Below are 71,795 nucleotides of genomic sequence, written 5' to 3'. Positions count from 1 at the left end.
CATCCAGACCACAGGAAAAAACAGCACTGATTATTTCAAGCCACGGGTTCTTAACCCCAGTGGCAGCCAAGCCGCAGCCTTTAGGGGATGTCTGCACTGCACAGCCACCAGTTCCTCTGGCTAACGGAGAACCCAAGCCAACGATGAGCTGGTCAACCACATCAGCACAGGGCATCGCTTGGGTTATTTAGGCCCTGCTTAATTAGCCAGGATGAGCACCACTGGGAGATGATGCTCTGCTCTACACATGCACCAGCTTGGTCAGTCCACTCTCCAGTAAGTACCGGTTTTATAGCTGCATCTTTTAGTCAAGATGACAGAAAAGGGGACCCTCCACCCCTACATCTCTCCTGACTGTACATACAGCACACTGCCTTCACCAGGCAGGCTAAGGGCTTGCTGGTGAGAAAAAAAGGCTGCTCAGAAGAGCTCACAACTACTCTCTCAAACCCCACAGCCGAGTCCAACACTAATGCACTGCTCCAGACTGCCTTCCCATCCCAAACAGCACAGGTACTCAACCCTTGCCCTGACCCTCGAGAGCGCGAAAAGCTAACTTCAATAAATGCAAAGCAATTCCATTTGAGTCCACCTTCTAAATGCAACACTTAATTAATTCTACTGGGGCTTCTTTCGCTCTAACTGCTTATGTTTCCATGCCACCGAGGTTAGGAAAACACTTTCTCCCTTTGCACAGAGGGGCCCTGGCTTTCCCTCCCTGCTTTGTGCTGGCATTACATTAACCAGAGACCAGGCCCTCGGGCGTGCAGAGCCCAGCCCCAGACAGAAAGAGCTTCTCCTTCAGAAACCTGCAGCCAGCCAGCAGTTTTTTTACTGCTCTGGCTGACCCTTGCTTAGACTCCAACCCAGTACCCTGGCAGGCCTCTGGTACTCAAGTAGAAGAGGGGAAACCAAGCTGCCACCCCCGCCTAGATCCAACATATAGACTCAGTAATGCTGAACTCTCCAAAAACAGAGAAAGAAAGAAAGAAAGAAAAGCAAAGGTGGGGGTGGAGGGAAAACAACCAAAACCAGATGTTTCTAAGCAGCTGGCATCTCTGTTTCTCCCAAGATGCTGATGAACGCAAATGCTGCGGCTTGACAGACCCCCATCGGCCGCCCTCTTCCTGCTAACAGAGTTCAAATCAGCTCTGCTGGATTTAATCATCTTCTCCCCTTAAATAATGAAGTAGGGGAGAAGAGGAAAAGGATTTATTCATGTCACTAACTGTCTAAAAAATGTTTACTATGCTCACATAACCTGGGCTCTTGAACTATAGGAAGAAGAATAAAAAAATTAAAAAAAAAAAAAAAAGAGGAAAGAGAAAACACCCAGGGGAGAGGGAACTGTCATCATCAGCTCTGCACACAAGGGGCACAGACATACCCAGGTAGACACTGAGAGGGGACATACGTGAGGTCTTCCAGCAGATATTCACAGGGAAACATAGTGAAATCAGAGCAGCGGGGAAGATGGGGGAGTGCCTTGATTGGCTTAGCTCAGCTGTTTGAGCTGAGCTCTGCTTTTTGAACAGAGCTGAGAACATACATTTTTTAAGCAGGGCCTTGTGGGACTCACACCAAATCCCAGCACTACCTCAACAGTTTGCACAGCAGCTCCCCCAGCCCTGGCCTGCTGCCCTCCACAGTAGCAGACCACCCTCTCCAAAACTCTTCAGAGAGGAAAAAAGAGACATCAGAAGCAGGACTGCAAGGTGCTCCTCCTGCCAGAAAAAGGTCAGGGGATGCTGGAGGCCCTAGAAATAACCACAAAAACTCACTGTACCAGGGAAAAAAAAAATACTTTGGAGCATTACTGGAACATATTTCCAGCTCTTTCACACAAGGCATGAACTGCAGAGCTCCTTGCAACAAGGCACACAACAGGGCCACAACACAAATGTTCATGCAAACTGGCAGAAGTCCATTATGGACTATTAAACACAAAGTTACAGATTAACTTCCAGCTCAGGAAGCCCTGAAGCTGAAAAATGCCCCAGACAGAGAGCAAGTCAGGGGCACGAGCTCCTTCTCAGGCATGTCATCGGATCCTGCTTCCCGCTGGAGACTCACCAGTCAGTTCAGCACAGCCAGTGTTTTGTACCTGCTGTAGATAAAATGGCTGATGGCCACATTTCCACAGTTCAGGGGCTGTGAGGCTGCTGGCGGAGTCCCAAGAAGCATGGACCCTTAAGGGGCACCCATGGAGAGCTATACCCACCCCTAGGACCCCTTCATCACCTGCAGCAGGTAACTGGGGGCAGGCACAGTGGAGACCCCACACCAAGCATCCCATCCCCTTCAACACACCCCAAGTGATGGCATTACAATTGTGCACAGAAGAAAGGATCGTTTTGCTGAAGCACGGCCTTCAAAACAGCCTTTCTGGAGTGGACGCACCATATTCTTCCAGGATGATGAACAACTTGCAATGAAAATATCCCAGTCCCCCCCTACAATTTATTTCAGTCTTCTCATGCAACTTACCCTGCCTCCTTTCTCTCCCACAAGCTTCCATCCTTTAATACTGGTTCCCACAGCTGGAATCCTGTACAGATGTATTTTTTGGTGTTTTGAGCCCATTCCCAACCTTTTGGAGCTCTCTTGTGCTTTAGCAGTTATTTCTCAGCCTGGGAGACGCTCTGCTGGTGGGATCTAACAGCACAGTAAAGGTGCAGTGGGAGCCAAACCAGTGGCTCACATCTCCAGTTTGAGGTTTAGAGGCAACAACCACCTGCAGAAAACAGTCAACAGGAGAATTAGCCACCAACCATGGAGCCAGCCCCTGATTTTCTTGTTGTCCTCACATACCCTCAGGCTGCCCAGTATCTGGGAAAGCTAAGAGGCCTCTCTAGATAAATCAGTGCAAAGCCACAGTGAGGACAACCTTACCATGGATAATATGGACATAGCTGACTCCAGTAACAAATTGTTTTCCGCTATAGACCATGCCTTTCATCACAGTCCTTAGGGGACAAGCAATGGAATAAGATTCCCTCCTGTCAGAAACTAAATCAGGATGGCTATTATAAGAAAATGAACTCAACTGCTGCACAACATCCTTTGATATCCCAGTTTCGCCATCCAGAGGTGGTCAAACCGCCACGATTTAGCAAGAGCTGAAGGGCAGGCTGGCCACCCGCCACCCCGACTGCCTGCGGGCCGCAAGGACGTCGGGCACGGGCAGATCGAGAGCAAGCGTGAGAACCGGGAACCACGGGGAAGCAATTACTCTGTGACAACCAGTGCCTCATAACTTATTCCAGCAGCAGGATGTCATTCCAGCTCCACCTGCAGGAATTTCTGCCGGTGAGAAAGCCTTGAAGGTTAGGAAAGGTATTGAACGCTGGGGGAGGAGAGGGAAGCGAGTAGGCTGAGGTTGGTGGGGAGAAGCAGGATACAGGTTAGAAAAATGGGGAAGGTGGTGACTCTTAGGGCTGCATAAAAATACTATTAAATAGCTTAGAAAGTCAAGGGTTTGGGTTCCTTTGTATAATCCCACAGCCAAATGCTGAATGCAGCTTCCCAAGAGTGCCCTAATTCTCTGTTCCAGCCCATACTCTCTCTGTGTTCAGTCTCTCTGCATGGTTCAGCAGCTGAAGTTTCCAGAAGGAACATTTGCTGAAACTGAATTTTACAGGAATATTAGAGAACATTTGCAAAATGAATTGACAGAAGGGGACATTCATGATAAAATTCCATTCCAACAAAAAAGTTACTCCTCTATATCAGGGAACACACAATTGGTATGTCCTTACTTATTCACTTCTTTAACGACAGATTTTGAATATCAGAAGCTTATAGTGCTTTGGAATCTACAGGCAAAACAAAAATGTCTTGCAAATAATCTTAAATGGGAGCACGTGGAAACCGTGGTCATCTCCAAAACATTTCACCTAGAGAAAGCAAAAAAATTCATTACATAAATTGAAACAAGGTATATGACCGGAACACACACCAACAACTGTCTATAGGAACAAACATCCTGCAGAAAGGGTTCACCAGGCTCTCCCTGCCCACCTGGAGCCACCTTCCCTTATTTTCCAACAGAGAAGAAACCAAACTGGAATTCACTGCCCAGTAGCAACAGCTTCTGTGGGAGGCTTCTCCCCAAGTCACAAGAAGAGCACAGCTCCTGGAGAAGCATGTTTCCATGGCAGAGCTGCAAATCCCTATCTTCAGATCACCTCAGAGGCAGCAGATAAGCCTTTGGCTTTGAATTAGAGACAAAACTCAAATACAAAAGTGAGAAACCCATGGTGAGGGTGGGGGTCAAATAAGTCTTTATAGTGCTTCAAGCAACCTGACATGATTTGGGCATCAAGCTCAGGCTAAAAGAAGCAGCAGCCCACCTGGTTTTATAAGTAACCCATCCTATTAAACAAGAAACACTGTTAAGAGGTACAAAAAAGACCTTCAGTGCTTTCCCACCAAGAGTAAAACCCTAAAACTTATTAGATTCTGGGGAAAGAACAATAACAACAACAAAAAAATTTCAAATTGCACAATTTAAAAAGAATATATATATTTAAATGTTATCTATACAGCACTAACAGCAACAAGGAAACGTATGAGCACATTATGGCCCGCAGAAGAAATCCCTGCAGATAAAAGACAGCAAAACAGGACCTAAAGTATGAGAGACAGTAGAGTTCACAGCATGGATCACCAGTCCCGGAGCAAGCGTAAGGCATGGACAGAAGCAGCAAATAAGCTACACACAAGAAATGAAGAAAACTGACCTTGAGCTGAGAACACATTTGTAATAGATCTATAAAGATGCCAATCTCCTATTTATATAGTGGATAAATACCTGTGCAGCTACCCAGGAAGCCATGCATAAAAATTCTGCACCAAGCTCCTGAAAAAACCCCACACCAGAGACTCCTCTGTTCCCATCTCCGTATCAATCCACTGCAAAGCTGTACTAAATGCTTCTTTTTCTCCCCACAGCTAACAACACAAGGCTTAAATGCCGTGCATTTTATCTGAATTATCAACATTTGCTGGACCTGGCTTTACCTATGTGGACAGCAATCATGAAAGAAAAAAAAAAAAAAAAAAGAGGAAAAATCCCATACAGTTTATTCAAAGGCTGGAAATATCTCACAGCCCTGGTTGCTACAGGGTGATTTTCTTGCATCTCTTTTCAAACAGAAAAGCAGCATGGGAAGAACTAGAGATCTAAAGTGGCAGCCAGATTGACCAAGAAAAATGTTTGGTGGAAAAACAAAAAAGACTGAGGGCCAGGGTAATACTGAGCAAAACCAATAGCATCCCTCTGTGTGAACTGCCCTAAATTGAACTGTTTTTACCAGCTTTGTAAAACAAATTCAGGTTTGTAGAAGACTCCAGAGAATACTGATGATTCAGAGATAGAAACAAGCCTTTTACCCTATACTGGCTTTGCAGGGGTCTCAGAGACAAAACGATGGTAGCAAGAACATATCTAACATTAACACACGTGCCTGTGCGACCTCGTTGCAGGGACAGGCTGAAGAGGATTCCTGAAGATGCTGCCACCACAGGTTGCCCACAGCGCTGGTCTTTCAAGGAGGAGGGAGATGCACTTTCCTTTTCCACTTTGGAAATGACCGTTTGGGTGTCCCCATGAAGAGCAGCCAGAGAAGAACAAAAAGCTAACATTAAACTTTTCCTCTGATGTCGATATACCAACAGATTGATATTATCCTCCTTAAGTGATGAAGTGCCCTCTAAGAAGACAGGATTAGTGCAGTCTCAGCCCGAAAAGCCAAGCAGGCTCTAGGCCAAACAGTACTCATGGAAATTAAGGCCCAGGCTGAGATGGCTTAAAGTCCCTTTGGGAACCTGTGCCAAACCATTCCTGTCAGACACCTCCAAATGCCCTTGAAGAGCCAACAGGGAGCACCCAGCACAGACACGAGCCCAGATTCAAGAAGTTTGCATTTCATACCCCTACTTTCCCAGCTTGCTGCTTGCTCCCCAGTGCTTCCCCTTCTCCAACCCTCAGAGGGAAATGTCTCCCACTGCAGCACTGTCCACAACCACTGGCCCTCTGCTCTGAAAAACAGCAACATTAACAACATCAACTTTGAGAAAAGCATCAGCTCAGATCTCTCAATACCTTTTATAGTGTATCCACCTTTCAGTTACTGCACTGCGCCACATCTACGCCTTTAGTGTTTCAGGAGCATTGACAGGTGACAGATACAAAAGAAAAAAAAAAAAAAAAAAAGCTGCCAAAAAGCACTTTGCAAGGACAGAAACAGCTCTGGGAGAACCGCCTGGGGAAAGCAACCCAACCAAACACCCGAGAAACAACCTGTTCCCTGCTCTACTCCAGCACAGATTCACCAAGATCTTGGTTCCCTCGTCGATGAGTTCGCTAGAAGTGTAGATGTCTGCCAGAACAGCAGCTCACAAAATCCCGTCACCCTCCCGGGGCCACCCCATCCAAATAAGCACACACCATTACAAAGAATCAATTAAAAACAGCAGGAGCGAAAGAGAAGGTGCAATTCCATCCAGTGTTAAACTTCTCCATCCCAAGGCACTTTTTCTTTTTTGTTTTGGATCGGTACCTTTTGCCTGTGAGCAATGCTAAAACTACTGATTAAACTTTAAAGGGGGACTATCTTTGAACCAGAGGAGAGGCACAGCAGGGAAGGGATGCATTATTTAAAGTGGGGTTTGTGTTTCCCACCCCAGCAGCCACCAGGAGATTGCCAGGCAAAGCACGGTACCACAGAGTCAAAATCCAAGTGCCCCGAGATGAACATTACATGGTAATGTATGCTTAAATAATCCGTTTACTACATCTTCTGATTGTAACTTTAACAAGGCACAAGTTTTACAGCTAATATTTTGGAGAACTGCAACAGGTTTTTTTATGGCATGCCAAGAACTCGCGGGAGAATGAGTCTCACCTAAGTTTGCTTCTTCCATCAGGGGACTAAATAGATTTTTCACATAAAATTACCTATCGCATGCTGCCTATAAAAAGATGCAGCTGTAAACATCCCAGTTTCAACCTCACAGCTGAAAGTTAGTATCACGTGGCACAAAAAATTCCTACAGGAAAATGGCTAACTGCTATAGATTTTACACCTGTCTGGAAAGCTCTTCCTTCAACGCCGTGTTACCACGTACACCGCAGATGCTCGAGCAGGGCTGTGCTGCTGCTGGGGAGGCACTGTGCCTGTTTGCCTATCATTTAAAGTCAACATTTCTCACTTTTTTAAAATCAAAGAAGAATTAACCTTTAGGAAAAAAAAAAAATAAAAATGCACGGACCATCTCCCGCAGTGTTGACACAATAGTTTTCATTTGCAAGCAAATGGAAGTTGAACTTAAACGTCAAATATTCATTTGTCAGCATTAACCTAGCTCCCCCTCCCCTCATTGCCCTCACAGACGTTTTTCTTGTCTGCATCTAAGTGGGCTCATGAGTGCATGTGTAGAGCCATTTTCGTTCCCCACATTACCCTCTGAACTCCGCTGACCCACTAGTTGTCCCCTGTGACAGGGTTGCCTGTTCTAGGCAACATTATAAAAAAAAAAAAAAAAATAGAATCAGACTTTCAAAAAGGTTCCCATTCAGGGAAATCCATTATCATTAATGGCAAGCCTCCCGGAATCTGTTCTTCATTTCTTTTTCATTTTAAAATGTCAATGCATGTTGTCAGAATGCAATTGTTTTCCTTAATCATCTGCAGCAGTGAAGTAGAAAGTACTCATCTTTGTGGTGTGGAAAAGTCACTTGCTTTATTCATACCACACTCAATTTTGAGAGGATGCTTTCCAGGCTGCTTTTGCCCTGAAGAATCAAGGCTTATACACTCATCTTCTGTACGAGCCTGCGTGAGCGACAAAGATCCTTCCACCGGGAAATTCAGGTTTCTATGCTAGTGTTGCCACTGAAGGAAAGGTGCGGGTATGAGGACACATGTCAGAGAACCCTTAAGGAAAAGTCATCTAGAAAACTAGGGATCTTTAAGCTTGGGAACTAGAAAAAGAATTGGGGCATTGTTGTCCTCTCGATCTTCAAAGCCAGAGAGGCGAACTGCAGAACGCAGTTCCGCTCCATTATCACTTCTCGAGAGCTGTTCCGCACTGCAACAACTACATACAATCTTTTCAGTTCAGTAATTGTTGTTTTTTTCCCCGAGCAATCACAAAGAAAAGCTGCTGAAAGGTGCGGGCAATAGACTTCTTAAAGAGCTGTTGACAACTCCCAGGAAACTTTTACATTTCGAATGCATTCTGCCCACATTTCCTATATTTTCTGTGGTTCTTAAGTTCCTCAATTTAGCACACAAAGCTATTTGCATGAAAATAGCATCTTGAGAGTTTCTTATGGAAGACTTACAATGCCTTTCTTTTAAAAAAAACCTACATAATTGTAGAATTATGTGTTGAACATCTCAGGTAGCTGGGGTAAGAAGAGAATGAAGCACAAAACTGATTGCAAACATTTTTCTTTCATTTTAGATCCCATCAAGTTCTCATTCTCCAGCTGCCACTCACAATGGTACTCCTGGATACATTAATCTAGTGCCATTATCATTCTCTAAAGGCAAGGAGCACTTTTATTCAAGCAAAGACAAATTAATTTAATGGTTTGACTGTCTGTGTTTCTAAAAATACATGTAGGCTTCCTCTTGACCTGTAGCTAGAAAATTCTATATTGATATATTCTTGGACTAAACCCACTCCAAAGAAAGATAAAACATCCCATCTGGTAAGCACCCCTTTCCCAAAGTCCCAAAGAAATGGCTGGAACCTATGACGCATCTGACGGGTCAGCAGAGCGCTAGCCGAGAGATGAAGTGTTTCCAAATGAGATGATCCTACACAAATCCACCAGACGATGAACCCTAGTTCACTTTGCAGTGAAGTGTTACGCAAGCAAAGATATAATCTTTTGGGTAGCCAGCAACTATCTCACTGAAGGACAATGCACTTCCAATCAGCTTCTTAAATTGTATCAGACAGCAAACAGGACAGTTAGCATTTCAACATGCTCCAGAGGAAAAAAAAAAGGCCGAAGCGATGCATTTACTGAATTTTTCATTTGCTGGCATTTTGGAATATGTCGCAAGTGCAGTCTCACAGAGATCACTCCTAATGCTGGACGGCAAGATAAGCGAGGGCGGGTCACAGCTTGCAGCCAGCCTAGGCTCCAGTGCCTGTGCAATGCCTTTGGACAACAGAAGCTCCCTGGACCCTTATGGACTCAACATTTTCTCAGGTTGCCCACAAATACAGGAGGCTGGAGCCAACAACTTGGTCCTGCTAGCCCCAACAGCCCACAACTAAAAGCAATGACTTTCTGGCCAAACCTGTATCACACAGATGATTGTACTGATGAATAATCCAGCTGCATCAGGTAGTTCAAACAGCAGAACCAATGGAAAAATACCACCTATGTGCCTTAGACAGCTACAAACTCCCACAAAGACAACTCCAGTCATTTCCCTATACTTAGCTCTGTCACCATCAGCAGGTTGGTGAATAAATTGCAGCTACTTGGGTGATGTCAGAGCAGTTAGAGGAGGTGAGAGGAGACTGAGCATGATGTAGTTTACAGTCTACAGTCTATCTACCTTCTATCACCTGTGAAGCAGATGGTGATGTTATTTCAATTGCCCGTGACTCACAGAATCACAACATTGGATTTCCACAGAGAACACCAAGGAAGACAAAGGCAGCCACCACAGATGTGGGGCTACATTACAAAAAACTCTGGAGACACCCTGCAGTCTGTTTGATATTGCAGAGAGCTCACAAGCACCTTCACACAGTGGCCTGCTCAGAGCAAGAGCTTCATGCACTCCTGCTTACCTGAACCTGAGTCTTAAGCCATTCCAGAGAGGGACACCAGAAACCACTCCACCAAGGGCCATACCAATCTGGGGTATTTTGTAAGCATTTTGCTTGCTGAAGTCCTGAATCAAGCTCCACATTTCTGTTTCAAAATTCCCAGTAAAGGAGACGTTTCTCACCTAGAAATCTTGAACTCCAATGGAAAGATCACTGCAGGAAAGCAAATCTTAATAAACTATTTACTCACCTGACCAGATGCTTCCAGAAATTAACAGCATGCTTTGGATGTCCCATGGAAATGTGACCTGCCATAGGCTTGATTTCACAGAATCATCTAGGTTAGAAAAGCCCTTGAAGCTCCTCCAGTCCAACCATGAACCTCACCCTGACCGTTCCCAACTCCCCCAGATCCCTCAGCGCTGGGTCAGCCCGACTCTTCAACCCCTCCAGGGATGGGGACTCCCCCCTGCCCTGGCAGCCCATTCCAACACCCACAACCTGTTCTGTAAAGAAACCCTTCCTAATATCCAGTCTAAACCTTCCCTGGCGCAACTTGAGGCCATTCCTTCTCATCCTATCGCTTGTTATTTCATTAAGGAGACTCATCTCCCCCTCTCTGCTACTTCCTTTCAGGTAGTTGTAGAGGGCGATGAAATCTCCCCTCAGATTTAGAGAGGTCCTAGCAAAGGAGGACTGTCAATTAAGATGCTAGTCAATATTCTCTCTTTCAAAACACAACCATCGCCCTCAAGATCATTAGAAAGTCATAAGAAGGAATCACTGCCATAACCTTCTAGGGTGGACCACAGGAAGTGCGTATCATGTTAGCTATCAGTAAAGGAAAAGGAAGCAAAGAAGAGAAAGAAATTTCAAAAGGGAAGCATGAATGTCATTTAACTCAAAACTGGAATTGCAACAGGGCTAGAGTGTTCAAAATCTTTAAAGGAGTTTAAGATCCGGCCTCACTGTCCTTTGAGCTACAGGATTTCTGTAGCACCCATACAAATATCCCTGAACAAGACCCTGGAATTTAGAATAAATGGATGCCAGAGGCTTTACAGATCACTACAAGTGCTCAGATCCTCTGTTTCATGCCTCGCCCAAAATAATACACACCTTCAACAGCATAGACCAAAATTATGAGAGGACATCGCATCAACAGGAACATGAAAAAAAAAAAAAGAATAGCAAATCACTCAAAATAAACCCAGGCAGCACCTGAACATCCCAGCTTGAGCACTGCTTTTCTGACGAACACTGTCAAGATTATCTCCTGAAGTGGCACATAGGAAGAATTTCTTTTTGCATGAACAAATACCAAATTATCTTGATGGCTGGCAGTATTCAGCACATCATCACACAAATTCATTTTTAAAAAATTACAAGGTCACCTCCAAGCAACTCTTAAGTAGCTATTCTCATGCAAATGTTTGTGTGTGTAAACGCAAGAAAAACACAAACAACAAGAAATATACTGAATTTTTTTAAAAAAAAAAAGTATCACTGCAAGTACAGGGGCTCTGCCATGAGACAGCAGGAGATTTTTTTTTAACACTTCTGACTGTTATTGCAAAGGCAGGAAGAAAAGACAAATTAGAAAGATAAGAAGGTAGCAAAACAGAAGGTCAGCAATAATGTGACTCCAAGGTATTATTGAATTCAGTCAAGGTTAATCAAAGCAGCCAAGTTTTTACCTTGGTGCCTTCACCAGGTGCCTCAAAATGATGTAAGGATTCAGCCCAAGAAACATTAGATTCTCTCATTTCTGCCTCACAAAGAAGTATCTGCAAGACCCTGGTTAATTAAACCAATAAACCACAAGTGAAAGCCTGGCCTCGTGCCACATTTTTACTAGCACGTTGTGCAGGGGTGTTGCATTAACAGCTGTTATCCTGTTGCAGGGGGATGGGGGAGACAAGAACGGGGAGCAGAGGAGAAGGAGCAGTAGCAGAAAGAACAAGACGAACCAGCTGATTTTCAATTAACAGTTGAAATAAAAATGAAGTGCTTTTAGCACTCGGCCTTCAAAGTGCCAATACTCTTAAATAACACAGATACCTGGCCATTCTATAGCCTTATTAAATCAACTTCATTTGTTTTAAGCAAAGCTGAGCAGTACTTATTTAACAAGCACTTCTTCAAGCATGACTCAACACGCAGGGAGGAATCCTTTCAGGGCAAAGAAAAATGTCTCAGAGGGATGCTGGGAGAAGAAATTTCTCTTTGGACCAGAAATCACTCACCACAGCAGCTTCTGGCCAGGCTAGGAGCGTTTGGAGATGGTTTGGATCACCTGCTTCTTACTTTGCCTCATGAAAGTGTGTTGATGTCCCCAGATATTAAGAAGCTGGTAAAGGGGTGAGGTTAGGATCACAGGCTCCTGGAGGGAGAAGACGACACCTCAAAAGGAAGCCTCAGCCAGACACCCTAAACACCCTCCTCAGTCACCCCTTTCTCCCTAACAGCACCCAAAACCTTCCTACCACCTTGGTTTTAAGTGAAATCGTTAATATCAGTCAGAAGCAATATCCACAGAATACATGGTGCTGTGCATCTGTCCCCAGGAGTGAAGGAAGCTGAGCAAGGGGTAGCAGCAATAGCCTTGGCGCACAGTGAGCCTCCAAGCTATCACTCAGCTTGCCTAGAGTCCTAGCCTTTCCTTTTCTTGGAAAAAAAAACCCGCAAGGGTTTTGCTTACCAAATGGGTCTGAGGGACATGCATGCTACATCCATGCTATCAGCAACCAAATCCTTCCCAATATCCTTGCAGTCCTTGGCCACCCAGACTGTCATCCTGTCCCACCTAGGAGCACATCACAGGTCACTTCTCAGCTATCCTGGCTGTTTAGGGCTGAGAAAAGCTCCTAGAGCTTCTTCACCACATTTAAAGTGCTTAGGGCTTCAAGTTTCATTAGTGATTACTCTCACCTGTCATTATCTTTCACTTTAGTTTGTGTCCTGACCTCTTTGATATATTTACTGTAAGATCCACTTACTCCAATCCCCAACCCCTCGACTTTGATGCAACACACAACTAATTCTTAGTTGGAGCCTCCTTCCTTCTGCCAAAGAGCTGTGACAGCTTTGTGTTAGCACCAAATCCATTCAAATGCCCCTTCATACACTGCCTGAAACTCTTCTTCAATCAGTCATCAGTTCTCCATGTGCAAGTAACTCTTGTCTGCACGTGACCAAGGCTCTTGTGTGCTCAGTACAAAGCCTCTCAGCGCATTCAGAGTAGAGTTCATGAGCCAACGTGCATTAACCTTTCCTCTCAGAAACCTGAACATGGAGAACAATGGTTATCCAAAAGGCCTAAAAACCAGTCGAGAGCATAAGGCGCAGCTAAGCCTTGCAGAGCGTTGACTTGCTTCCTGGGATGGTTTGATGAGGGACATAGTCACAGAAGTATTTTGAAACACCTTTCTCTCTCAAAAGTACCAATAATCAGTAGCTAAGTTGCTCTGTCCTGTTAGAGCTTCTTTAACTTCTTAAGAAATTGATATTCATCCTTAAGGTTAGGCTGACACAAGCACCACTGATTTTTCAATGGATCAACTTCATGGCTGCTAGAACAGTAAAATTATCATCATTTAAAGGTATCATTAGTTAAAACAGAGGTAAAAAAAAATAAAATAAATCCACAAATATTGTTTGTGAAAGATGCAGAAGCACACCTTACTTCACACTTTTGGATACCAACATTACGGAAAACAGTCCCAACTCTCTGCTACTATCAAAGCAATCAAAAATATGGATTAAACTGAAGACACAGGGAAGGAGCAGCACCACATTGGGAACGCAAATAGTTTACTTCTCACCTGCCCCCATGCATCTACTTTTAAATCCTTCCTCTATGCCTTGCCTGCAGGGCACTCTGAAATGCAGCGTTCAGATCCTGGGTTTAAAGCATTCGTTGTCCAATGCTACATGCTCCTCTCCCTAGCGATGCACTCATGCTTCAGGAAAAAAAGAACAACACTGGTGAAGGCACCAAAAATGCACAAGAGCACTCTATTTCTCAACCCACAGCAGCCCAAAGGGTAGGACAATGCTGGAACAGCCACCCCACTTGCCACCACCCACTTTCCATTTCGCTGATGAGCTCCAAACAGCAAGGACTGAGGTTGTGCAAAGGCACCCCCTCTGTTCCCCCCGCCATCAGCCCTTGCAGCACCACGGCAGACTGGGCACACACGCAGTTCTGAGAGGCAAATGCCTCCCACGCTCTCCCAGCTTGGGGCTGACTGCGTCCATGCGGACAGGAACAGGGGTGTCTTGGCCCTTCCACCCTCTCTCCATTTCAGAAGCAATCGGTAGAAGAAGGGACAAGGCCGCAATTATTATTATTCAAAAGGTTTTGAAACCAGGAGGGATGGGGGAGGCTGGAAAATGTCACGGGCTTCTTGTGGACGTGACACAGGCTGGCTTGTGGGCAAATTAACACAACCGGGAGAATTCACTCAGGCTCATCAGGGTAATGAAATGTGATATCCACTGGAGAAAGCAGGGGCAGGGACACGCTCCACTTTGCTGTAGCAGCGATGCCCTTTAGACAAAAGACTCCCTGGTGAAATGCAAAACAACTCTGGGATAGAGTGTGTTCAAACAGGATCCAAGGACAGCAAACCCATAACCACGTAAATAGATCCCTTCTGCTTATTTCTGTGCTGCACAGGAATGTGCCAACGTGTATTTGGGAAGGGGATGCTCAGAAAACACTACCACTTTCCTTTTTTCCTGCTGCCTGTTCTTTAATATTCCTGCCGTTCAGGGTCCAGATAAAAAGGTCTCATCCCAAAAAGCCTCGCAGACTACATCTACAGGCCACATTTATCAGCCACAGGTTAAGACTGACTTATAGCAACCGCTGCACCACGCAGGGAGGCAAATTAACCTGGCAAACAACTCTTCCCATCCGGACTTCTCTTTTCTCCTGCAGATCAACTCAAACCTGCCAGCACTACTTCCATGTGAAGACACATAAATTCCAGCTCTTTTTAAACTCTCCTGTTCAAGACTGCTGGCTCTTAGGATGGTCTGTGTTGTCTCAAGATCACGCAAGGAAACCTTCCTTGCTAGTGCAGGGGGTGACCCATCTAGCACTTGGCATGCCTCGACTTCTGGTGCCACCTCCTCAGAAACGCTTTTTGGTGGTGTCCCTAGCTTTCACCCCATTGCACATCCTCCTAACAGCTCCCAGATCTCGTGACTCTCTCCAGGCTTGCAGGTGAAGACTTGCCTGTTGACCTGTTATGGTCTTTCTGCAAATCAACTTTATTTCAGGGCCCTCTGCCTTGTATGTACTTCCCCATCTTCTATCGTTACAAACATCAGATTAATTTTTGCATAAATGGGGCTCCTGGAGAGCTCTTTTCAGAGAAACTTCAAGGACTTGCTAAGAAAGGTTCTCCAAAAGAGTAACTATTCTTGTCCTAACACCGTTTGAGCATTGTACATGCATTATTAAGCATACATACAGAGTAGGAAAATACCCACTGTCCCATGGATAACACTACCTGAGAGCTCCTCTATGTGAGTCTAGTGTAGCTCTGAGCAAAAGGGAGACAACAGTCCTAGGGAGAGGAAAAAACAGATCACAGCTTTAACTTTTACTTTTCACACCCTCCCTCGCAGAGGAAATGCTGCATTAAGATGTTGGGTGAAGCATAACACATCCCACACTCCCCATCTCAGTTTGCAACGTGTAGCCCTCCATTACCGAATCCCAAATTGCTGCACTCAGGCAGGTCAAAATAAGCCAATTCATTTGTTAAATCATTTCTTTGGTGTTGTGTGGACTTGAATTAATTTTAATGAGTTCATATACAAAGATGCCAACACTTGTCCATCCAAGACTGGGCTGTTGTGACATTGTGACACTGCCTCCCTCTGACATGGTTGGCCTCAAAACCATCTCCTGGACCTTGATACCAGCAACATACAGATATTTGTTTATTCATGCAGTTTGTTTTCAGTTTTTAAGGACTTTAAAAAGGCTGTTGGAAAAATGTTGACTTTGCAAACAAAGTTTCTACATGGAGCAATTTATCTGGTAAGTGGCATCTTAATTTGGATATGTGTTGTAAGAACACTTCTTCAGGCAGCAGGCAGCTAAGCTTTGGGAAGTTACATAAATCAGTACATTTACATTTGTATGCGCTAACAAGAAATGAATGCCTCTTTCCCTTCCAGTTAGCATTTGTGTGTGTCACGGGTGCTGCTCCCTCTCCCCACCTTTTCCACTGTCTTCAGGATATGACCACAGAAATTGTCGTATTGAATTACACTGATATCCTATCTAATTTAATGCCCTCTCTACAATAATACCCCACACCAGCTGCTACGGAGGAACATTTAACACTCCTTGTAATTGACAATGATGGAACAGCACCACCACGAGGGACATATTTCCTTTGCATTCGGGGACCCCCTCCTTTCCTTGAGCATTTTGTCATGTATATTTTTATCCTAGCTCACATACCCATGAATGTTATACTTTGAGAAAATCTGCTACTGTGGTTTGGGGAGGACTCAGCAGTATCTTCTGGCAAAGAGTTTTGCAGGTTAGCACATTAATTGGGCGTGCAGTGTATCGACTCCTGTATTGCCGCTCAGTTGCAAGCGGCCATCTCTTCAATCTCCCAGAAAGGGCTACACGAGGGCACGGGCTGACTTGCCTGTGTCATTCAGCAATTTGCGCACCTCGGTCACATTCTTACTCTTCTCCTGCCAACGAAAACAGTCCTAGCAACTAATGCAACCTCAGAAAGGACAGCTTTCAAAAATGTGACGCTTGCTGCAGCAGGGAAGCCTTCCCTTGCCTCTAATCACTGTCAGAGCCTATCTTCCCAAACCTTCTGTTTGTGCTGGATCGCCCTTCCTGCCCACCGGAGGGCTCCAGGCAACGCGCCAGCTCCCACAGATACATCCACGAATGGCTTCGAGACCTCCTTTCACCCCGTGGCAAGAAAAGGACAAGCCAGGCCAGACTCAGCCCAGCTGGAAGTCTTCCTCCTGCGGGAGAGAAGCGCATGGGGCACACGTACAGCCCCGTGACTCAGATGAACAAAAGACGTGGCTAATTGGATGTTGCAGCGCTCCCACGGCAAGGAGGAGACGGGGATGGGGTTTGGCTGCCTCGCAGAGTTCAGCTTTCTTCCTCGACAAGGAAAATTTGCAGCGTAATTAAAATGAAATGTTGATGTCTGTGTTGCCCGTTGAAATATTGATGGAGGGAGGTATAAAGCATTTTACGAATGCATGCTTCCATTTTGTGATTTACTGCCCCCAAACACTGTTTTCACAGAACCTACTTGGGAAGAAAGCAGGAGAGATGAAAGAGCAATAGTAGTTTTATCGCTGCAGAAAAAGAGAACAAAATTGGACAAAGTTAAATGCAATGTATTGAAAGATAGTCTTTTCGCTCTGAACTTTAAATACAGCAGGAGCTCCCTTACACCTGGAAAGGGTCTATTTGAAGTCCATGGACGTTTTTTCCCCTTCCTTGTGCCATACCAAATAACGCTGGGAAGGGGCTACACTGCTTTTAACTGCGGTTAAAAAGAGGTCAAGCCCCTATTTATAACAAGGTTTGGAGTAAAGCACTCACAGCTCTGTGAGAAGACACAGAGGTAGGACTCTCCATCACCTGCATTTACCTGCCACCATGTCTCTATTACTCAGCCCCAGCAAGTACAGTTCAGCCAAATGGCAGTTTGACTCCATCCTTATTTCAAAAAAGGGGAAAAGGAAATATTCAGAAGTGTTCAATTAATGACCAAATTACAGCACAGACTAAGACAGAGGCCTTTGCTGTAGCAAGGGCAGCAGCTAACTCTCCCTGAAGTCACAGGAACGAGTGGCAGATTGGCCTCCAGGATGAGTGAAATCCCAATTCTTCTCCAAAGATGAGACTCAGCATCCATCAAACCTCTGGTGAGGGGAATGCATAACAGCAGGGTACCATCACAGCAACCAGCTCCAAAGAGGGTGAAGGAAATCTTGCTGAGATCCAGGAAGACAGTTTAAAATATATAGTTTCACTTCACTCAGTCACTACTATTTTCTTCTGTGCTCTGCCAAATCAATTAATGAACTGCAGCAAGCAGTCAGGAGTCAGAGAAAACATTATTAGACGTGGTGAGGGTCAGGCAGGAGGCTGGCCCACGACCCAGCCATCCTGCGCTGCTCGCCTGCCATTCCCCAACCTTGGCTTCTTTTGTTCCCTCTCCTCTGCTCCTTATAGCCAGGTTAAAGCAAGAGAAAGGAGTTTCTGGCCCCATATTTGGTCTGGGAGAGGGTTATGCCGAGGCAAGGCTGTGTCTGCACTCCAGGGCAAGGTGAGGTGCCGTGAGCATTGGAAGTCCCTCACTTTAGCACTAGACCAGACAAACAACTTTCTCTTTCCTTTCCATTGAACCCTGCAAGCAGATGGGGCTCCAAATTTGCCAGCTGTTTCCCAGAGGGTGGTAGAAACAACAGACTGTCACTCCCCAGCACTGCACTTGTTTCAGGGTGTGCATTGCTCACTACCAGACTGCAGGCTGTGACCAAAGGAGCGGGGACACACGTGGACATCCTATTTACAGGACAGCTGTGGGGCTATCGAGGCAGCTGTGCAATGGCAGGGAAGGCTGGCAGGTCTCCACCAAAGCATACAGAGCTGGGGAAAGCCCATGCTTCTTCTCCTTCAGTGTCCCCAGCCACCTCCTTCCTTCACCAACCCTAAAGAAACCTACAGAAAGGGAGAGACTTGCTCACTCCAAGCTGGCTAAGCCAGTCACAATGCCACCACACAGACATATTGCAATATTTCACTCCAGATCAACTGAACTGCAGTGTTTTCAAATGCCCAGCAAAATGGTCACCCCCAAATTCCAAGCTGAGGACACACAAATTGAGCGTGGCTCTCCAAATTGACCCACACACCCGAAAAGGAGGATTTCCATTGCACATACACAGAAGTACTTGAACCTTTAGGTTGCACTCAACCTACGCAGTCCAGGCCCCTTACTCCCAGTCTCAGCCACTGTCAGATCCAGTTGGGGTCATGGACAGACCCTCGTGGAGCAGTGCAACACACCCAGGACCTGAATCATCCCTTGAGATTCACTCAAGCCACCTCTCCTGACCACAGGATGACATTAGGTACCCAAATGCTTCACTTGAGGGTCTGTGCTGGCTTAGGCTCAGCCCAGCAATCAGGACTGCGATACATTCTTTCTACTTCACTTGCAGACACAGACATAACCTCGTTTCACTACTTTTAATTACTACTTGTTCCAAAACTGAAGTTCATTTCCTTGGACTTCAGCTTTACATTTTCTACCTACATTCCTCCCAAGTCTCATTTCCTTTGATAAGCTTAAGAACTTGGCTTTCTGAGCCAACTTAAAAATGCTAGATTTTGACTGTATCTTTGAATTCAAGCATATATATGTACCATTTTGAACCCCTAGTACAAAGCAGATGTTGTCCCATAAGCATCCTATAAGCTGAGGCAGAAGAGGCAAAAAACAGAAGCAAACCCAACAAGGTTGAATATTCAAAGGCAGCTGGTTGGGAGAGTCCTTACTAGCTACATATGCTGTGAAAATACATTTCATTTTAAGGTTTGAGTCTGTTTTAACATAGAGATATGGGATTTATATAACAGGGCAACTTTTTTGCAAGATGAATTTTTATACTCCATGTTCCCTTTACAAGTAATTCACTCACTGCAATGCAACAAAACACTTTTTGAAGTCCCTCAATTTACTATTTACTCAGCAGAAAATATCAGCAAGAGAGGTCTGTACAAAATTAAATATATGCACACATTGAGAAAACCAGTAAGTGACAGATACTGCTCAATGAAATTTTATGTGACCAATAGCTGTTGGTGGATGTGTGATTTAAAGGTTGCATTAAATATCTGAAGGTTTAACTAATCACTGTATAAATAACTTACAGTGGTGGCTTCAGGCAAACAACTGATAGAAGGCTTCTCAGCAGATACAGACACATATCAATGGAGGCGGCTCTGAGTTAAGTTCTACAGGAAGGGGGGAAAAATAATCCTAGAAAGACTATTGGAAAAACAGAGAGCAAAACACAAAAGCCCAAGCAGTACCTGTGCACAGCAGCATGGGAGGAGCAAGCCGCAAAAATAACGTCCGTTGTTGGTCTCTGACACCCACCGTGCAGGAGGGAGCGAGGCCCAAATGGCTCTGAGAGACACAACCACCCGCTGCACGATCCCTCCCGGGGCCACCCACGGGACACAGTATGGATGCGACAAAAAGTCAAAAGAACTCACAGAAATTTCCTTCTGGTCAAAATGCAGTTTGGGGGCTCTGCCTCATGAGATTTCCAGAAATCTCTGGGAGCTCTCACTTTTACCCTGATGAAACAACCCGAGCCCATGAAACACCCTCACGTGATTTCTGGAGCAACTCACCCCATAAGCACAAGCCATCTCCTCTTGGTTTGATGGGCCTTGTGCAAAGCACACTTCGCATTTCTGAGGTTCTTACTGAAAACAGATAGATAGATGCTCCCTGCTCCACAGACTGCCACCGTTTCCAATGGCCAAATGGGTCTTTGGGTAGCACACAGTACACCTCCACATGGTGTAAAACATCTGATGGGAATAGCTGCTCAGCCACCTTAGTGCTTCAAAAGTTGGCCTTTATTCTCTTCTTTTTCTCCCCAACCAACAGGAAAGGATATGCTTTAGGAGAAAGACAACAAGTTAATAGGGAACAAACCCACCACCCCCACGACTTCATGGATTGGAGGACCACATCACATAATCCAAGAGCAAGGGACAAACTTCAGCATCTTGGGAGGCCTCTCTGAGTTCTTTTACTTCTCTAATCTAAATCATCTTAATCTGACAAAAGGAGGAATTGCTTCAGGGCAGATTCAACTGGCAGGAAGGAAATTACATGAATTCCCAACATGACGGAATATTTGTCACGTTACACCAGTGTTCAGGAAATAACCTCACAGATGAGTGAGGACAGTGATGCCCTCTCATTCTGGAGAGCAAGGTTGAGCACGCAGCAGTGGCTTCTCATCGCTTCCAGGAAAACACCAGATGTTCAGTGAGGTCAGGAAACACTTCCAAGAAGTGTAACTCCTTCCTGGTTTTGAGGCTGTGCATACAATTTTGACCAATTTAAGGTTACATGTGTGCAGATGCAGCTACACCACTGGCAAAGTTAATTTTTAGTATGGTGGAAGATAATTCAGACATCTATATATATTGATCTGCACTTTCTTTCCTTCGTGACCCGAGAGACATTCTCAGATTACTTACAAAATGAGGATAATCATATGCTATTTATCTACCTTTAAAGAGGATCCTGTCCACTTTTTTTCCTAAGCATAGTCACTCGGGTTAAGGAGAAGAGCTTCTCCTTTAACCAACATACAACAAGGACCAGGGAGGGGAAGAAAGAAAAATACCAGCAAGGGCAGTTTCCAGTGGGATGAGGAAGGGACTAGACAGGAAACTGCCCTTTTACTGTCACATTTGGCTCCTGTTCCTGGTGTTGAAATCCAAGAGCTAATAAAGATAGATGGGTTCATCCATACTGTTGGGGTCTGGATACTAATGAAAATTATTTAATGGTCAAGAGCTGTCACGGGATGCATTGATTAATTAGCAGAGTTAGGAGGAGAGTGACTTTACCAGCACGTCAGCTACTAATAATAGAGCCCAAATCAATCAGGAAGAGTATCCAAAAAGAAGAGGCAACTGCAGGCTCGCAGCTCACCTTCACTGCAAACAGCAAAGGCAAAAACTCTTCCAGAGGGCTTTTTTGCATCTCCCACCTCCTGCTAGGAAGGGATGTGTCCAGGATGAGTTGCTACAGGTCCAGGCATCCTCCGGTAGGAACAGTGCCAGGGGGGTGGAGGTGGCTCCTCTCTGCCGACCCACAAACGTGATTGCGGATCGATGATAGGGAAGGTCAGCGGATGGGTGCTCTGTTTCTCAAAGGATCTGCTGTTTTAAGCACTGCTTTTCCCTTTCTGCAAGGGGATCTGCGACCCTTTCAGACCTGCACACGAGACCTCAGCTCAGCCTCCCTATACAACGATTTTCTACCTTTTGAGGATACAAACTTTCACTGAGAATTGGGTCTTTAACACCTCTGAAGTCTTGATTTCTCCTTGCTTCCGTTTCCTACCTGTACAAATAAAACCTCCCATCATTCATTTCAAGCATAACCTACTCAGAACATGAAATCTCTCTCCCTATGTGTCTGCAGGGCCTGGGAAAAAAAAAATAACAAGAAGCTTGTTCTAAGGTTTTTCTACACTACTGGAAAACAAACCAAAAAAAGAATTAACAAAAGTGACCCCTGGGAGAGGAAAGCTGCACTTAAGATAAGCCTCCCAGGTGTCTGGAGGAGTGCAGGGAATGATGATGAAATAGCTATATCATATATACACACATTTGTTAGAGCACATACTGACACAGCTGGGAGACACTGACAGCTCTGCAGAGTAAGACTAATTTCCAAGCACTGAAAATCATCTTTGTGGAAGGCTTAGGAGTAAAAATTATCCAGCCAATCTGACAGAGTGGTCATAATTTTGGCATCTAACATCTCAGTAATGCCTGAGAAACAAATTGTCATTCTGCATCAGCAGAAAACAGAGGTCTTAATGCTTTTTGTTGACATGGTAGACTTGATCACCCGCTACAGTGATTTGGAAAGCAAAACAGGTGCTTTTTGCACCATGCTTACTGCCAATGAAGATACATCCACAGGACAAAGAGGGAAAAGATCCTGGCCTGTTCTGCAGTTTCTTTAAGTTCTCTCCAAGCTCTAAAATACCCTTTCTGGGTGCCCTTTCCTCTGTAAGGAAAAAAAATGCTCTAAAGTGGAGCTAAATCTTCCAGCAGTGTAAATGAAGGCAAGTGAAATAAAACCCAGTATAGTACTTCCTCTTAAACTAAACATGGAGCAGATATCAGGTTGCCTCTCAATTTTCATCAGAAGATAGTACCATAAAGGCAGCGAAAAACCTTCTACCCCACTCATCCCTGCTGGTTGGTTACTTTTGTCAAATGATCCGCATGCAAAACGTGACCCAGAACCACAGCCTTATGGTCTGATTTTTCTGGTTCATAGCCCATAATGCAAGTGTTTTACAGCATTACTTAATGAAAGCTATGCGCCACTAAGCAAAATGGGAGCATTAAGATGCGGTCCACACCCAAGCTCCAGAAGAAACAACCCAGATCTCAAGTTTTACTGTGCAGGCAGGGTGGATAAGACACACCTGATTTCTCATTGGATGGGTTCTCACTCCTTCCACCCACAACAGCCATGTATGTGCACTGGAAAACTTCAGTGGCACCGAGAGAGTACCCAAAAATGCAAGTGCTTTTAAAAATCACAGTCCTCCCTCCCTTCTTATGTTGAATTTGATAGCAACAGCAAGACTAGATTCTGAAGCATCTATTGGAGTGAGTTACATTCAAATATTTCATGGAGGATGCCTGCTGATTTAAGACATCTATCAGTCATACAAGCCACTGATTACCTGCTTAAGAAGGCAGATCAGCTGCAGTCACCAGGCTTGAGCAAATCAGCTTCACCTGCTCAACTGTGCATCAGAAGAGACAGATGAGTTATCACAGAGCACGTGGTCATGAGGGCCTCAAGGGCAGCCTCATGTCTGCAGCACCACCACAGTATCTGTATTTATTTACATGCTGGGCATTCATTGTAAACTGCTGATCAATAGCTGGCTCCTGGAGAGAAACCCTCTCTCTGCTGAGCAATGCTGCTGCTAGTGCATAGAGGCTGCTTTCTGATCCTGCTGACTTAAGTCCTTGCTGCCATGGTAGGCAATACCACATCTCCCAGTGGCACTGGAACTGTTGGTCCTTTTTATTAACACTACTTGCTTGATCCACGAACAGGAGTTTGGGGAGAAGAATTCCCGGTTTGTTCTCCCTCTTCTGCCCTTGGCCACTGGGTCTGTTCCTGTCCCAGCTCCACTTCAACCAACTGTTCCTTCTTCGTTTACTTTGCAGGTAGTTTGTCCAAAGCAATAGCTACCACGTTAGCTGAGAAGGGAAAAGCACCAGCAGATGGACTCTCCTGAGCCTGATATGTCAGAGGCAGATTCCCCAGTATACCCTCGCATCCCATGAACATTGCCTCCCCATCATGTGACACACTCCTGCTCCTCACCTCCCCTTTGTGTGACCAGCATGAGGACCAAGCTCTCACAGGGCTTCTCTGGAGGGCTCGTGGTTGAAAGCAGTCCTACAAGACATCCTCCTTCCAGAAGAACTCAGGTCTGTGTCCCAGCAAAATCCTCTTTCCCAGCACTACAACACCTTGACTCTTCACAGTGCCTCAAGCAGGCAGCAGCAACACGCAGTGAAAGCTATCTTGCCACAGGACATTAGCTCTGAGATAACAGCATAGGACAGCTACACACCAAGGAATATCCTCCAGGAGTTCACAGCACCAGTGATTTTCCACTTCAGGTCAGAAAGGACCACCTCCCTTTCTCCTTCCTCTCCACCAGCTTCAGCACTTTGCCTTTGCAAGGTCATAAACACGGCCCACACCGAGTAGCAATTTCCAAGACCAGTTGAGGGTACTACTCAGACAACCTTCAAGAGCACCTCAGAGAGATGTAAGCAGAGGTGCAAGAGCTGAGGCAAATCATTACGAGTAACAGGTCTCTCATTTTGAGCTCAAAGCACCACAGCTGTCACAGGAGGGAGTGGAGGCAGCTGGAGTTAAACACAGCTCCATTTGCTGTAGCACATCAGCAAACTTACCAGCTCAGGATGTGAATCAATGACAGTTTGTAGCATTTCATCTCTCCCCTCCTTGCCATGCCTGCCACAGGAACTCTTTATCCTCAGACTTTGAAGCGAGCTGCTATGTTATTTAATTTGCTACCCACAACGGGTGAGGCACAGTGGCATTTTAGTTTCTTAAGATTGCTGCGTACACAATTTTCCCATTAATTTTTATCCTGCTTTGAACAAACTGCAGACAGAATGGTCCAGCGGTCATTCCCACTAATAGCAAGAACAAGCAAAGCAGATAAATTCAGTTTGTAAGAAGCAGTACAAACTCATTAGGCTGAGGAGAAATAGAGGCGGTAATATAAATAAGAGAGTAACCTCATCAAAAGAGTATGTTTAATACTAACAAGGAAAAAAAAAAATCAGCACTGCACCTGACATGAATTTCACACAAGTTTCTGCTATCAGATTCTGCACCAAAAAAATGCAAAGCTTGCCAGTGTATCTCCAGCAGTTCCCCCTGCACCATGCTCCACACCCTGTGCTTCCAGCAGTGCAATAGCCTTCACGCAGCTCACCTACAACCCTTCTGGGGAGGCTGGAGATGAAGCTGAGCACCCACTGAGTGCTCCAACAGACTCACGCAGTCTGTGAGAGACAAGCACAACCAGCAGCCAGCGGCAGACCATTTATCACAAAAAAAAAAAAAAAAAAAAAAAAAAAAAATCACTCCCTCTGCTCTCTCATCCCTGATCTGAGGAAAAAAAAAAAAAATACTACTACTATGAAAAGTAGATCTCCCAAAGGCAGATCTAGGAAGCAAAATTCACAATTCTACTGTAGAGCAAAGCTCCCAGAGTTGGCCACTGTCCCCTCTAGCAGGCTCACCATGTGCGGTGGACCCTAAGCTACCTGTCTGTCTCCAAGGAAGTCACTGCCTTCGCACATTTTTTTTCCCCACTCCCCTGTCATCTCCTGTACATTACAGTCACTATTTGCTTCTAAAGCAGCCACACGTGTTAAATACCTCACTAATCTCTGAGCAACTGTTTTCAACTCATTTGGCTTTGAAGCCTGACGTTTCTAGTTTGGATCAGAAGAAGGGCTTGTATGCCCAAAAGCTTCTCTACATTCTCTAATCCTACCTTCTAATCCTGCCCAATAAAAAGGTCTGTACAGACAGACTTTGCCTTTACATCCACACCCAGGGCCCCTCTCCTGTCCCTACCTCAGGGCAGCTCACTGCAAGACCTGCAACTGGGAAACTGGAAATAAAAAACAAGGACTTCCAGGAGTTAACAACAGCAGTGGTGAGCAAAGACCTCTAAGCAATCTGGCTGGAGAGACATCCTCACCGCTTACCTACCTACGGGCGAGCGGTGCCAAGGAGCAGCACCCACGCTTTGGCGCACACCAAAGGATCTGGAGGTGCTTCTCATGAGAAACAATTTGGTCGTGAAGGTCCAGCTGCAGAACCGCTTTAGCTGAGCTGATAATGTCAGCAATCACTCCTGGTTTTCGGGATCAGATGGGTTTCCGAGAGCCCCAACCCAGTGCCCTCCTGCCAGGGGCTGCGGTTTCAGGGAGCTCTCCCGTTTCTCAGCATTTTCCTGACCCCTAGTGACAAGACGTGGCTGTACAACAGCCGCTTAACATGCGGCGCCCAACTCTCCCCGCATAAACAAGGAGCAAAACTTATTCTTTAAGATGGCAGAAAGCTTTCCAGATCCGTCAAGATACTCACCCTCCGCAACCCCTGCACACTTGCCAGAAAATCCAACCTGTTTAGCAAAGAAACTCAAAGTTGGACTGAAAAGCAATCTGAATACAAGAAGCTTCCTTTGCACAAGACTCCAGACAGTGCCCGAGTTATAGGATTCATCCATCAGCAGACAGGACAAAACGAGGGGTGGGGAGAAGGCAGTTTTCATGTATTACCTTCCCCCAGGGAGAATGCACCCTGTTGCAGGGAACTGAACAGCCCCGGCAGGGCAGCAAACTGTGTGATCCCACCACCATCTAGAATGGCCTGTGGAGCAAACTGCTGGGGACCTGGAGGACAAGACTTGTGGCACGGGAGTACATTAGCTGCCAGAGCCCATGGCCCTTGTTTTTGTCATGCCGCTTGGTTTCAAGGACAAACACAGAGTCAAAGCAGCATTATTCTGGCCCAGCTCAAGTTTTCAAATCAAATTCATGCCAAGCTTCTCTGTGAACCAGCTAGCAATGGGTTGTCTCTTCCAGCACCAGTATGACACAGGAGAAAGCATCCGAGGCAGTGTGCACTGGGGTACGCATCCTCCTCCTGCTCTGGGAAACATCCCTTCAGTGCAACATTTCTTCACTCCCAGATGCTATGATATTCCACCATCTTGCACAGCTGTCTCCCACTCTGGTACTCATGTTTTCTATGCATTAGAAGTGGTTATGCCACTTTTATTGCCATTTTTTTTTCAATCTCGCCTTCTCCAGGGGTATCTGCAACTGCCTGACATCAAGGCCCTTTACCCTAAGCATCCTGTGAGCAGACCAGAGAAGCCCCCACTTATACCAGACTCCGATTTATTTTGTTCATTGTGCTGAGGCCAATTCCCAGCCCTCGCTGACTTTGATAAAACGAAGCTACAAGAGGAAATCTCACACAGGAATAATTAATGATTCACCTCTATTTATTGGACCCTTTTGTCAACCTAAACTTGTCACAACTGCCATAAATCCCCTCCAGTGCTAAACAAACTCCTTAATTAAATCTATTGTGCCACAAGAGCAATGCTTCAGATAGTAACGGAGTAGTCAATGATGAAAAAGTTTGGTCTGCCCTGGCTTAAAACACCCTTTGGGCGCTGAGGTTCACCAGGGGATCGTGACCCTATCCCAAGCTGCTACTTGCTCAAATGCCATTAGCATGGATGCAAGCTGTGAAAATGTATTCCCAGTGAATTCTTGAGGCACTGCAGCTGGTTAATTGTTTCCCTGCTGACTAAGCAGTTGTTTCCCCCTGCCCAGAATCCATGAGTTTCAGGCTCATCACAGGAGTAACCTCAAAGCCATAAATACATGGACAATTCAGTGCCGACCAGGCAAAAATCTGTTCCCCAATCTTGTAGGTTACTAACAGTCCTCCTGCCTTGGGCCTCCCCATTCAGGGAGAAGAGGTGAACCCTAGCAAGCCCTTCTCCCTCCCAAATAGTGGGAAGAAGAAAGGGCAGATGGTGCCAGACCTGAAGAAGAGCCAAGTGCATCAGTTAAAGGTGAAGCAAACTAACAGCACAATCAGGATTGTCTGAAGGCCTTCTTTAAGGAGCAGGGGCATCCTGACACAGGATCTAGTTCACACCCTGTCTCCAGCTACAGTCAGAAGTGGACCTGGGAAATGCAAGCACAGGTGAAGCTTCTCCCTTTTTCTACCTTCACCTACTTTCAAGCCCAGGAGATTTTCATGTGATGTGTATTTTCTATTTAGTAACTCCACTGGGTCCCTCCTGGACGTGACAAACAAGCCTCTCCCGTGCAGAGCTGGAAGACACCCACCCTTCTTCCAAAGTACAATATAAAACAAACATCCAGCCCTGTAACTGCACCTTGCTTGAGATAAAGACTCCTTCTGCCAGTGCCATCAGCAAACACCCCGCTGCTGAGTCAGCAGCTCCGCTAACAGCCCATCCAATGCAAACTTGCATTGCAGCAAAGAAGATGGCAGAAGCCACCGCTTTCTTTGATGGTTAATCCCATTTGCCTTGTGAGAGGGTCCAAGATGCAAAATCAGAGTGAATTTACCATGATTTGAACCATGATAATGCTAACCCCACAGGTCCCAAGGGATGCCTGGAAAAGCACACCTGCAGGAAGATGACACTAAGCACATTTTTAACACTGTTAAGTGAGGAGCCAGCACAAACTACAGGGAATGAAAGAAGAGAAGGAAATTTAAAAAAAAAATAAATCAAACCACACAGAGGTTAAACAAACAGAACAAAACAAAACAACCAACAAAAACAAAACCCACAACCAAAAAAGTCTAATCACCAAAAGCCACTTGTTGCTGTGTTGGAGAGTTCTAGCCTCCTGCAACAGCAAGGATCATGGTCTCCACATCTCTCATGGGATCGCGAGCAGTCACACATTGCAGCCAGCGCTGTCACAGAAGGAAGCTAGTGTTCCCTCTTCCCTCAAAGGGACCATCAAAATGTTTCAGGGCACATGAAATGAGAAAGGGGGCAAATTCAAAAAGCAAACCTTGAGGTGGGAGACGGTGCACGGCTGTCAACCAAAGCAGCTTTCAGGGTCAGATACATTTTGTGAAAAACTTATTGACAAAATAAGAATAAGAGTAGGTGAGTGATATGAGAGTTCCCTGTAAATATGGAGAAGTCCCTGTGGGTACATAACAGCAATGTACAGATGGGGGCTTAGCTGCCATTGGCCTCACCAAAAGATGCACAGCTCTAAACTAGACAAAAAGGGAGAAAAGAACAAAAATCTTATCTCAGCCCCTCCTTGCATGGGGCTGCAAACTGCTCTGAGCAAACAACTTGCCCAACATCACTCAATTAATCATTAAAAGCAAATCTAAAAGATCCCATCTCAAAAAGAGAAGATAAAACTGCAGAGGGGGAGTTTCATGCACTTAGAGGTTCAGGAGTCGGAATCAGCCAAAGGATCCCCCCAGCCACAATTTCACACCACAGACGGAGGAAAATCACAACTGCCCTGATGACACTTTTCCAGCATAAAGCACATCCCTCTGTGAGAGATCTCTCACATGCAAGGCTGGCAGTTAAGGCTTGATTTATAACCTAGGAGAGAAAATGCCATTACAAAGGAGCTGGATAATCAGTAGACACAGTATAATTAATTGCTCTTCTCCTGATACTACTCCAACCACAGAAATTCTCACCTCTAATGAGCTGAGGTGTCTATCAGTTGCTCAGTACTGGAAGTAGACGTAGACGTATTGGCAAAGTAAACAGGATCGGCTCCCAGCTGTGCTGGAACAAAATCCAACAGAGGGAAAGTGGGATACTGTAAGAGAGGGGGTATTTGCTTCCTCCCCCATCTCCAATCAATAGGGAGGCCAACAGAGGTACTGTCACCTAGGCAAGGTGCAATTGAGGCCCTGACAAGTCACCATCAAAACCACCACTGCATTTTCTTGAGAAAACCGCAGCTGAGATCCCCTGGACATACCTGCAAGTATCCACAGCTCCACCCACAACTTCACAACAATATTGCTTCCTTTACCTCCTGCTTACACCATTATTTACAGGGCCATTTCTGCTGGGCTGTAGTGATGAAACTGCCAGCCCTGCAATTCAAATTTCTGCCAAGGAAATATTCTGCTGGCCTTTCCCAACCTTACAAACAATCCCACCTCCTGATTTCATTGCTGGAAACCATGCAGTGCACCCCCTTGTCTCATCCATATCAAAGCTTCCAGCTTCATATCTGCACACAATTATTTTCTTCTCAAGTGCTGCAGTGCTCTCCAAGTCATTTCACCCCGGACAGACACTCAGGGTCTCCCAGGACACAAAAGATGCTCATTTTTCCTTTTTATTACCATAGCAAGGAAATTTAGAGAGGGCAAAAAAGGAAAGGAAGAATTTGCTTCCCTTTAACTTGCCTGCTGAAGAAACAAATCATCTCTGTAGCACCCATGAACCCCACAGTGGAAAACAAAAGATGTATAAGAGTCTATACAAGGGGTGGATGTCACACTACAGTAAAAAATTTCCAGAATCAGTTGCCAGATCAGGGGTAAAGAAAGCCACGAGGGTATAGCAGGGTGCTGAATTTCTGTCTACCACGTACATCAGCACAGGACAACGCTGTTGTTACCACCGGAAAATCGCCCATCACGTGAGTGAGTTTAGCAGGCGATGAGCTACAGGACATAGGCACAAATCCTGCAGGCCTGGAGAGCAAAAACACGCCGAGGAGCAGCATGCGGCATCCGTGCAGACACGGTTCCCTCGGCAACAGGAGAAAACACCTTAAAAATGCTCAGAAGTGTTGTGCTGCACGCACTCTCCCCGTTACCCTGTCTCTTGGTCCACGTGCTGCGATACAATCCCGGCTGTCCCCAGACAATGCAACCCTCAGCTCGTGATTATCGCTGAGCTCAAGGGGCTGGGAGGCACAACGTATATGCTCAGCCAGGACGACCGTCACATTCACCGCATGTGTTGCCAGCAGCATCCAGCAGTACTGGCTCTAACTGCCCCTCTCCATCCCATTCTGCCTTTTCCCCGTGCAACAGCTTCCAAAAGTGACCCTACACGAGAGGGGCGGGTGGTTCAGGGGTGGACACATCACCGCTTCGGCGTGCAGGGGTTCAGCGTCCCGCTTTACATCCCCCGAGCCCCCCAGGGCCCCGCGGGTGGGTGGCCGCTGCCGGGCAGCGCTGGGAAAGGCACGGGCATCAGCTCGCCGTGGGTGGACCCGGCTCCCTCGCCACGCCTCCCATCGCCCCGGACAAGCCACGGCTCCGCCGGGCTACGGTAGAACGTGAAGCACCCAGCCTGGACGGGGGACGGAGGCCACGGAGACCCACGGGCGATGGTAAGTCGCTGCTGGGCAATCCAGCTGTTGCTTTGCAGGCGGTGGCAAAGGACAGGGCAGGAAGGTTTCAGCGGCAGCTCCGGCCTCTGTGAAGAGGCAGGAGGAGAGGGAGAAAGGAGCAGAGAGCTCTGTGCTGTGGTTAATAAGTAACGCAGGGAGCTCGGCCGCTGCTGCTGAATTACCAAAGGCAGGGCTCGCCAGGCTCGGCTCCTCTGCGAGGGGGAGGGAAAGGGCCCGTCAGCAGGGCTGCGCTGCCAGCGTGAGCCCCACGGCGAGCATGACCCCCATGCGTGCTCTGTCTACACGGCCGGCAACTCACCCTGGCCGCCTGGAAGTCACCTTTCTCACCGCAGCAGAGGGGACAGGAGCAAAGACCGTGGGCCTTGTGGCATACTGCATTCCAGCCCTGCCTGCAGGTCCTGCTCACGCCAGGGCTGTCCCCTTTACCTTCTCCTAGGTGACAAGTCACCCCTTAAAAGTGAAGATGTTAGTTTGAGTCGAGAGGGTTATTTCACCTCCAGAAAGCCCAAAGCTCTCCCAGTTTCCCATGCTGGTTCCTTTCCCTCAATTGCACAATACATCTACTTGGTTTCCTGCTGGGAAAAAAAAAAAAAAATAGAAAAAAACCCCAATGCCTTGGTAGTTGAGAGCCAGCAAAAGAAAACAAAACAATTAAATTTCCCTAATGAGAAGAGTGTGCTTTAAAGGAGTAAGTGCACATGAAAGCATTAACGTTCCATACTAAGAAAAACAGCAGGCTGGCCGATGTGCCGGGGTGGTGGAGGAGGGAAGGGGAAGGGAGTGGGGTGGAGGGAGCTCGGGGCAGAGGGTTTGCTATCACGACACAGCCGGAGAAGCTTGGCTTCCCTGCGTTCCGCTGGCCAAACCTCAGCCTGGCCATGCCTCCCACTGTTGCTGGGATCTCAAGAGGTGAGCTGGGCCTGGAAAAAGCCCCGGGGCCCATCCTCCCATGTAGTTGTGATGCGGACAAGGGCTCAGAGAACAATTAAGCCGCGTCCCTCCCAAGCAGCCTGGTTCTCGCTCTGCCCGGGGGAGGCCGGCTTGGAACCCAGCCCCCTGCATCCATACCCCCTGCTCCAGGCAAGCAGCAGCTCCGGCTTTACACAGCCTTTCCTCTCCAGCTGTGTGAAGAGATACACGAGCAGGGAGTTTCAAGCCCTGGTCCCAAAACCTGGCGCAGCCGCCACCCCGTTGCCACCAGAGCCCCCCCCAAGGACAGCCCCCACGGGTGCCCCCCTGGCTGCGGCCCCATGCAGAGCAGCCTCCGTCCCCACGTTATCCAGTTGCTAAGCTACCCGCACCCGGCTTATCACGCCATCGGCTCGGAAGGGCAACGGCTGAGGGTTTATTGCACCGAGCTGTGTTTACTCACTACCTTCCCTCCAAAGGCAGAGCTCGGAAAAGGGCCGCGGGTGACGTTAGCCGGGGGGGGGCAGAGCCGGGACTGGCAGGAGGCCATCCAAAACGCTGCACAGACTGAAGGGCAGCACAGGTGGTTTGCACGCTAGCAGCGAGGCCAGAGCACGCACGGGCGAGGAAGGCTTTCCCCAAACGTTGGGCAAGAGGGAAAGCGTGCAGCTGCGATGCCAAGGGACAGGAACCATCCCATCCCCAGCCACCCCTGACCTAAGGTTCAGCATGCACCCTGGCACCCTCCATTTCATTAAGTGCTCTGCAGCTGACAGCTTGCTCTAAGCATAAGGGTGACAGCTATGCAGACTGGTAGCACCCACACAGCCTGATATCTTAGCAAACCCAGGAACATGGGAGTAGGGCATAATCTTTCCAGTCTTCCTCAAGACACGTAAAACTAAAGAAGAATCCACAAAACCATCAGTTTTCTGGCTGCCTCTTTGCCTTTTCCTATAGTTTACCTACTCACAGGCTGTACAAAACCAATCTGACTTAGTTGCTCAGCTGTTTAAGATGCTAATTGTGAGCACTGATGCCCAAGCGAAACATCTCAAGGGGCTGCTGACCAAACACCCACAAAACAGTGGGCCGTATTTGTTGGGACTCATGACTAGCTTGCCACACTTTGTTATACAGCACATAAAGGAAAACAAATTCTGAAGAGAGAGGTTGGTCTTTATCACTGAGAAACAACAATCCTCACCAACTCTTAATTGCCAAAACATAACTTTTAGATAGAGCAATACCCCTCTGCACTCACTCCTGTCTTCCCCACCGAGCCAGAAGGTACAGTGGCTCAGGTAGCCTCCATCCCCAAGAACTTCATTTTAGTTTTGCCTTTGCCTGGATTCACTCCCCAAAGACAAGAACTGTTCCCCCCCACACCTTAGAAAACAACAGCAGCTCTGCCCAAGAGGGGAAGACAATACTAAATCACAATCCCTCCCTTTGTCCTTTGTTACTCACCGACAGAAACAGCCTCTTAAACTCCATTGTAACATTAAGTGTGATTGAAAAAGAGCTGAACTCCAATTTAGTGTGACTCATCTCTCTGATTCACACCACTTCTTCCTCCTCTAAAGCAGGCTTCCAGTGCAGATGACCTGCAAATAAAGCGCTCCCGCTTTGGGAAGGTACTTCATGAACCTCAAAAGCAAGTAGTTCTCAGTTCTAGAAGCCATCACAGAGCTTCAGGGTTTGGTTTGGGGTTTTTTTTCCCAGAAAATTATACGTAATGTATTTGGGAGCTTCACCTCACACAATCATCATTTCTTAGTACTTCAGGTCATAATGAATACATACTGGTGAAGTGGTAGGTGTTGCTGGTCAGAGCACAAAAGTGACAAGCTGGACTTCACTTGACCTAGGTACATGCAGGATGTACCCAGGGCAGGGGAGCAGAGAACAGCATTGATATCATCAGCAGTCCCCAGTTTGGGTCTGCAGACACACTCTTAACACACCTTGAGTATTGTGTCCAGTTCTGGGCACCTCAATACGAGAGAGATCTTGAGGGGCTGGAGCAAGTGCAGAGGAGGGCAACGAGGCTGGGGAAGGGCCTGGAGAATAAATCCTGTGAGGAGCCAGGGCAGGAGCTGGGAGTGTTCAGTGTGAGGAGGAGGAGGCTGAGGGGAGACCTCATCCCTCTCTGCAGCTCCCTGAAAGGACATTGCAGAGAGCTTGGTGCTGGGAATTAGTGACAGGAGGGAACTGCTTTAAACTGCAACAGGAGCAGTTTAGACTGGACGTGAGGAAAAAACGTTTCCCAGAAAGAGTGGTCAGAGAGTAGAATAGGCTGCCCAGGGAGGGGGTGGAGTCCCCATCCCTGGGGGTGTTTAAGGGTTGTTTGGATGAGATGTTGGGGGATGTGGTGGAGAACTTTGTAGAGTCAGGTTATGGTTGGACTCGATGATCCCAAGGATCTTCTCCAACCTGAATGATTCCAATTCTGTGTGATTCTAACCCTCCCACCCAGTCTGCAGCTGCCTCCACAGATCCATTACTCCATGACCCGTAAGATGCCTCACTGCTTCGAACATCTGCTTCATCCTACCTCTGCCACACTGATCTGATCTGCTCCCCTCTTTCCCTCTCCTTTCTGTGGTGTCAGGCAGGAAAAGCCCACAGACTGAGCACAGAGGAGAGGGAGCAGCTGCTGCCAAACCTGAGAGCCGTGGGGTGGAACGAGGTGGAAGGCAGAGACGCCATCTTCAAAGAGTTCCACTTCAAGGACTTCAACCGGGTACGAGCGCCAGTGCTACCAAGTTTTACAAAACAGGAGAGCTGGTTTGCAGAGCAGGGGGTCCCATCTGCAAGGCTTAGCCAAAGAAACCCCTCTGTGTTTCTCCTGAAATGTAATGGCTGAGCAAGATAACCTGTCCAAGACACCGAAGTGTCTGGGAAAAGCTCCCCAAAAGAGGAAAACTCATAGAAAACTAACAAAGATACAGAACATCCCAGGCCTTGCATTTGGTTGGGTTGCCTAGACATTTGCAGTGTAAAATTAATAGCAACAGGGTGAAAAACAATATATCACAAACTAAGTGGTTCAGAACTCACTTTTCTTCTCACTCCACTGGGCAGGCCTTTGGCTTCATGACCAGAGTGGCTCTACAAGCAGAAAAATTGGATCACCACCCTGAATGGTTCAATGTGTACAATAAGGTAAGAAACAGGGATGGTGAGGGCAAACTGAGCTCTTCAGGGAGGCGATGCCTTTTTTGAGTCATAAAACAGCAGCAGAAAGTCCCGTTCAGATCAGCAGGGTCTCCTCCCTCAGCATATTGCAGACAGCCTGCAGCTATAGCTTACAGATCCTTTCCTCCCCCTTTTTTTATCTGTCCAGCTGAGCAGTAGCTGCCTATAGGCCAGCACCAGGGTTGCTTTTTAAAATCGGTATCAGAATTAGGAGCAGAGCAAAAAGCTTCTGGAGAAGGAATTAGAAAGTGAGCACAGCTGGCTGCTTTGGCCAAGGCAGGGGTAGCAGGGACAGCTCGTGGCCAGGATGAGCTGTAGGAAAGAGATAACCAGGCAAAGTGCCAGACCACCTCTCCCACCTGGGGAAATTTTGCTACCAAGTCTGGAGAAAGTCATACTGCTACCTGTCTCATCACATGCAAACTGTCTGCAGCACTGGAGGAAAATATTCCTGCTCTTTCTGCCAGCAACACTTGATTGGTCTGTCTGTCTGTCTGGTTTAGGTTCACATCACCTTGAGCACCCACGAGTGTGGAGGCTTATCGGAGCGAGACATCAACTTGGCCAGCTTCATCGAGCAGGTTGCAGCTTCTCTCTCCTGACTAGAGACACACACACGAAGCCAAAAATCAACTCTGCCGCTGCCACAACCCATGTCTCACCTGGACGGCTGCACCTAGAGCCTTCTTCCACTTCCAAGCTCATTCCTGGATCCAGACTGCCTAACGCCATGCCAAGCTCCCTGCCACAGCTCAGATGGATGGTGGCACTTCTTGGGCACCATGCATATATCCATCTCTGATCTTGCCGCTTCCGTTCTTAAACCCTTCGTTAGCTGTGTCTCTGGGGCCTTCAGCAGACCTGCCCTTTCACCAGGAGTCATGTTACACAACTGCACCAGTAAATCTTTCCAGGGCCTGACCCCATCCAGCCACTGCATTATTGCTTCTTACCTGCAGGAATATGCTTTCTATCAGAAACATGGTACATCAACCCTTTGGTTTCTCTGTAACATACTAGCAAGCGCAATGTGCAATTTGGTTATTACTGTAACCTCTCTCTAGCAGTATTATAAGCAGGCATGTGATCTCACCCCTATTGTAACTAGTCTTTGGTAGGATACCAACTGAAAATGTTTACAATAAACATCTTGGTTAACCTGATGTCAGTTTGGAAGGCGGCCTCACAGTCAAAATTATACCTGCAGGTTTTCCCAAGGCAGGTACTGGCCTGACTGCTCTCAAGAAGGTGCTTCTGCCACAGAAAAGCTTCTTGCTGAAGCAGAGTGACACATGCCTTCGCAGGTCTGCACCTAAAAGTGAACAGGGTCTGAAAGAGAATGAGATTATCAAAGCCAGATCTGATCAGATAAAAAACTGCTTGCGCTAAAATCAGAAGTGTACCATAGCCAAGGCACAAACACCGGGTAGGCACAACCAAAAGGCACAAAAGCAGCACAGCAACAGGCCAGAAGCTCCTTACAGTGGAATACCTCCCAAAAGAGGTTGCAGGTGGATTTGGTGGTGTAAAATCTTAACTCCAGTAACGCAACAATCTCGGCATTCAGGAAGGCTACAGTCAAACTGCTGCATTTTTGGTACAATTTGCTGTGGAACCCACAGTAGCAAAACAGTCTGGGAGAAACACTACAAACACCCAGTTCAGGTCCTTTTTTTTTTTTTAAGCCTTTAAAGTTCTATAAAGTATTAAAAGAAAATCCATAGCTCTTAAATGACAATTTTCAGCATCCTTGAACACTGCATGCAAGACATTGCCACAGACATCACCTTTATCTTGACAGAATAAAAGAGCAGCCCTCAGGCAGAGTTAGTGAGGTTCATAAAACCATCCCCCCCTGCCACAGACTAGACTGCACATGAGCAGAGACCAGGAGCAATAGGTCCCCATTCATTCAAATGAACACTGAAACAGAAAAATAAGAGTTCAATGAGCCTAGATAGCTAAATGCACCACTTTTAATACAAACTAGGCCCATTTTCACCATCTCTTCAGCTATTTCAGCCTACAGTTTTACAGTGGCAAATTAGAGCAATACAGAATACTGCCATCAGAGAAACTCGTCCCATTTGTTCATTAAAAAGTCAATGTGAATTTATTGGGCAAGGTATTACTGTGTTGTATGCAACCCTTCCACTCCTCCCTCCCCCAGGTCATCAGAAAAGTGCAGATGAAATCCATGGCATGAAGACACACATCTCTTCTTGGTCCATCCCACTGGATATTCTTCAGTCTAGTACCTACGAGCACGCAGATCCCTTGGGAGTGCTTTGTACAAGCAACAGATTTAGCGTCTTGCTCAGAAAACCCAACAGTCAGAAATCTTGCAGGAATTAATAGTTGCAAAAATCCCTCCAGGTCTAAAGTACCATCCAGTTCCAGATCATAATCCAGTCCATAAAATTATTCTTGTCTTTTAAATAATTATACAGCCTGTTAATCACATCATTTTTCTAAGACCATTTGGCATGATAAAGGAGATGCAGATGACGTTAGATGACAAGGATGAAGACTACACACCAGTAAATTACAGCGGTCTGACCAGATTACATTTACAGTATAGAACAAATACACATAAAAAAAGTAAACCCACAAATACTACTAGTAAGTGAAGCCCAGAATGGAATACAATGACTTACAAATAACAACTTCAAATACATCCAAAAATGTGAAATGGAGCACTGATCTGTTAGATCCATCTACTTCCTCAGAGGAGAATGCAACCAGGGAAGAGGAGGGAGTTTTTCTCTCCTTAAACCCATCCCAATCCATCCCCCCCCCTTTTCTTTTAAAGCAGAAACAAAAAGAGTACCTCCCTTTTTTGCATTTTGTTTAAAATCCCGGTTCAAAAGAGAACCATCACAGTAGCCAGACACTTAAGACTGTCTCCAAAGTACAGCAAACTCAAGAGAGGCAGCAATGGTCACATTGGCAAGACGTTCTCAGAATAAATAGGTCCAACATAAATGCTGATTGCCAGAGCTGGTAACACCATCAAGAGACTATCAGAGACAGGCAGAAAGTCATCAGTTTAAGGGCAGATGGTCAAAATACTTTTGTCTCCTAGCACTGAAAATAAACCTGTTAAAAAGCAAGAATCCTCCCCACAATCACTAGGCCCAAGGATGCACTGGTTTGTGCAGTGGCTAGTAAGTAACCTTCTCATTTGGTTTAAATATTGTGCAAGTTGTGTGCTTCAGCGGTGTTAAGCCAGTGATGGTCAGCTTTAGGCTTAGAAGCCCGCTAGAGCAGAGACAGATGCCTTCAGGCACCCTTTACAAGACACTGCAAATGTGGCACGATGTCTTCTCCCGAGTGCTGAACTCTGCCTGGGAAGCCCTCGGGAGCATGCAAAAAGCTGAGAGGAAACACATGGGAGAGCCCTGCAGGAGTGACTCCACCACTATTTAATAACTCAAGACATTCTAGCTTGTCCTTAAGGCCAAACTGCCTCACAAGCTGCACTGGGAAAACTCTCACCATTAAAACCAGCAGAGAATAGGAAGGATGAGCCATATGCCCAAGGCTTGAATACCTCCAGCTTGCTGCATCCTATCGCCTACCTCTCAGAACTATACCAGCATCTTTGTAATACTGTGAAGGGACTTGGCTCAATATTCTACCTTCCAGGCAAGTGTACTTTCTCTGAGGCCAGTCTGCCTTTGAGGTTTATTTTTTCAGTATAGTACCATAAGGAAACAACTGCAGCAAAGGTTGCGGTCAACAGCTGAACCCTCAAATCCTCCCTGGCATCCCACAAAAAAAAAAGCCAGAGAAGCATCAAGGCACAATGGTGAATGCCCTTTTGAGAATGTGCCTTAAAAGAATCAGTGCAAAGAGCAGAGATTACTACTGTTACAAAAGTCACCTTTTTATACTAAAAGATCATGGTAAAAAAAGGTCAGCTTTGGCGCCATCTGTTTGCACATGAAGTCCCTAGTCATGCCACGCGCCAGGGCCCGACCGACTCTGCTACAGCATTGTGAGTGAGATAGTGCAAAACCTTCAAGTTATAAACAGTGAAATCACTGTTTTGCACTTCCCTCCAGAATTGTGCAAGGTATGACAAAAGCACTCTAGGTGGTAAATGCATGTCTTTTAGAAGAGGCAGGGAAGCAAAACAGTTAGTACGTACCAAGGATTTTCAGTACCATCCAGTTCCTCTCTCTACACCACCTGCTTGGTTTCTATTTCTGCTGTTATTCAAACCAAGAGATTCCAGAAAAGGATTTTGTGTTGTTTTTTTGTTTTTTTTTTTTTTTTCCCCCTCAGCAGATATTGATTGCAGTCTCACTGAGATCTCCAGAGGGGATTTCAAAGAGAGTACATGACCATCTTTCCTTTGCCAATTTATCGGCTCTGCATTACAGAGATATAAGGCTCCCAGCACAGTCTGTTAAATGCAGTAGCTTGGAGGAATACTCAAAAGAAAACAAAATTTTCAATTTATTTTCTACCTTCAACTTCTGGGAAGATTGAAGCTTTGGAACACAACATAAGAACTCAAATCTAACACTTGGCTGGACACCATCTGAATACCAGGTCTGAGGAGAAGAAACAGCAAGGAATGAAGTGACACGCAGAATACCTGAGGAATCTGAAGTTGTGGAATGGACATTCAATTCACCATCAACAGTCATGATGAAAATAGGCAGGGGGAAGGGAAGAAAAGCCCTAAAACTGAAGTTGGGCATGAAAATAACGTGGATTTTAGAACAGACTAAGACGGGGAAGGAAGTTTTCAAGATCAAGCTGCCATCAGACCTGCAGTTTTAGGAACAAAGGCTTACTGCAATCTCTTCCCCTAGGAAACCTTTAGAACCACCCCAGTGCCAGCTGGCGAGGCACCGATTGTTGTGCTACAGTCAGTGGTGGCCAGGAGAGCCGTTCATGTGCTTTTCACTGCAAGGAACATCCGTGCTGTAGAGGCCATCCAAGTACGCCTGAGAAATCTCCGCTACCAAGCTCCTGTCTGGGACGGACTGGGCCATTCCATAGATGGCTCCCTAAGCAGAGAAGAGGAGGTCATTACACAGGGTCGTTAATGCCGTCAGAGAAACACACGCACCCCAAACGTACCCTCACTATACACTGGCCTCCTTACCATGCCTGTGGTCTTGGCGCTGAGGTCCTTCATGATCTCCTCAATGCTGTCTTTGACATCTTTCAGGAACTGCTCAGCAACGCCAGACTTTGTGTGCAACTGCGTAATGCAGAGATGAATGCTGGGCAGGCAGAGGAGAGGGGAGAGATTATCTCAGGTATGTACAGCTCCACATTTTCTGAGCAACCAACAGCAATTTAGTTCCTTCCTGGCCAGTGACCGTCTATCTCCTTAAAATAACATTTTAGCAGTATAATATGAGAGAACAATCCAGTTCTTTCCAATTAAAAGTAACCCCTGCAAAATACTTGCTAGAACCAAGCTGCAAGAGTTCAGCTCTTGTTTTCCAAAACGGCAACTCCTCCTTCCTTCCTGACTTCACCATACAAAGGCCCTAAATTTTCTCCCCTCATTCTAGGTATACCTCTGGTGAGAAAACTGCAGCTGCCTGCAAGCACAGTGATCTTTGTCATCATTTCCCTCCCCTTCCTCTCCAGCCTGGAACCCACAGTGTGGAAGTTAGCACCACCAGAAGGAAGAGGGGCTACTCGCACCTCTGAGCTATCATTTCAGACTCTCTAGACTTCACTTCATGCTAACCACCAGTCCAAAATTTTTTCAGTGCAGTTACATGTGAGAGCATTTTCCCCTTTTACACACAGAAAAACAACAACTACCCACTTAAGGAAACTCTGACAAACATTTAATTTCACACCAGGATGGAAAGATCACTGAAAATGATCAGCCCTTCACCATTCTTTCAACTGCTTTCATCTTCAGTGGGCAGCGGGAAGATACTAAAAATAAATAAATAAATCTACAAACCCTCAGTTAACTAACATGAGATAAAGCCCTGGCTATTTATATTTTTCTGCTTGCATTAGACAGAGGTAAATAGAAAGGGAGCCTCAGATATGTCCTCTGCCAGGCTCATTAAAATTACTGTTGCCTTATCCTCACTGCAGTAACTGCTGTGTATCAGCAATTACAAAAGTAATTCCTTCTCTGAGGAGGAAAAGTCTACATACAATTTATCAGATATGAACACCACTCAGCAAATCACGACAGCTACATGGCCTGAATGTGACCATCTTGCATACCCTGGCTATGCACATCGCTCCACTGGTCTCCAGAAACTCACCTTGATGGGAACTGTAGGACATTTAAGTTCCATCCTTTTGCAGCTAAGAAATTAGATAATCGATAAATGTCGAAAGTGTTTGAACCGATGGAGAGAACAGACACCTCAGGTTTCCCAAAAATGAAGATGCTGTCAATTTTTCTCAACCTTGAAAAGACAAAGGAGAAAAGAAGTGACTGACCAGGGTTACAGGGGCCAGACATTCTGTCCATCCATCTGGAGCCTTAAAGGAAAAGCTACAGAAGGGAACAGATGACAGCACATTCCTAACAAAAAATCATGCAACCAGCCCAAGCCATTGGGACTTGCAAGAGGACTTGGGTCATTACAGGACCTTAAAGTCAAGTAAACTCAGGAAGAAATGGAAAAGAGGGAAGATAGAGAAGCAAGGGAAGACAGAGAAAATCAGCTTATCAGCTCACACAGCAACACAAGCACCCCAACAAGAGAGAGTATAACCCTTCTTTTGTCATCTTGAGTAAGTCCTTCCAGATCCTCCCCCAGCCATAGATGATGCAGAAGAAACTCTCAAAGCAAAGTCAGCTAAATAAAAATGCCTGCACCCCTCCCCTCTGTGCCTCTCACCTATCTGGCACAGGGCAGCACCTGGGCATAAACAAAGCAGCTTCTCCCATAACTGCCCAGCAGACCCCTACCCAGCAGGTAACATGCTATAGCTCCTCCAGGAAAAAACAGAAGTTGCAAGAGAAGCAAGAGCAGTTTGGGAGGAGTCCGGAACAGGGTTAAAGAGTACAGTCAAAATGCTAAGGCACGCACGTACTCCGATTCGAGGAAACGAGCCGTTTTAATGATCCTCTTCGTAGCCTCAACGTAGCCCGATTCTCCTACGTGCATCAGAGTTGCCCAGCATGCAGCTATGATTCCGCCAGGCCGGGAGCCCGCCATGGAGGGGGAGGCGTATATACCCCCTTGCCAGTCGGGTGCTATAAAGAACTGGTAGCTCCTGTACTTCTTGTCGCTGTACAGCACCACTGAGGAACCCTTGGGAGCATAGCCATACTGCAAGGGGCACAGAAAGCATTAAAAAGCAGCAAGAGGGCACAGGACCACACTCAAGCACTCACTGCATGCAGTCACCAAGATCCCATTTGCCCATACTTCGGTGCATTGCACAAAGCATCCAAATAGAGCAGCCCCTACCCCCACGCTTCAGCACTCCTCCAGTTAGCAGAGCAGAAATGGTCGAAGGCAGGGATGGCATCCGGAATCACTCCCCAAAAGTGAAAGCACGGGAAGACCTTTCGCCCCCCTTCTTACCTTGTGGGTATCAGCAGAAATGCTGGTCACACCTTTTACGCGGAAGTCAAACGGATGCTTTAGAGGGAACCCTGCCTTGTCCATGAAAGCAATAAGAAAACCACCCAGGCAGGCATCGACGTGGAAGGGGATTTTGTACCTCACCGCAAGCTGCATGAGAACAAGAGATTCTGGTGAGTTACACACAACCAGGCAAGAAAATTGTCATTGGGGCACCCAAACTCCAGTCACCAAAAGGTATTCTGCACTTCACAATTAAATGTTTCCTGGACCCTTTTGGAGCATCATGTGCTTTCAAGCCGTCGAGAATAGGAGATATCTGGAAGGACTGGCTGCTTGTGGGATGCCTTCTCTACCTTCCACATGTGAAGATTGCTAGTGAGAGGGAAAACAACCGCATTTTGGCAGTTTGCTATATTTGCCAAAGAGATGTGACAACATGGTCCAAAAGGAGTATCTGCAACAAAGTGTAAAGGCGGGATCCAAATGAAAAGAAAGTCAGGAGGCACTTACTTTGTCTGTAACAAACCAGGAACTGGAGCACTGAGAGGAAAATTGAGAGGCGTGTTTGAAAAATAAGATCCCAGCCCTTTAACTCCTATTCCCTCCAACCATTCCTCAGGCTTCTGCACCAAGCTTGCTATAATCAGTAGGTCCTAAATCAAAGCCTTTTTACCAGGTGAATTATTTTACTGTTATTTCCTTTCAGATATCAAAGAATGCGCCCTTCCGGTTGGTCTCACAGTGGGTGCAGCAGAGCTCTAAGTCACATACATGATACACACCTTCAGTTATAGAAGTTTACGACACAGACCTGAGAGTTCAGAGACAAAGCATGAGCAAAAGACTTGCTGCTTTGCCTTGCTATGATGCACTACGTGCACTAGCTCAAGTTTGAAATCCAGTCTCATGCAAACAGCTCTATGACAATGCCCAGAGATAACTTCTGGTATTTAAAGCCCACCTTCTCACAGCAGTTACAGGGTACAACAACAAAAAAAAAAAAAAAAAAAAAAAAAAAAAGAGACCTATGTTCCTTCTCACTTCCCAATTATGTCCTACACACCCTGTTGTTGATTAACACCTGATTTTAGGACAGTAATACCCTCCCAACCAGTCTGCTCCCCCCACCAGGTGCACCAGTTGGCATCCTGGAGCCCTTCTGCTCTTCTCATACAGAAGGACATGCTGTTTTTATTGCTACAGCACCCATAAGTCCCAGAGGCACCCCTACCTCTGCCACCTCTTCAATCGGATCCATAATTCCATGGGGGAACTGGGGAGCGGAACAGACCAGCATGGCTGTGTTCTTCGAGATAGATCTCCTCATTGCCTGAAGATTTAAAGAGAGAAGATGCTCACATTCCATTTACCAAGTGCCATCCTACCAAAAAAGATAAAAAGTGAAAACATGCAGTGTCTGGTCTTAAAATCCACCACATAAAAGCCTACAGAAAGCAAAGCTACGAGCCACAAGCATCAGCAGACACCAACTGAGTCATTTAACTCATGCACTTGAAAATACTAGAACACTTTTCTTCACCCTCATCTGAAATCTGGGGCTATTTCTGAAACACACAAATTATTTGATTCTAAATTAGTCACACAGGACAAATGAATGGTTTATATCCAGTTATTTCAAAAAAACCTTATCTCCAATTGCAGGCATTTACTCCTGCCGTTTTTCCTTATTCCCAGGAAGCACTCATCTCTCTCTGTCCACTGACTTGCTACCTGGATAGATAGATTTCCTGCTATTTGCTGTACAATGCCACTTTTCCACAGAAAGAGTGCTGTGCTGCCTGAAGAGATACCTGAACGTCCACTTCCATAGCCTCGGTCAATGGTATGTGAATCAACTTCAGTCCAAAGTAGTGTGCTGCCTTATCAAACGCTGCGTGAGCACTCACCGGGACCAACCTAGAAAAGGAACAGATTGTCTGTGTCAACCCAGGCAGCACCTAAGCCTTACCATGAAGAGGAGGGGAAGGAGCAAAAAAATTCAACCTGTAGATATTTCTCTGCGACAGACAGGTCACAAACAGGCCAACTGCATGTTTCAACTAGCCAAAAATCATACAGACAGAAAAAAAAGAAGGAAGTTGGAGAAAATATAATCTGGGACAGAATAGAGGCCACATGCTGTTCTGAAGTGATGGACACTTCATCCTGAACAACCCAAGATTAAAATAATTCTATCTGCATGGTCTTCTGTGAACCAGGAACTAGAATTTCCAAGAAAGCTAATTTCTTGTCATATCAAACAATATTGTTCCCTTTCCAACCAGCCACCTTCCCTGTGAGGGGTGTATGAGACAACACAAAAGGGAAGGAGCAGCATAAATGCACCAAATGAACTTAACATTTGCTGTCTCCCATCTCTAATGGCAGTGGCTGAAATAGCCTTAATTAACCTTGTTCTCTGAGGCACCATATCTTTATCAGGGCTTTTAACAGCATGCAAAAATGTTAGACGGGGAAGAAAAGAACCGCAGGAATTCAGCAGAAGATGAACACCACAGCATTTCAACTCTTTTTATATTTTCCCCTTGTAAGCAATTAACCAGAGAAATATTTTTGATACACCATCTAGAAAAAAGAAGCGTATTAGAGCAAATCCTCTATTAGCAGGGTAATGATTAGCACAATTTCTCATTTCAGATCCAGCCAGCCCCAACTTTAGTCCCAGAGTTTTCAGGCTAAACCCTCTTTGATCTGAATAAATCAAAACCCTTAAACACTTCAAAGGGCCTGACAATCTGTGCTCGAGAGGGGCCCAAAGCTGATAAGAGCAAGCTCTGTCTAGAGCAGCATGCAGGTATTGCCAAAATACATCTGCACAGCATAGCTGCCACAGCCCCCCAGCAACATTCATGCCTCCCAGGCTGATTTAAAGGTTCCTGTACTTTTGCAGCACTTCTTTCAACCCAGGCTTCTCTCCTTCAGACACAGGTGGACAAGGAGGAGGTGGTAATGAGCTATGAAATGAAGGATTATTGAGATCCAGCAGCCACCTCAACTCAGGAACAGTAAATCCCACAAGCCCCCAAAGCAAAAACCAAGCTGTGGAGCTACTGCTCACATTTCTGGCTGTTTGATGCCTCTCTCGTAAGCCAGGTCTCGATATGCCTTGCAGGCCATCAGAATGCTCTCGGTTCCCCCAGATGTCATCTGTAATGAAGAAAAGAAGCAAACAAGAAAAAAAATAAATGCTTACATGAATGTTACAGAAGAGAAAAGCAAAAGAAGAAGGATGCTGTGGCAGCATTCCTGCCCAGAGATGTTTCAGAGACAAGAGATGCACAGGACAACTAAGGTTTTCAAGGGCAGCAGAAGTCACTGAGCAGCTCAGGGTAGCTTTCTAACATTCTGCTTGGAAGTGCACTTCTAAGTAGATGTTGACTCCTCCAAAGGGAGGGAAGAAAGGAAAAAACAAACAAAAAAATTCAACTCAAAATCCTAACAAGAGGGGACCATACTGCACAGTCACTAGCTGGCACACAAAACTACTGGTACATACTTAGCTCTTGATCACCCGGGAATTGTTTATCTGGATTACAGATTAATTAAACCACATACATGGAAACAACAAAGTTGATTCTGTATTAAGTCAACTCAAGTCCAGCAGGGTCTGGAGTGGTGCCATGCTGAGGCACAGAGCCAGCTCAGGGTTGGCACCACCCAAGCTACAAAACCTTCCCAGAACCTGCAGCGCTGTGGAGCGCAGAGCTCTTTCCCACCTTCTCTCCGCAGAGGCCAGGTTAGGTCTGGTCAACACCAGACCAGAGTCTGTAAGTCCTCAAGGACCCAAGAAGTTCTACACCGGGAAGAATTTCTGCATCACTGTCCTCAGCAAGTCCCTCAGTACTCACACAACCCACTACCCGTGCTGGCCCAGCCCTCTTCACCCTGACCACAGCAGAACAAGGGGGTTTGCATCAGGAGGTGGAAGAGAGGAAGGTACATGCACAAGCTGTTTGATCAAGTTTACTATTGCATACTAGAACTTAAGAGCTGTTGCAAATAAATAAATTAAACTCTTTACAGGAAGAAACTCCTCAAGTGGGAGGGCTGTCTGTTGTCGGCCAGCCCTTATGAGTTCTGACATGCAAGGGACAGAAAAAGTGTGTGGGCACAAACCTTCCAATGTAAAATTTTAACCTAGTAAACTGTGAGGTTAGTTCTTCAAGCAGCCTGAAGGAGTGACTAAATGCTATGCTGTGGGAGCTGTAACTTGAGGATGGGGGATACCTGGGACAGATACACAGAAGTGCAGGTGAAAGAGGAACCAAAAGCTACTCATAGCACTTCTGGAGGACTAATTTTGATCCTCAGATCTGCTGAACGAACTGTGATTTCCCCTTTTAACCTCTTCCCCAAAACAATAAACATAAAAAGAATGCAATCACATTTGCATGTCTTATGACATCTGCTAGCCTGCGTTTTTCTTTGTTTTTTCCCAGCTGACATAGTTTGCAAAATGCAAAGAACTGTGACAGTGACTAAACATTAAGTACAGAGATAAGGAACAAAGTTCACAGGCACATAAAACAGCCTGACACATTTGTTCCTAACATGATCCAAGCTAGCAGCAGCTGCTGCCATAGGCAGTGTGGAAGTGACTGTCACACCACAGACAATTTCTGGGGTTTTGGTAGTTTAAAAGCAACAGCTGTCACAGATAAAGCCTAACAGAGCTTCATACTGGATAAAGAAATCATTGCATTTATTGTGAAGCAAATAGATGGTAGCAGGAACATAATGTCCTAAGCGTTTTATGGGCTGTGTCATTTCACTTCTCAACCTTCCTATGAAAAGATCTGTGAAGCTGTCAGCTATTACCTTTGGAGAAAAAAACCAGCTGGTATAACATGGATTGCCTTCCTACTGCCGGGTGGGAGAAGAGGAATGGGATGATTGCATACTTGTAACTTAAACCACTTGCAACATTGCTTACAATACTGCAAAGATCGTGAAAATTTTGCTAGGCATGATTTGGGAATCTCCGGATTCATGTTACTGAGCACCACCAACAATCTGTGCCACCAGGCCTGCTCCCTGTTGAGCAAGAAGTCCCTACACCTCGACGCTCATCTAAATAATCTGCTCTTCAAAGAGCAGCTTCTGTATAGTCTTATTTCAGTTTTGATCTTTCCACTAAAACACCAATATCTTCCCCTTACATACCACAAATCTTTCTTCAAAGTCTGGCTTATCACCTGCATGGAAATGCTGAGCTACACACAGTAGGTCAGAGTCAACACTTTTCAGCAGTTGGTCAGATTCAGGTTATGGAACAGCATCCAGGAGAGATACTCCTCCCAGGCACCAAGGCTGGCATGCAGATGACCACACAGAAAGCTTGTTCAGGCAGCTGAAAATCCACCCAAAAAGCTGAATTTCAGCCAGATCAGCTTCCTTAATTGGCCCACAGTCAGCACATCAGTACCAACACGAGTATCTGTCATAGAGATGTGCCAGAGCAGCTTGATCTACAGCAGCACCTTTAGCATAGGGCAGCTACAACAGCAAAAACCCTTTTGGTCCATGCGGTTTATACCTGCAGAGGGAGTTCGCTCCTTTACAGGAGATTTTGTCAGCTCAGCTATCAACAGTAAACTCTGCTATAGCCAGGGCTTGAATCATTGTCACAGGATACAACTTCCCCACTGCCTGCGGCCCGCCGGCAGCTGGCCAACACGCAGTGATTCAGCACCCGCCAGTGGCTCACACAAATATTTTTTCCTCTCCTCTAAATGAAAGTCCACAGGCTCAAGCAGTTTCATGGGGAAAATGGGCATTGTTTTAAGCAGCTTTCCAACCCTGCACTATCTTCAAAAGCCAGGCAAAGTGTGTGAAAAAAAGGCAAACAGAGTTTTTTGTTCTTATTTATTATTTTCCAAATGGGAGGGGAAAGGAGAAAGCACAGGGAAAAAATATCCCTCCTGCTTTCTGAACCCAGCATATCCCTTCCATTGCTCCCTCCCTCCAAATCCCAGTGCTCTGAAACCTCAACATTAAAACAGCAGTAAGAGGTACGGTCCCTATTCTAGGATCTCTTTAGCCATGCCACTTGCCACTGTCAAACTGTCAGACAGAAAAGAACAACTTTGGTTTTCATCTCTAATGTTTTGCTTGCACTTTCACCTCAGGAAACACATCTATTCAGATCCTAGAGACAAAGCTGACCAAAAGTTTCACTGAGCTGAACTACCCCATGAATAAGAAAGCAAACTACAATTTATTTCTAAGGCAGCATTAGAGTAAAAATATACCACAATCCACTGCACGGTCATAACGTAGTGGCAGGCTAGCATAAAACCCCTGTAAACCTTCAGGTTGTAAATTCCACTAGCTGTCTCTCTCAAGGTGACATGCTCATCACTACAGATAAAACCTGACAGATCTGCAGAGTTTAAGCCCCCCTAAGACACATCACTCATATTTCGCTGTCAAAGTTCTACTTCAGATGTGCAGCCAGCACTATGACAAAGTTTGGAAGCCCCAGAATTTGAGAGGAAGAGACAAGATGGTTTCTACAGGAAGCTTAGGTTTGCATCTGCTGTTTTGCCTCCTCTCCTGTCCTCAGCTGCAGAGTTAAGTGCAAACAAAAATTCATAGAGATTGACATCCAACACACACGTGTGCACCCCCCCCCCAATTTTCTCCTGCACTTCAAAGCTGCCCATTTGTTTTTAAAGTTCAAAAAACTACTGAAAAAAGAAAAATCATTGAAGCCTGCATAAAAGCGGTGATTTCTCCCAAATTAGAGGGGAAATCCACAGAGTCAGCACTGCAAAACAAAGCACCTTGTGAACAGGAACACATGCACACATCAGACAAGAACAAACTCCCCCATTCCTCCTCTATGTGCCGAGCTTAATTAGTCCTTCCAAATCATTGCAAGAATGTGATTAGAAACTCCTGGGAGCCAAAAATCACCAATTCCTGTCTCTTTGCTCTTGAGTAACACGATTAAAAGAACAAAAGTAGTAATTAGTGAGAAATAGGAAGCATCCATCCACTGCTGAAAATGATTACTTTTAAAAACTGTTTAAAAACCTGAAACATCTCTCAGTGCAATTTAAGGCAAATGGCATGCCTGCACATCCCCCACCACAAGGGCATTGTTAGTGCTTTTATACCCATGTTTAAAACTAGAAAATTATAGCCCCCAGGTCTCAAATAAAAGCAACTTCTGTAAATAATGCAAGCTCCTCATCTGATTTAACATTCAGAAATCTAAAAAGACATGTTTCATTTTAGCATTTATTAAAGAGAAGGGAAACCTTCAAAGAGGAAGCAGGGGACTGCTCTCCAGAGATCCTGCTTAGGACAACGTCCACATGACACTGGGCAGGACCGTGTAGGGATCCCCAGGCTGCCGAAAGCCCTAGGAACAGCACATACATGTCACTGGGCTGCTTTTCCCAGACTGAGCAGCAGAGTATTAGCCCCAAAAAGTGCTGTTCTGCAACATGTTGTGCAAATCAGAGCACAAAGGAAGTGAAATTGCCTCACTGAGAAGCACAGACAGAAAATTTTGGTGTTTTCCACATAGCATGGCCACGACTACAGCTCTCCAGAAACCCCAACAAGCTCCACCGATCTGCCTTCAGGGACCTTAATCAGGCACCAAAATTGGACAAGCAGTCCCAGTTGCTTAAATCAGGTTAGTAAATCCAGTGGAGAGGGATTTGGCACTGACACACACTGCTTCTCAGGGATAGCAGTGAAGAAATTCAGGAAAATAAAAAAAAGCATTTGTTTTAGTTTTCAACACTGCAGAAGCTGAACTGAGTAAACCTGAAGCCTTCTCAGTAGAAAAAGCTGTCAGCATCTACTGAACAGATCAATTTAAAGATAAATATAGCTCTCAGCATTGCACCCTCCCTGGTTTAGCCATCTCTGTTTTACAGCCTCACCAGTTACTGAAGCGTAACTGTGGCTGTCTGAGCAACCAGCTACAGGAGGTCCTTCCAGAGACAGCAAGCACAGCCATCAGTTTGAGAAAATGCTCTTTTTAAATGACTTTGTAACTGTCCAAGCCTACAGAAATAGTTCTGAAATGTTAATTTCTGTTTTGAGGAGAAGAAAATAAGGAAGTCTTTGAGCCCAACTACTTAAAGAGCCTATGCCCTCCATATATCCACCCACACGTCTCCATCAATGATTAGCAACTCTGGACACTTCACAGTCAGGAAGAGCAACATGGGAGGAAGATAAAAAGTCCACTGGAGAGACTCGTTTGGACAAGATAATTACAGGGATGCAATTAATCTTCTGTTTCCGGCCAATCAACTTTTCCACACTCCCTCTCATCCTGCAAATTTGACTGTTCAATCAGCTAGAATGTAACTCCACAGCTGGTTGCATGCTTCCTCGTTTGCTTTGCTTCTGTTTGAACTTTAGCCACAGTTTTGAGGCACAACCCTCAGAAGAGAGGAGACAGAGGGAAAAGCACGATTCCCCAGAGAGCATCTGCGGAGGTCTCGCATTGGCTGTGATCACTGTCTTATTGTTTTGGAGTAGTTTTTACCCATTCTGAACTCCTCTTAGGCAATTCTACTTTTAAACTTCAGTGAAAGAACACACAGGGACAAGGTTGACACTTTTACAACACATTTTACATAACAAAAACTGAACACACACGTTGCAGGCCTCAGCAAGCAAAGTCCTCCAAGCACACAATAAGTGCCACGGTGCTATCTGACTGTTGCATCAATTGACATCTCAACTGTTGATAAAGCTGAGTTTCAACAGCTTTACACCCAGCCTCTTCCCCACTCCAGGAATAATCTCACCAGTGTTCTCAGCACTGCAAACCAGGAAGGAGATGAGGCTAGGTTAAATGCTTTTTATAAGCAGAGAGGCACGTTCCTTCTCTAAACTTGAAGATGGCACGAGGAATACAGTCCCGAGAAGACAAGCCAGGTCACAGGGTGCAACCTCCTGCTATCCAGGGCAATCACGTTTTATACTCCCAGACACTGCACAGTCAAGTTGCATCTTCAATCCCATTGTAGTTTGGTCCCAACTACACCTACTGCAAGGCTACTCCAGTACTTAGCTCTGTAACGCAACCAAGCCTCCAACTGTCAGATTAAGCCCATTCAAGGCCAGTTCAGCTCATAAGCTCTTGTGTCAACACTGCCTTCCCACAGTGATCTTCAGCCCTGCCTAGTGTTATTTACAGACAGCAATTACCTCCCGCCCTGTCTCCGAAAAACCTCATCTGGATTCTTCTCACAAACGGAGATACTTCTTCACAAGTTATTAAGCAGCCTGTTTGTATCCTAGCTGATCCCCATGCTAGGGAGGTAAGACCTCACTGTCCCACACAGCCCACTAAACAGAGACATAATTCGGCCTAAGGAATTCAGGATCCTTACCAAAATGGTAAGCCAAGAGAGAGGAGCATAAGAAACCACAGCTCATTTTTACAATAGTTCACCACACAACTTCACATCATCTGCCCTTTGACCAACTCTGAAAGCATCAGTTTAAGAACTGAATCAGTTTAAGAATCTGGACTCTTGCTAGGAACTTCATCGAGGTTTTAAAATCAGTTTCCACCGTAGTACACTGGAAGGCCACACAAGCCTGGAAAGACAGCTTTCCAGCTGGACAGATGACAGTACGTGCCATGCCTGCTTGATCACCAACACTTCAAGCTGCTTGTTGGTGACTAGCCAGCCAGCCAGCTGGCCTCATCCTCAAACTTAGCATTCTGGCAGGCTCACAGATTTCCAGTTCAGAGATTAAAACTGAGGGGAGCTACTCAAAGTGACACCACTATGTTTGCCATCCCCCACTGACAACCAGCCAGGCTACATTACACTGACTCTCTTTCTCAACTGCCATCAAGCCTGTTTCATTTAAGAGTGTGAAAAAAAGCTGAAGTAAATGGTCTTGTCTAGAGAACTAAATCCCTGAGTTAAATTGTCTCTCATAAAGCTTCAGCGAGAAGAGCAATTAGCAACAGTCTTTCATATAGCTACGTTAACATGGCATATACCAGAATGAGCTTGACCTCAGTCTCAGCTAGATAGCAGAAGGTGCCTTTGCACTTAAAAGTCAGAAATATCAAAAATGTTCAGGGGACACTTGAAGACAAGCTACTTACAGCACCACAAGAGTTGGGGCCCCCATGGAAGAGTGTACAGGCAATCCTCACTACTTCTGCTTCCATCTTCCTCAAACCAGGGAATATATCAGGATGGAGAGGATTACTCCAGGCAAACTCTTCGTACACCTTCAGAAAACAAAGACAGAAAGTTAGCCTTGCAGACGAAGCACCAGATTATCAGCACAGATTTGGGAACTCGCCATACACACTGTATAAGCAAATTAGCTGCATTTAGCCGTAACAATACTGCAGATCAACCTGGACTTAACTCCTCTGCCACAAGCACCACAAGCTGGGAAACTCTGGGTGAGGGGTAAAAAAAAAAGAAGTAATTTGTTTTTCTAGGGCATGCTGGTCTCTGGAGTGATTTTATAATGTAGCAATATTTCTTGTTATAAAGACAAGTTTAATCATTTAGCTATTTTTTAAAAAGAACACAGTATGAACCCTATGATTGCTTTACACAAAGCAGGCCAAAAAATTTACTTTGTGGAACTAGTTTTCAAGTTTACTATTAAAGGGAAATTTTGAAGCAGCTAGAAAAGCACAAATGCCCACCACAACAAAGCGGCTGTGGAAACCAGTATTTCATGCTCATTCTGCAACCGTGGACTCACAGGATAAGGCTGGAACAGGCCAGTTCCGACCTCCTGCAGTTGAGATCAAAAAGCGACTGCAGTGATGTTAAAAGACATACAGAAGAATAAGCCAACGAATAATCAGCACAAACAGAGGGAATGTTTCCACAACACTCAATTCAAGCTGAGGCCCCTCTAGAAAGGTTGTGCTGAGCTTTATGTTTCCCCAGAAGTGGCAAAGAAAACGTTAACGTGTAGAAGAAAACAGCAATAGCAATCACCAAACAGAGCTCATTACAGCTGTTATAAAAGCTGTTCCCAGGAGCAAGCAGGCTAGACTTCCCTTCCTAGCAAAAAAACTCTTGAAGTAGATATATTTGAAAACAGACCTTTGGGCTGTTTAGGTTATTTTCCAACCTTCTCAAAGGGAAAACTTCCTGAGTAGGTAAACAGACCTAACAAAGACACCACTGAGGCATGCCAGCACTCCATTGTTGTAAGATTCGGACTGTACAGGAACGCCAAAAAACATTTTACAAACTTCTTTTTTGCTTAAACCAAGAGAAATCCAGTTTTGCTCAGTGAGGCTGTTCCAGGCTCCCAAGTAACAGGACAGCCATGGATGCTTTCACTCCAGCCTGCAGCAAAGGCACATCTGTTGGGGGGCCTTGCTGAAGCTGATCTATGGCAATTTCATGCCTCCTGCCACTCCCTGAATTTGAAGGTCAGTACCAGTTTCCAATTTGCTTGTAACAAGCTCCTTTATCTCATCTGGTTGGATCTCAGTTATCTCTACAAAGTGTTTTCACAGGGACTGTCACTTGGCCAGCTTTACACTGCCCAAATGCTTTGCTAATAATTCCCCTTCCATCTGCATTTAACCGTAAGCTCTGTCTTCATAGTTGGGCAGTCTTAGTTTCAGATCTCCCCTATTTATTTTGAATGATGCTAGAACAGTGTTGAGGGGTTCTGGTCACCTGAAGACACTAAGGATATCTGCAAAGACGCAAAGTTAGACTGCTTGCACTCTACCTTCACTAGTAGATGGGTGAGCTTCTCTTCACCACTGTAGACAGTCCCAGAGACTTTCCCGTCCTGCCAGCGTACCTCTCCTGAAAGAGAAGGAAGAGCGTGCTACTTGCAAACACATCCACTTTCAGAAAGCACAGAGAAATCCCCTCACCAGTTCTGCAGATGAGCATTCAGCTTTTGAGATGTCACTGATGAGGAACAAGTATGATTTTTGCGCCAAGAGATAGCTCTGGCATCGTCTACCCCATGAACTTAGCAAACTGCAAGTAAATGATGACTAAAGAGTCAGCACATAAACAACATCTAGCTGCAGCAAGCAGTTATATTAATATGTAATCCACTTAATCCCCACTCGGTCTCCCCAGACTGCTGTCCAATCAACTGAACTCTAAAGCGGCTAAAGTTAAAGCCACTTTCAAAGAGCACCCATCCCCACTGTAAGCTGAGAAGAGATGGAAAGGCCAAGCTTGTATTGCTAAAACCTACACTGTCGGGCACCTCAATTAAATTTCATCTAAAACGATATGCTGCTGAAGCTTTAACAAATGAGAGCAGGTGGATGGAACAGCATCAGCAATACACCCTGTTGAAAAGTGTTTGAACCTACTGCCCGATGTCACGGTACTTTACCAAGTAACTTTCTGCCTCCAAACACCCCAGCAGCGTATTTCCACTTGTTTAGTTATTTGTTCCCTCTCCCAACTGTCAGTCTCCTTCATAAAACTCAGTAGCATCAGCTTCATAAGCATATATAATGAACACAGTCACAGTGCAACCCGCAATTCCAAGCAAGTTTTAAAGGGGAGTGTACATGTGTGGGAAGGAGGGGGCCACAGGAAAAGAAAAAAGGAAAGAACAACCCAAATAATCATTTAAGAGAAAACACAGACGGAAGCTGCAAAAGCAACGCATAAAAGTAGAAAAGAAGGCCGTTGTTATGTAGGATACTTGACTGAGAAACTATGTTCCTGAATTTGGAGTAGATGCACTGTTCTAGCAGAAAATTCAAGTCATTTCTCAAATATGGGATAGAAGCAGAGCACTCCTATCTTCTCTGGACAGCAAGTCACCCAAATTTGCTCATTAGGAGTAACAGGCATGCAAATCAGGATGGAGATATTTACATGAGCAAAGCAACTCTAAGTTTCAGACACTGCTTATATGGACTGAAGCCAGGAGAAGAACATCATGACTTTGCCTTCTTAAATGGCATTTTAAAGGTGCAAACCATTATGACTTTGATTAAGAGAGACAGTCCTGGAAATTCCCTAAAAATCCTGCTTGGAAGATGGGGGTTTTTGTATAGTTTTCCCTGGGGCTTCACAGAAGACACATTTCTGGTAAAAGTCAAACATGAAGGCAACTACTCAGAAACGTAATCAAAAATGCCTTCTAACAACTTCCTCCTTATTTCTCTTCTCCCCAGCTCTCCCATCATCAGTCTAGAATTCTTGGGGAAGGAACAGAATTTCAATGTAAGTACCCAAATAGAGTATTAGAAGTCATGAATACTGATCTTAGTCACTTCCGGAAGGAAAACAGACAAAAATTTGCAAGCAAAGAACATCAGGGAAGAAATATTTAAGATGAAACCATGAGGAGGAGTCATTAGCACTCATTTAAGAGAGTAAGTCTAATGTTAGGTCTGAAAGAGACCCACCTCTGCTGCAGTACAGACTCACATTCATACCTTTTGAACTGTACTCTTTCATCTTCTCCAGTACTTCAGGCTGGCTCATGCCTTGCTCTGGAAGCACTTTGATATAATCCTTTTCATCTTTCAGGAAGGATAAACTGGAAGTGACATCATTCAAGGCTTCATCAATCTTCTTTTGAATCTAAAGAGAAAAAAATCCCATCAACAGCGGCGCTGGCCATATTACAAATAATTGTTGAGTGCATGCACAATTGAACTCACTAGCTTCATCCATACTATTGAGCAGAATAGATATGAACTGTTTCAGCTCTATGACCAAAAATCACAGCAGAGTCCACAGCCACGGGGTTCAACTCCTCCTTCCTACCAACCTCCTCCTCCAAAAACAAGCTGTCTGGCATAGTGAACTGGCATACACCAGTCTCTAAACCACACTGGGAATTTTCTGTGGAAATGGGAGTTGGCACAGCCCAGAACCATGCCAAGTAACCAGTACGAGCAACTGAGAGTGGCACTTGGGCCGCTGCTCAGCTGCGCTTCATTTAACAGCACAGACACCATCACCACAACAGTCAGACAGCGCTTCTTTACTAGGTATCAACAAGCAGTGGGAGCTTTGAGCCCCTTCCTTAATGCTTCAAAAAACAAAGCTCAAGGCAAAAATACTGCATTTTTATTCATCAAACTTTTTTAAGTCACAGTTTTTAATTTGCAGAAGTCTTCAGATAAGTTCTATTTTCTACCTTGTCCCCTCTACCACCATACACACAACTAAGAAACTCACGAAAATAGAAACGATAAAGAAATCTCCACTACAGACACAGTTAGGAGATTTCTTTCTTCCCACCCACACCTTATGTTCAAGAGGCCCAGACTTCTTGTCACAACACATTCCAGAGACTCTTCTTCCAGGCAACACAGGTGTTGGGATATCATCAGCTTTAAAGACTTTTGGACATTGGAATGTCTCAAAGTCAAGGTCTCCTGTAAGCAACTGATAGGTTATCAGGTATCAGCCTACCAAAGAGCAGAAGAGTACACAGACAGGACACACCAGGAGTCCTCTGGCACAGGAGAGCTTAACGGTGCTAGCCCTGAGAAGGTAAGTCTGGACAAAATAGGGACCATATACAAGGGGCACAAAAGGTGTCTTTTTCTAACAGGCAGACAAAAAATATAAGCAGAAGAGAACAAGTCATTAATTCATCTGATCCAGGGCTACTCAAGTCAGAAGGTGAAAGCTGGGGGACTTAAGAGGACATAAAAGGAGGATGCTAGTTCCTTCCAGAGGGCTAGGGGGGAAACTCCAGAACCACTTCTGTGTCCATAGCACAAGGAAAAAGTTCCTTTTTGTTACTCTCATTTGATAAAATTGCCAGTAACAGACCTGACCTCCCAAATCAATGTGTAAATATTCCCATACATCAAGCAGAAAGGAGGACAATACCATCATTTACGAGGTAAAATAACTAAGTTGTTAATTTCTCGATCATTAAGTCATTAACATGCTAAATCGTGCTGTAGTTTCAAGTTTTTGTGCAAAAAACCCCCATCCCCATAACACTAAAGCTTGTCTCATTTTAATGATTACACAAACTTCTGGTATCTTTATGCTGGAATGTTAACTATTGCCAATAGTTATCTGAGCTCTAAACTAATCATGGCCAGTCATCTGATTAAAAAAATTATCCTTCCATGTTGCACAACAAGCACATGGCTGTCTCACACTTGCTTACGAATAAGACATTGTTTCAGAAGATAAAACTCAAGTTCAATCCTATCCCTTTCTTCCATAAATAGAATTATTTTCTTCAAATCTAACAATGAGGAAATGTTACAGGAAAACTCTGTAACCACACTCACTGATTCTTGGTTTAAAAAAAAAAAAAAGTAGCCCCCCCTTTTTATGAGAGTTTTTCTATGAGAAAAAGACTAGCTAGAAATTATACCTTTCATTAAACCAGGTGGCAGCAGAAGACCTTCCAGATCTGTATCTGTGAATCATTATGATCACAGCAACATTACAACAAAGATGCACAGAACTGCAAGTTCTCCAAGAGCATTATGCAGGCTGAAACAAGACCTGAGATAATATTTAGAAAAGCTGTTGAAATACTTACTATAGCCCCAACAAATGGCATTTTTCTCAGTAGTTTAAAGAACTGTTTTTTAGTTCGGGATGTTAAACCTGAAAGACAAAAGTCAGAAATTAGCCTAAGATAACTCAAGAAACAAAAAAACTGACTTGGAGTGCAATACTTCTAAAACAGCCCATGATACAGGCTCAGTATTTCTGATCCAAACTAAAATAAAAGTGACCAAGGGAACATGGCAAGACAGATGAGCATATCAAAGAGCAAGGTTCAGAAGTGGGCCTACAGAAACATCTGGTTTGCAGAACAGTAGCCATCTATGGGACTCCGTAATTTCACTTGTTTTCTTTCTTTCAAGAGAATTTGCACCCACAAGTGGGATTTTACAGGAAAGAGAAGGATTTTAGGATTTGCTAAAGGTAAGGTCTCCAGCAAAAAGGGAAAATACTTTCTGAAATTATTTTCTGCCTCTTCAAACCAGAACAGTACCATAACACAAAAACATTCAGCAATGTGAAGCAGGCTCCCGGACCAAAGGGAGGAAACAGTAGTTCAGCCATAACGTGACAAGGATTCGCCCGGTGTCTGGCCATCTGATGTAAGAAACGCATGATGCAAACAGCAGGCGACTCAGGGGAAGGGGACAGACAGAGGAAAGAGCAGAAATTCCACCACAGCCCAAATACTGAAATGAGAGAAGCCACTGATGACAAACACCAGAAAACTCCTGGGGTAGCTGTAAAGAAAGGAATGAAAGCAGGATGACACAGAAGCTCTAGGACTTTTGAGTCCTAGAGGCATTTCAATTAAGTATCTGCAGTTACTGGACATTTACACTGAGAAATAACTAAACAAACTTTAAAAATCAATCATTTGAGGACTTTGCAATTTTATCTCCATTCGCCCCCCCCCCCTCATATATATTTCACTTCATTTTTATTTTGAAAAGCTACAGAAGGGCAGTAATTGCATTTTCACAGATTCTGTAGCAAATACTTGTTAACACTCTGACAATAACATTTCTGTTGCACTTTTGTGTGCAGTGTTTTATTAGTAACTTTCACAGTGAGAGAAGATGGCAAACTCCTGAAAAATTCAGACAATCTAATCAGATCTTACAACAGCTAGTCAATACTTTAAAAAAAAAAAAATACCGTGCAACAGTACAAATACTAGCCAAGAGGCTAACACAACCCTGTACTGAGCAAAAACTTCACACCGTTTTGTTCCTTCCATAGACATTCCCACTATTCAGCTACTCTCATCTTTATAAAGAAGAAAGGCTGGCTGAGGAACAGAGAGGCACAGAAGCAAACACAAAGTTAAAAACTTGGCTATTTTTAACGAACTGCCACTGGAGTGTAACCCTAAGGCCTGTGGGAACTGAAAAACATCACATTGTACTCTGAGGGCAAGGTAGTGATCCCTGACCATCACACAGCCAGAGAAAGCTGAAGGTTCATCAAAAAAGATCTCACTAAAGAGCTGTCAATATCAGAAACCACTCAAAACAGGAAGATGCTCCGGAAAAAAAAAAATCTCCACACATTACCACCACATGCAATTATTTTGAACATCCTGAGGATGCAACATGCCTCCAACACAGAATCAAAACCACATCTCCTCCCCCAGCAGGAAGGAAAATAACCAAGAGCAAGAGTTATCCAGACACTTTGCACCAGTGACTAAGTTCACAAGAACCCAGCTCTCAGATAAATTTCCCCGGGTTTTGAGCAAGACAAGTGTTGCGACAAGTAAATGGTTTAGCCAAAAGCAAGAGAGACACAAGAGGAAGGGAAGGAGACACAGGCACGTTCCAGGCTGGCCTACCACACCCTCTGAAGGAATGGGGGCATTTCATTGATCAGACAGGCCCTGACCTTAATTTGGAAGAGGGTTTTGTGAATACTAAGAAGGTCTGTTTTAACAAGTGTTTTGCCCTCTTTATTTCCACTGCTTAAGAACAACTCTGTCTTCCCTCCCTTCCCCTCAAACACAAGAAAATTGCCCATTTCAAATACTTACTCTCGGACTGGAAGAGGAAGCCATGCAGCCATACACTTATAAGCGTAGAAGAAAACGTCAACCCAACCAGTTGCCAGGGTTCAAGTCCATCACACTGGGCATTCACAAAGCTCGTTGCTTTATCCCAATACATCTGGAGGATTTCCTTGTAGGGAATAATGGCATCCTGCACCAAGGAAAACAGGAATGATATTGAGAAAAGTTCAAATGCACAAAAACTGGGCATCAAAAAGTCTATGAGTCTATTCTCTTTTAAAAAGATGCTTTTCAGCAGGCAGAATCCATGCTTTCCTTAATTCCTGTGAACAGAACGAGTACGAAATAGTTGTCATTCACTTCTAGTCAAGAGCCACTGATTAAAAACACACATCTTGAGAGACTTCAAGTACTCGGAGAGAAGTGCCAAGGGCAGGCAAGTAAGATACACAAGTTTCACAGCCCCAAGACTCCTCACCAGATCTTACCAAGGCCCAAGATAAGCAACTGTGTTAATATTTTTTCCCAAGGAATTGCCTGGTGGTGAGTGAAGACTGAACTACTACAATACACCCATCAGAAAGAAGCCACCATTCATCAGGCACCACCAAAACAGGTCTATTAAGTATCTAGGGCTGGATTTTTAAAGAAGATGCAAGTACTGAGCAACTTGTGAAGTTTAAGATCTAATTAGTACCTTCCACACAATGGGAGGATGGAAGAGACAAACACTGCTGCTGCCAAAATAAAAACCAGAAAGCTGTGATGCAATAACAATTACAATGTCATACTAGCAATTATTGTCGGGACAGAGCCCAAGTACCTAATCAATAGCTTGAAAGCACACTCTCTTCAAGAGTCTTAGAAGAACAAAGTGGGGAAAACTGGATGTGCACAAAGAAAAAAGACCATTTTCCCCAAAACAGGGGTCTTCAGTACAATCCTCTGGAAGAAGGTGTCTAGAGATATGAAGAATCCAGGGAACCACACTTTGTATGGAGCTATGACCAAAAAATAAGTATTTGTAGGGGTTGTTGCATGTTACAGACGAAAGCTTGAGCATTTTACTTCACTTTTTTTTTTTAAAGCTTCTTTAACCACCCCCAGAGCACTCTTCCAAACCCTTCTTCCCTTTTAACCTACCATCAAGCCTAGTTTTGCCCTGTTTTGCTGAAGAGCATTCTGGGGGGGATCTCCAGCACTATAAAGCTTCACCTTCCAAACAACAGTACATGGGGCCTTTCAAAAGATGTGTTAATAAACCTTAGAAGGAACACATCCTTGATACCTATGCTGTCATACTCTTGGCAGGGTTAGAGCGACTTGCACAGACTAAGTAAACCACTAAATTAAAAATTGCTAAAACTTTCCTTCTCAGGACCCTTTACAGACCTCACTTCTGGGTCAAGCCAATAAAAGAAAAAGCATTTAATTTATTTGGTTTTAGGTCACCTTTAGAGATAACAAATCTTATTATTATTATTATTATTATTCCAAATAATCAGTGGAGGAAGGTAGGATTCCTTATAAAAAAAACCCTACACAAATGAATAATCTCTACTTAGAAAAGCAGTAAAATGCATATAATGTGAGAAAGTTTAAGAATATTTAAGCAACCCAAACAGAAAGCTAAAAAATTCCAGCAAAACAACAGTGTCAACCCATTGCAGAGGACTAATACCACCCATGTCCCAGCACAGGCTGAAAGGACACAGACCAAAGTGGGCAAAACCAGGTCAACTCGTGAGGAGCAGCACTCAGCTATAAGTCAAATTAGCACCCATCTGCTTGGCAAAGGGCAATTTAAAAATACACCAGCTACTTCAGCCTTCAAAACAAGGCAGCCACATAAACCACTGCAATTAGGCAATGTCCTAGCTAATGCCCAGTCCTCCAATCCAACCACCACAAAGCTGATTTAACCCTAGAATTTAAGAGAAGAGCTATCTTTTTCAACTAACCAGAGGTGGTACTTAAGTTTCATCGAGTTTGCACAATCTTCTCTGAAAAATCCCTGGAAAGCAGTGTTCAACCAGCAACAATGACTTTGGTTCACTGCCTAGGAGCTAATGCCAGGATATTCAGTTTTGGAACTGCACTTAAAGGATGGAAACAGAGCCACTAATGTGCTGGTGTCTCAATAGCTGTTCTCAACTGATGGCAAGAAAATGCTACAGCATCAAATATAAAGTGGGTTATGCTTTTTTCCCCTGAAGAGGGAGGATACTGTAAGCTATAAGCCCAAAATCAAAGCAGAACATGACCTTCTAAACAGAAGTCACTTAAGCCAATGGCCAAGCTAAAATAAAATAAATAAATCCGGCAAGAAATTGATCTCACTCTTGGAGAAAGCTCTGGATAGAAAACTGCAGCTGACTGCACATTTTGTTGTCAAATCACACACTCCCCACTGAAACCACTGCGTTCTGCAGCACACCAGCTCTCCTCTGGGACAGGAGGAAAAATAATTCAGTTTTTCTAGACTCAACCAATACCAGGGGCAAATCTTGCATCCTATTGCAGGGATAAGCAAACCCAGCGGAAAGGCTCTCCTGTCCTCTCTTTTCCAAGGGCCCATCAGCCCAGTGCTCTGGTCTGCAAATTCAGGCTGCTGGACTCTGAACTTCAGGTAATCCTGAGCAAAGTGCAGGTGGGACACCTGCGATGCAGGGCACCACAGAACGCAGCACCCTGCTGCACAGCAGTCTACTCTCAGCCACATTACCAGCAAACAAGGCTCAGGTGCCTAACAAAGACAGCACAGATGAGTGAGCAACACCCAGCTTTCTACTCTTAGCCTACTGCATACACAGGGCACTGTGCCTCTGCCTCCACTCGCTTCTCTGAGACCCAAACCAAAATATTTTACCTTTAGTTTACCCCAAGCTACAAGCATGCACACCAGCACTGATATATGGTAACCCAATGGTACATCCAAGTTTTGAACAAAAAAGATTTTCACGATGCTAATTCTAAATCACTGAAGAATTTCTTTCCCTTTCTTGCTTTAAAAAACAATCTGAGATCACTCCACAAAGAATACAGTTTGTCAGGGTAAAGTTTTCTCTGTATTTCTCACTTTCTCCTTCTTCAGTTATTTCATACTTACAAGAGCTTGAAGGATGAGACTGATCAATCTAGGAGGATACTAAAAAGAGGGATTAAAAAAACCTGAAAGTTGGCATGGAAGACAATTTAGCAATGAAACACAATTTCTCAGCTCCCTGGCTAACTACACACTCAAGTGTTTTTAAAGCACCTCTTTGCCCCAAAGCATCCAGCAAGATACAAGACCTCTACTTTCTGAATTACTAACAATCCTTGAGAAACCATAGGGCATTTAAAAGGTTGCATTCGAATGTACTCTGGTTTTACTACACCCAACAACACGTGATTACAGCCTCACTGTTGCAGCCCTACACGGCTTCATTATTTTACAGGGAGGAGGCAGGGGTAATAAACAGCCTAGGTTCAGCCGAGCCATTTGAACCCCTTCCCCTACAGCCCTGGAGGAGCTGCTCGTACCAGAGTAAAAAGCAGGTGGATTATTTTTTTTTTTCTAATCAGACTCAGCCAAAAGAAACGTTCCTCACATGCAGTAGGAGGGGATGCACTTCCAGCTTTGCAGGATTACAGCATTCATTTGCCTCTGTTATTACTGCTTCCCCAGCTGGGCTAAAGACAAGAAGCTGGCCTGATTTTAAGCCTATCTACAGGACTGAATTTCATGTAAGACAATAACCTGCTTATTTGTGAAGGCATCAAAAAAAAATAAAGGTTTCCTTTCCCATTATAGGAGAGTAGATCAACTGGTTTTATTTCCTTAAGAGAACCTCCCCCCCACCCCCCACAAAAGCTTCATAAGACACGGGATAATTTTAGAAGCAGTTCAAAAGCCCAACTTACGAGCACACTAAAAAGCATGGGGGAAAATCTCTACTGGAGGATTTGGTTTTAATTCTCAGAGCATTAAGACATACTCAGGTATCAGATAAAATGCTAATTGCTATCATTAGGACTTGCAGTGTTCATTTGTACCAATATTAATGCACTCGGCAACCCAAGCAGTTTACATATTGAATTTTTAGCTCCACAGATTAGGAACACATCCTTAGTACTTTATTTCTAAAAGCCATTAGCAAGATGAGCTGGTTCCAGGGATAGCACTTACACCACTACAAAAGAGGACAAATTAACTGCAGTAATGCTCTTCTGTCCGAGATGATAGAAAAAAAAAAAAAAGGGGGGGGGGGGGGAAATGCCAAAGCTAACGAGAGCACATTTTGCAGTTTTGCCAGAACAGCATTTCCTCAGCTGCGAGTTTTAGGACTCAAATAAGCCTTTAAAAAAAAAAAAAAAAAAAAAAAAAAGAGAGAAACAGCCAATAAACTGGAGGATCTCACACTTGTTACAAGTGCCTCCTGTTTCTGATGCTGTAAAGTTTACTTGTGACAAGAGTAGAAAAAAAGGTTTTATCAGCAGAATCTTCCTTCCCCCAGGAGAGCATTTAAAGTGGGCCACAGAATAAAAGTAGCTTTTAAAGAAAAGTCTATTTTAAGCAATTGCACGAGTCTTAGGCTCACTGTGCAAGCAGAAGGTGCTAAGATCAAACCACATCCTCAGCTTGCACCTGAATCCACACATTTTCCCAGACCAGAGACCCTCTGGCTACCTCTCCGTGCCCAAGCCTTAACGTTTGCATGTGCCATTTGTCTTCCTTCAACAGAGCTGAGGAACGAGGCGGCATGTCACACAACATAGTAAATCAAGGCAGAGGGAGGCTGCTCACAACTGCTGCACGAGCTAGGTCAACTCTGATTACGGTAACTCGCAGAATGCAAGTATTGCCGCTGTAATTAAGGCCTGTGCTCCTATGCAACAAGTTTTTCCCAGAAGGCTTCCTGACTGAAAATAAACTGCACAAAACCAGCAACGACACAGCAGCTTCATTTATTTATTCTGCTCCTAAGATGAAGGAAGACTTCAATTAGCCATGCCTTAGCTAACACCTTGTTGCCTGTGCAACCTCTGGCCACAAAAGGCACGTCTGACCAGCGTAACTAGGCAGCCTAACTGGCCTAGCCACAAGTGACTACTGGACTCGCAGCTGCCAGCCAGCCAGCTTCCTACCTGAGAGCCAGGGAATTGGACTGAGCAACACCAGCTCAGCCTCTGATGATGCCAGTTGCTGCGTGTGCCTGCGGTGTTTTGATTGGCACCCCAGTAATGAAGCTGCTCCTCCGTCCCTCCCTGCCACCCCCAGCGTGACAAATATCTTTACATAAGCACCGAGCAGAGAATATTTGTTAGTCAGCTCCTAATTATAGCTCGAGGTTTGGACTGCATTCTGCCCTCCTCACCAAAGGATGTGGGCACACAGATCACTATCAGACACAGGATCTCTCAGAAATCAAGAATCGTGAACCTTTAGATGTATGGACTGAACTACATGAAAGAAAAGCACATTCAGGTTATGCTCATCTTACCACATCTCCTTGGTATCACCAGTTTCTTCTGTGTTGCATTTATTTCTACATTGAATGATGTGATGTCAGAGTGATTTCCAGAGTGATGGCAATTATTTTTTTGCCATATACAGTGTCATAAAATGAATGTATACATACTATCCCACCAGCCTCCAGGGTTCAAGGGGAGTGGTTAGCCAATGGTTAATTATAGCTTCAGCACAAAAACAAACAAAGCAGCAACTCAGAGAAAGAGCAACAGCATCCCAGCTTCCACTGCAGAGAAGGAACATAAAACTATCAAAACAAGATGGAGAAAGGCTGATTTCAGGCTCAAAAAATATGCAGTCTTACAACAGCCCAAAGGACTCCAAAATTAGGCATGATTTCAAATTTTACTTAACCCAAAACACGCACAAGATGTTGTTACTTATTGTTCGCTTTGCTCACTACAAGAAACCAATTTATAAAAGCAAAGTTTCGGCAAACATCTAGACATGCTCCAGGTAGCACAAATCTCAAATACCCTAAGAGATGTGATTGACTCGATAGATGTCCTACATGAACCCATTATGGATCTCCCTGGGTCACCAGCTCCAAGAAGATGCAGTTTCTGCAAGGAAACATCCTCTCCCGGCATCCACAATAATTAGGATAAAAGAAGCGCTAAGTTCCCTGTGTGCTGGGACTCATATGGAGTCATTCCTCCCCTCTGCATCCTCTCAGACACAGATCACACAGTCCCTTCTGCATGCCTTATGGAGAACAAAATGGGTTTGTTTGAAACAAATTTAAAACATTTTGTGAGTAGCTCAGTGCTGTGCAGAGGTACATGCAGCATTAAAAGATAAAGTCTTGTCGGGAGCTGTCTGAAAGCAGATAGCGTGGCAATTGTTCTGGGCATGGGCATCCGTGAACAACGGCAGCACCAAGACCTGGCACAGCTTACGAGCAGGGTTATGCAAGCCTCCGACAAAGCCCCTACTATCAGCACAAACTGAATGCTGCTATTATATGTTAAAGGCCCTGTTCTTGGGCTACTTTGACCACTGTGCAGGGTCCTCAAAGGCTATCTTAACACCAACGCACAAAACCCTTCGGCCCCTGTAATACCTACCCACATGCCCTTCCCGATATGGGCACAGGTGGATCTCGATGAGCTAGGAGGGACAAAGGAAATGGAAACACCCAGAACACAAGGGCTTCCGAATGAGTCTGACCTGCAAATTTCTAGAAAACGCAAATATTTCCTAAAAAATAATAAAGAAAATCATAACACAATCACCACAGCCCACTGCAAAGAGAACAATGCGCCTGCCACTACAACATCAATCGACAGAATTCAAATCTCAGTTACACATCATGCTCTAAAGACAGTACTAAAACTTACTCCAAAACCCCCATCTCTCCACTAACCAGTAGTTAGCAGGGCCACAGCCGTTTAGTCAGTATGCAAAGGGATTTCAGGACTAAATACTGCAGAAGGAAGGCCTGCTAATACTTGAAAGGGAATGGTTTGGACCACCTGGGACACCGGGAAGGACAGTAATAGATCTAGGTCAAAACCACATCACTCCATTTCCAAAAACCAAAGAGTGTGAACAGATCAGGCCTTCTGAAACAACCCTCACTGAACACCGCAGCCTGTGGTGGGAGACAGCTAACGCAAGAGGAGATCAGATTGGAACTACGCCTTTTTACTGCCAGAACTATGCGTTTGGCAGAAGAGACAAGCAGCGCCTCAAAATCGGTACTCACGGAAACTGGCTCTACTGAATGCCTTTTGCCAAAGGAGTCACAGAGAGGTTTTGATCACTGCCACACCAGTCAAGCCACACGCACGCAATAAACGCTGTGATTAGGTTTATCTTAACACCACCAAACAGTGGAAATACATGCTGGAGCAATTAGAGGCAAGGAGCAAGGTATCATCTCAGCAGACCCTCCCCTGCCCAGGTTAGCAGTTCATCTATGACATTTAAAGGTAGTGAGAGGGTGGAAAACACTTTAGTAGGCTGTAAGTGGGCAGTACATAGCAGAATCAAGATTCTTCTTCATCTAGGTATGAAAATGTCCAGTGCCTCGCAACCCCTTTTGCTAAGGTCATGGGCAGGATCACACAGTAAAACCACAATTGTGAAAAAACACTACGTATCAGTGTTCCTCCTAAGAAAGCTTCAGCCCTTGAGCATACAGTCAACTTCATTAGCTTTCCAGAAGGCAGGAACCCTGTGCAATAGCTACTGTCTAGTCTAACTAATAAAACAACAGATCTGTGCAGGTCTTCCAGACGCAGTAATTAACTATTTTCTCCGCAAAGCCTTGGCACAGAGAGACTAAGGTGATAACAGTCTGATCACACAGCACGCTTCCTGCAACCCCAGGCGAGTCTAGACCACACTGTGCACAAGGTGCGCAGTATTTACACGGTTCCAAAAGAGCTAACTTTTGGCAGCTGAAAGCAACCGAAACACAAGCCATGCAAGCTCTCTGTGCTGCCCCACGCTACACGTGCCAAGAGACACAAGGCATGCCACGGACCCTGCCTGTGTCCCCCAGAGTTGGTGACACACTGGCTGGATGCAGCTCCACGCTAGACTGGGAAGAGGAAACAGCACTTGAGTGTTTGGCCACAGACAGTCGCTCCCCTTGACCAAGTGGGAAAAGGCAGTCAGCCAAAGATGAAGCTATTTCATCTACCACCCCAGTAACAGCCACGATTACAAAGTACCTTACGGAGGGGGAATAAAAGGCGAGCACCCCTTCCAGGTTGGAGGACTTGGAAAATGCATGCCATACCACTGTGTGCCAGAGGCAGCTATATTTCAAGCAATCCCAGTTAAGACTGGAACTTGCTTCTCCATTACTTCTAGCCAAAAAAAAAAAGTAAACAGGGTCACTATTAGCCAGACAACTTTTAGCAGAACTCGGGCACCTTCACCAAAATCCAGAACAAGCGGAAAATAGTTTCTATCCCACCCAACCCACAGAGCCGCTCGCAGGTACCTTCCTAGCCCTCCCTGCCCTGAAAGTAGACACCTGTGAGAGACAAGGAAAGCACAGCGCGGCCAACAGGCCTGCAAGAGTGACACACACACACAAACACAAATACACACCCCGGCTTGTTTAGGGGTACGGCTCGGGCCTCGCCCGGCCGCCGGCGGGGGGACCGGGGCGGGGGGGGGGGGGGGGGGGCTCCGGCGGGAGGTCCCCTCCCGCCGGAGCACCCCCCCCCCCCCGCCCCGGCCCCCCCGCCGGCGGCCGAGCTCGGCAGGGCGACCCCTGAGAAGCGACCGACATATCCCCCGGCCCACACCCGCCCCCCACCGGGACAAGGCCCCGGCCTCGCTGCCTCAGGGCCGGGGCTGCGCAGGCCGCGCTGGGACACCCCGCCGTATGCCTGCCGAGTCAGGGACCCACCACCCCACACTCCCCGCTCACCATCGCTGCCTCTCCTCCTCCTCTTCTTCTTCCACCCTTCTGGGCCTCGCAGGGTCCCGGCGCGGCCCCGCTCCTCCTCCCCGCCCCGGCACCCAGATTGCCCGGCGCCTCCCCGCCGCGCCCTCACGGCAGCGCCCCCTGCCGGGCGCGCTCCCGCCGTCGAAGAAGGAGGGGCGGCGCGAAACGCGAAGCGGCGGGCGGGAGGCCCTGAGGTGCGGGAGGCCGCCGCCTCGATTTTAAAGGCTGCGAAACGCTGCCTTTTGTTTAAGAGCCTGAAAAAAGCCCACAGAAGCGGTTTATAAGGCCGCCCTGATCCCTGCCTGGCCTTGACACCGTATTTCTGAGGAGTTGCTTCCTCACAGAATCACCTAGGTTGGAAAAGCCCTTGAAGCTCCTCCAGTCCAACCATGACCCTCACCCTGACCGTTCCCAACTCCACCAGATCCCTCAGCACTGGGTCAACCCGACTCTTCAACCCCTCCAGGGATGGGGACTCCCCCCCTGCCCTGGGCAGCCCATTCCAACGCCCAACAGCCCCTTCTGCACAGAAATCCTTCCTCAGAGCCAGCCTGACCCTGCCCTGGGCAGCTTGAGGCCATTCCCTCAGGGCCTGGCGCTGGGGCCTTGGCTCCAGAGACTCATCCCCCCTCTCTGCCCCCTCCTGGCAGGGAGTTGCAGAGGGCCAGGAGGTCTCCCCTCAGCCTCCTCTTCTCCAGACTGAACCCCCCCAGTTCCCCCAGCCGCTCCCCAGCAGACCTGTGCTCCAGACCCTGCCCCAGCTCCGTTGCCCTTCTCTGGCCACGCTCGAGTCATTCAATGGCCTTTTTGGGGTGAGGGGCCCAAAACTGAACCCACTCAGCGAGGGGCGGCCTCACCAGTGCCGAGCCCAGGGCTCAGATCCCTTCACGCCACAACAACCAGGGAAACTTCCAGAGAGAGGCGAGCTCCAGGTAATAGCAATTTAGAGAATTAACAAGCGAGCAGTTCTCAGAGCTTGAGTCCTAATTAGATGCCACAAAATGCAAGGAGACCCCCTTGCTTCAAGAGATCTTCATTAACACCCAGTCATCTTGGGGCATGACGACTACCTTGGTTAGCACAAGATCAGCTGAAGCTGATGAGACATTTTACTCAGAGCTTGTTCCAGCATCCAGCTGCTCATAACCCATATCACCAGTTTTAGGATACATTTATTAGATGCACAGTGTTCCTGCATTTTTTCCAATAAAGTTTTTCTGTGCAAAATGTAAGGCAGGAGCTACTGGTCAGTACAGCATTAAAATCAGGTGTGACCCCATGAGACAAAGGCTGGATTTCAAATACAACAAGCAGTTTGGGACCAGCCTCCTACAAGCACCAGAGCATTTTTATGCATCCAGAGCAAACATCACCCATCAAACATCCAAAGGGCATTTAAAGTTGTGAGAAGCAAGACTTAGAAGGAATTGTGTGTTACAGACTAGTTTGAGCTAGAAGGGAACTTAACATGATCATCTCGTCCAACTGTGTGACTGCTGACCAGGGCTGACCAAAAGTTAAAGCATGTTAAGGGTATTGTCCAAATGCCTCTTACACTGACAGGCTTAGGGCATCAACCACCTCTTGAGGAAACATGCTCCAGTGTTTGACCACCCTCTCAGTAAAGAAATATTTCCTAACAGCCCCTGATAGAGCCTTCAACAGTTCCCATGCATCATGCATGTCATATGACTGGATCCCAGAGAAGAGAGCTCAGCACCTCCCACTCCACTCCCCCTCCTCAGGAAGCTGTCAAGAGCAAGGAGGTCACCCCTCAGCCTCCTTTTCTCCAAACTAGACAAACCCAGAGTCCTTAATTGCTCCTCACAGATACTTCCAGTTATGTACCATCCAGTTTGCAGAGGGAGGTGGCCAAGCAATGCTTTAGAGTTCTAGGGAACACACCTCAAGGGTGGGACAGCAGCATGGAGGTGGGAAGCTGCCTCTGGGGAACCAAAAGCAACTCAGAAAGAGGGAGAGATGGGCAATTGCAAAAAGAAAGGGAAACATTTCAAAATAAGTAATTCCTTGTGCAATGACAGCAGAGCAACCTCGGGTAGCTTCAGGCAGGGTTGTGTTTTGAGGACAAACACACAAGTGGATGCTCTGGTTGCCAGTAAGTGGTGTGAATTGGACAAATACCACAATAGCGTTTGGCTCATTTCCAGCTCAGAAAAATTAATCCACAAAGACACAGTTCAGTGTCACAGGGTGGTGCCTCTGCTGCTGGCTTGGTGTATTACTTTGAGCAACTGCCTCTCTCCTTGGAGGTGGCAGCAGAAGCATGTGCCCATCTTCACATGAGCCTAACACAGGAGCTCTTCGAGAGCAGAGTCTGAAGCTCACACTCAAATCAGTTATTAAATAATCATTGGTGCCTTTGCTAGAGTTGGATCAAAACCAGCTGTTATTTGATGCCTCTTGTATCTGTAATAAAGTGTGTTTGAGGTGCACCTTTCATTGCAAGCTTCCAAGCCTATTAAGACATTAGGTTCATTAAAACTGAAGATTTCTGGCTGGCCACTCCAGAATACATCTCAGTTTTAAAATGTATAAGTCTCTACA

The 71,795-nt window shown here is 45.6% G+C and overlaps 2 protein-coding genes across 3 annotated transcripts; one reads left to right on the top strand and one right to left on the bottom strand.

Annotated features, from left to right (window-relative positions):
- Positions 1 to 31,036: 31,036 nt before the first annotated feature.
- On the top strand, positions 31,037 to 36,405 carry PCBD1 (pterin-4 alpha-carbinolamine dehydratase 1). The gene is made up of 4 exons (XM_074924281.1): positions 31,037 to 31,144; positions 34,689 to 34,820; positions 35,162 to 35,242; positions 35,779 to 36,405. Exons 1-4 carry the CDS (start codon positions 31,142 to 31,144, stop codon positions 35,875 to 35,877), a joined length of 315 nt encoding a protein of 104 aa, XP_074780382.1. The 5' UTR covers positions 31,037 to 31,141; the 3' UTR covers positions 35,878 to 36,405.
- An 839-nt stretch (positions 36,406 to 37,244) lies between these two features.
- Positions 37,245 to 69,321, bottom strand: SGPL1 (sphingosine-1-phosphate lyase 1). Of its 2 annotated transcripts, none has more exons than XM_074924280.1 (14): positions 69,213 to 69,321; positions 60,331 to 60,496; positions 58,333 to 58,400; positions 56,246 to 56,393; positions 54,556 to 54,632; positions 52,943 to 53,071; positions 45,899 to 45,987; positions 44,631 to 44,736; positions 44,051 to 44,149; positions 42,817 to 42,966; positions 42,320 to 42,558; positions 41,539 to 41,685; positions 40,398 to 40,518; positions 37,245 to 40,299 (listed from the first exon to the last, which is right to left on the bottom strand). In XM_074924280.1, the coding sequence occupies exons 1-14, from the start codon at positions 69,213 to 69,215 to the stop codon at positions 40,159 to 40,161; spliced, it is 1,683 nt and encodes a 560-aa protein (XP_074780381.1). In that variant the 5' UTR covers positions 69,216 to 69,321; the 3' UTR covers positions 37,245 to 40,158. The 2 variants fall into 2 exon arrangements, with proteins under 2 accessions (XP_074780381.1, XP_074780380.1); XM_074924279.1 differs by having other exon boundaries at positions 37,246 to 40,299; positions 54,556 to 54,635.
- Positions 69,322 to 71,795: the final 2,474 nt, after the last annotated feature.

The sequence above is a fragment of the Athene noctua genome, chromosome 21 (assembly GCF_965140245.1).
Source record: "Athene noctua chromosome 21, bAthNoc1.hap1.1, whole genome shotgun sequence".
In the NCBI taxonomy this organism is placed as follows: Eukaryota; Metazoa; Chordata; class Aves; order Strigiformes; family Strigidae; genus Athene; species Athene noctua.
This window is presented reverse-complemented; position numbering and strand designations above follow the sequence as displayed.

Bases quoted from the DNA above. Each gene is read 5' to 3' on its own strand.
- PCBD1 (XM_074924281.1), top strand. The intron at 34,821-35,161 runs GTACGAGCGCCA...TCCACTGGGCAG, and splicing joins ACTTCAAGGACTTCAACCGG to GCCTTTGGCTTCATGACCAG. The intron at 35,243-35,778 runs GTAAGAAACAGG...TGTCTGGTTTAG, and splicing joins GGTTCAATGTGTACAATAAG to GTTCACATCACCTTGAGCAC.
- SGPL1 (XM_074924279.1), bottom strand. The intron at 54,636-56,245 runs GTATGAATGTGA...CTTCTCTTTCAG, and splicing joins GAAAGAGTACAGTTCAAAAG to GAGAGGTACGCTGGCAGGAC. The intron at 40,300-40,397 runs GTAAGGAGGCCA...TTCTCTGCTTAG, and splicing joins GCGCCAAGACCACAGGCATG to GGAGCCATCTATGGAATGGC.